At 44.2% G+C, this 72,089-nt stretch overlaps 4 protein-coding genes across 4 annotated transcripts in view; 2 read left to right on the forward strand and 2 right to left on the reverse strand.

Moving 5' to 3' along the window:
- LOC124664346 (probable disease resistance protein At1g61300) overlaps positions 1–165 on the forward strand; it is a 4,242-nt gene extending 4,077 nt beyond the window's left edge. The window contains 1 exon segment of the mRNA XM_047201887.1: positions 1–165. This exon segment is cut by the window's left edge and continues 2,293 nt beyond it. The gene's annotated coding sequence lies outside the window, so the exon portion shown is untranslated.
- Positions 166–888: 723 nt separating this feature from the next.
- LOC124666335 (autotransporter adhesin BpaC-like) lies at positions 889–1,937 on the reverse strand. Its single transcript, XM_047203677.1, has one exon. The coding sequence runs from the start codon at positions 1,849–1,851 to the stop codon at positions 1,120–1,122; it is 732 nt and encodes a 243-aa protein (XP_047059633.1). The 5' UTR covers positions 1,852–1,937; the 3' UTR covers positions 889–1,119.
- Positions 1,938–28,660: 26,723 nt separating this feature from the next.
- LOC124666336 (pre-mRNA cleavage factor Im 25 kDa subunit 2-like) lies at positions 28,661–32,092 on the forward strand. The gene is made up of 7 exons (XM_047203678.1): positions 28,661–28,859; positions 29,684–29,729; positions 29,878–29,971; positions 30,057–30,130; positions 30,780–30,866; positions 30,954–31,064; positions 31,595–32,092. Exons 1-7 carry the CDS (start codon positions 28,729–28,731, stop codon positions 31,664–31,666), a joined length of 615 nt encoding a protein of 204 aa, XP_047059634.1. The 5' UTR covers positions 28,661–28,728; the 3' UTR covers positions 31,667–32,092.
- Positions 32,093–40,568: 8,476 nt separating this feature from the next.
- Positions 40,569–42,632, reverse strand: LOC124664347 (L-type lectin-domain containing receptor kinase IX.1-like). The gene has a single exon (XM_047201888.1). The coding sequence runs from the start codon at positions 42,630–42,632 to the stop codon at positions 40,569–40,571; it is 2,064 nt and encodes a 687-aa protein (XP_047057844.1).
- Positions 42,633–72,089: the final 29,457 nt, after the last annotated feature.

A 72,089-nucleotide genomic window follows, 5' to 3' on the forward strand; every position in this document is an offset into this window, starting at 1 on the left:
ATGCTTCTTTCGGCTCCAGAGTTGTGTTCTGTCTTTGCTCTGCATTTTCCTTTCCCTCTATTTGCTGTTTAGTTTCGTCAGGTCCTATGTTGTGAGCTGGACCAAAGTATTGCCAGAGACGTCATGTGTTCTTGAATGCAAATAGCAAAAGCTTTGTGTCTCCACTGTGTCTCAACGATTCAGGCGATGTATTATGGGGCGTGAACTGTTAAGCCTGTGTGATGGGATGTCCATAATTTTTGTTGTAGAAAACCTGACATGGTGTTACTGACCAAATAATATCAACCTGGCTCCCTGAGGCGGACGTTGTGTTGGCAATATCTCCCTTGGGTGTTGCAGGATGATGTAAAAATAAAATGGAACTTGAGCTTCTGTTTAGTATATGCAGCTGTGCAGCATGTCAATGGGCCTGGAGTCTACATGGACCCGTTGTATGTGTTATGAACACACTCGGCTGATACAAGGTGAAAGGGGATTGAAGAGGGAATTAGGGGATTTGGGAGTTGACAGAAGCACGGGAGGCTAGGGATTTCAGAATTCCGTTTCAGTGTTCTCTCCTTCGTCGCCTTGCCTGAGGACTTCACGGGAGTATTTATCCTTTCCCTATTACAGCGATGCACCACCATAGTGGGCTGAACACGTCCATTAGATCAAGTCAGATGTATGGTACATATTTGTTTGTATTAATCTCTGCTGTTTTGATCCATCTTCTTCATCCAGGAATTCGACATTGGCTCATGTAACATTGACACTTGCACAGGAGAAGTGTATAGCTAGCTGGCATTAATCAGTTATAATCCACCATGTGAACCACAGCTCAATCGGGATAATAAAGCATCACACATCACAGAGAATAGAAGACATGAAAACAATCACTACATTTGGGCATCCACGATGCAAATTTGTAGATAAGCAAACACGCTTGGTCTACAGCAGCTGCAATCCCCCATTGGTATTCAGGTCAGCATGTATATATGCAAGATATCTGTAGGGAAGTTTTATTAAAAGTACTACGAAAATGATGCTCACGTGAAGTTACATAACGCGATTGGCTCCACCAAGTGATCGTGAGTTACACTGAACCGAGAAGATGCATGGAAACAATCCAGTGACAAATTATTAACCTCCTGTCACGACCTTGTTGTTCCCATATACGACATGGTTGCTCCCAGATACGAAATTGTTGTTCCCAGATACGAAATTGTTGCTCCCGGATACGGTATTGTGGTTCCCGGATACGGTACTGTGGCTCGCAGATACGATATGGTGGTTTCCGGATACGGTATTTTGGCTCCCAGATACAGTATTGTGGTCCCCGGATACGGCATTCTTGTTGTCAGTCACGACATGGTGGTTCCCAGATACGACATGGTAGCTTCCACTTATGAAATTGTCATCCCCAAATACGACGGTGTTGTGGCTCCCGGACACGACGTTGTTGTCCCCGGATATGACAGTGTTATCGTTCCCAGAAACAACATTGTTGCTCCCGGATCTGACAGTATTGTTGATCCCAGATATTGTATTGTGGTCTTCGTCGAGTGTTCCTTGGCTACGCTTCAAATGTAATGGCATGCTAGTGAACGCCTTACCCAGTGAACGGCCAGCGGCGGTGAGCCCTTTGAGCAATATCTGGAAGCTCGTGACGCTGCCGCTTGCGCCGCTGCAGCCCACACCTTCCCAGCCGCAGCACGAGGCGCTGGACAAGGCGGCGCGGAGGAGGACGGCCCCGCCTCTGAGGTTGCCGGCGAAGCCCCGCAGGGCGTGGAGGTCATCGGGGTGGCATGACGCGGGGCTCGCCGCCGGCAAGAGGAATGCCAAGAAGAGCAGCAGCTGCCAGCATTTCGACATGGATTGAGCTAGCTGCGGTATGCTATATATGATATATCCATACACAAACCATCAAGAAACCTTGATTGGAATCCAAGCAAGTGTCGTTGTTGGCAAAAACTGCTTGGGTGGTGCATCCTAACTTATAGTGCGTAAGTGGTCCAGTACTAGTCCGTGGCCACAATTCAAACTTGGTTGTTGTTGTTGTGTGTGGACTGAAATTCGTGGGTGGCAGGTACTCGAGCTAGTTAGAGCATCTCCACTCGTCTCCCCACAGAGCCCCCCACGGCCACTTTTTTTCATCCGGACGGCGAAAACTGCCCGGCCGGCCCCGGTTCCTCGCTTTGGTCCGGATTTGAGCCTATTTTCGTCCGGACTCCCCATGCCATCCTCGGTTTCCCGGGTCTCCCGGACCTCGGATGAAGCTAAACCAACCGTCCACGCCCACGTGTCTCCTCTTTCGTCCGGATTCCCCGATCCATCCTCTTTTTCCCCGAGAAACGCCGCTTGGGGAGCACACTACTGGAAAACTACTCCTCCCCACGCCAAATCTTCCTCCAATCCGGACGAAAATTTCGCCGGATTTGAGCGTGGGGAGAGCCAACGAGTGGGGATGCTCTTAGCTGGCAACTCATCCACATCCTCAATTCAAACTTCTTCCAGCTAAGTCCATTATTTGATTGTCGACCGGTAGGTAGCGAGCTACAACTGAGTAATAATTTGTGTTGTTGTTGGGATAGGGTCGAGAAAAAAGACACAGCCGATAGAAATTTGATGACATTTTATTTGAAAAGTAAGCATTTAAATCCTTGCGTATGGGCCACCGAACGGGTACGCCATAGGACAGGTGATTATTGAGGCGACTCTAAGCCCATCTAGGGCTCCCTCCCCCTTGCTGGCGACGCTGGCGGTCTCCATCTCATCTCCGGTGGCCTTAGGGTATTGGATGTGTGGCGGACCACGACCCCTTGCCGTCAGAGGGTTTTCTGTTTTCCTAGTGTCTTCTTCGAGATAGTGAAACGATGGTTGCATCTTGAAGTCAGAATAAGATTTACCCCGGCCTATCATCGTTTCGTTAGTGCGTCTAGCGCTGGGGAGGGCGCGTGGAGTCGTGTGCCCAACAGATTTTTTGTGATCTAGTGGGTTTGTGTGGTTTCTGGTCGGTCTCTTCTTATCTACAGTTGTAATCATTAGCGATGGTTGCTCCTCTGGTGTGCTGGTCGTTTGAGGCCTTGGCATGACGACTTTTCGTCTGTCGACTACAACAAACTCTACTACGACAAGCTTTGTCTAGCTCCGGTGATGGAGGGGCGAGGACGACGGCATGCCTTCGGCTCGCGCTACTGTTTGTAGTCGTCGTTAGGTGGTCCAAATACCTAATTATACAACTGGTGATGACTGTTAAAAGATCGGCAAAAAAATTGGAAAAAAAAGAAATTTTATTTAATCTTGGATTTAAAACACACTCAGAGAACACATCCTAAAAAAATGATTCTCCCACAGTTACATTATTTATCACCGATTGTACTAAATCAGCAACTACTAATGTGGAACAGGGGAAGTAATCACCTGTTCTATAAAGGGACGTCTCATTGTCATTGCTATTATTGACTAATGCGGTTGCACATCCTTCCTTCATTATCTCCTTCACACCGGGTAGAATTAGTCATGTGATATCAACAAGAAAACTCTTCCAAGTTGCATGATTATATTTTTCATGTTAAATCAACAAGAAAATACTGTTAGATGATTCACTTACCTAGCTAGTTTCCCAATGTGCTGAAAGTTTTTTTGTTGCTTGATTTTTTGGACGCAAAGAAAACATTTGTTTTTACAGGCGCTATTTCTTGAGGGGGGTTGGCCATGGTTTTTTGACCCACCCTTTCATTCACTTAAGACCGAAAGCAGAAAAGGTTTGCACCTATTTATGGAAGAGGCGAATCTGTAGATTCAGAATCTCGCTTAATTTAATCTCCTGCTCCAGGTAAAATTTCCAGGCGTTCTGTAAATGAACCCCTTCAAATAAGGGTTATTGCTATCGATTCGATGCATTTTTTCTAGTCTTGTATCCTAGTGGGTTAGGTCCTTCCATTCCCGAAGTAGCCGCCCATGGTAGTCTAAGGGCATAGAAAATATAATGATTGTTCCATCATTGTAACCTGCGCGCCTGGACATGACGCCACAAATTGTAAGGGTATTTTACCCTTATCCATTATTTTGGTAACAATGACACCGTGCTAGAGTATTTGGCCTAATATGTTTATAAGGATAATCTCAGGTTTTAGGCAATGAGGCATAAATGGTGTATCAAAGAAATAAGAAGGCTAAAGGAGACCCCCACTTCAACAACAATCGAAAAGGGGTCTACATGCAGAATCCGGTCCGCAGCCCGGTCCAACCGGGCCAAGAACCGGCCAGCCCGCGCGCAGCTCGGTCCACCGGTCGCCAACCGGAGCATCCGGCGCACGACCCGGTCGACCGGTCGCCAACCGGGCTCCACACAAGAACACAGCAAATCCGGTTGCCGACCGGTCAATCGGCCTACAGACCGGCGAGTCCGGCGCACGGCCCGGTCGACCGGTCGCCAACCGGCGCCAACCGGAGGAGCCTCCGGACGACGAAAAGAAGCTCCGGCCACCAGCCCGGTCCGACCGGCCTCTCGCACCGGCAGTCCGGTCCCCGGGTCCGGCTTGAACCGGGTTTGTCGAGGAAAAGCTGAGGTGGCAAGTGGCCAACGGCCATATTTCGAAGAACACTATAAATAGCCCTTCTCCTACCTCTAGACAAGCTAGGCACTACACTACAAGCCGTTCTTGAGCTTCTTCTCTCATACTCCATTATTAGAAACACCAAAAGCCTCAGATCTCCCTCCTCCTCCACCCAAACTCAAATCCCTCCGGGGAAACGATAGAGGAGGACCCGATCTACCGTTCTACCAAGCCAAATCTCATTCCCCTTGTATTCATCAAGAAGCTTGCTTCCTAGGGTTCCTTGGAAACCCTAGGTGGGCATGAGGAGTCCGGAAGCATCCGGGCCGTGGATCTGCTCCGGCAAGATTGTGAAGGTTTGGAGGCTACCTCAAAGTCTACCACAAGTGAGAGAGCTATTCCTTCGTGGGATAGGCTCCGGAGAATAGGGTGAGCCTTCGTGGCGCGGGGAATACTTCGTGGGACCTCCACTCCTCCAAACGTGACGTACCTTGTTGCAAAGCAAGGGAACACGGGAATACATCCTCGTCTCCGCGTGCTATCGGTTATCTCTAACCGAACTCCTTACTTGTGATTTAACTGCCTGTGAGAGCCTTCGTGCTCGAGTTAGTTGTATCCTCATATAGGTTGCTTCACCTAGTTTGCATTAGGCTCACCTTTGTATTTCACAAAGCCTAATATTGTAAAGAAAGAATTAAAATCTGTAGAAACCTATTCACCCCCCCTCTAGGTTTACCATCTCTATACTTTCAATTGGTATCAGAGCCTAGACTCTTTTTAAGGGCTTCACCGCCTTAAGAGTGAGATGGATAAACTATTCGAGGGTCTAGATGATGACTCTAACCTTTCGGTTAAAAATATGAAATCTAGATTCTTGGCATATGATGCCGAGAAGAAGAAAAAGGAGGATGAACTACAAAGCCAAATGGCAGAAATGTCTGTCATGCTTAAGAACCTAACTGCTAGTGGAGCTCGTAGTGGGACTTCGGCTCTAAGGAAACTTACAATGAAGTTAACCATGACTATCCCGTAAACACTTCACCCATGCCTCATATAAACCATAGTGGGACCGTTCCCCATTTTGATGGAACTCACTTTCCACATTGGAAATCTTCTATGGAATCTCATATTCGCAAACTGCAGAAGGTGGAGCTATGGGAGATCATTCTTCATGGATACCGGGAGCCACAAGATCTCATTCGATTGACCTCCACCGAGTTCTACAACCGTCAACTCAATGCCTCCGCACGTGACAAGATTAGAAGTGGCATCAATCGCAAGCTCCTTGATCAAGTCAATGACATCAGCTCCGCTAAAGAGTTGTGGGATCGAATCGTAGTACTCACAGAGGGAACCGATTTGATCCAATCATCTCTTTATGAGACCGCAAAGCAAGAAGCTCACCGGTTCATGATTCGAGAAGGAGAATCCTTGGCCGATGCCTATGCAAGGCTTGGTGCTCTTAAAGTAAGGATCAAGGGACTTGGCGCTGAGAAGTATGATGACGGCTTTGAAATGAATGAAGGATTCATAAAGTCCAAGGTCATTGCTATGATTGCTGTCAAGCAAGAAGATACCAACCTTGCACTCAACTTACAAATCATGACCAAGAGTGCCGATCTGAACTCCGATGATCTAGTCTCCTATGTGGCCGCCAATGAAAACATGGCCAAGGCAGGAAAAATGCTCATGGCAATGAACCGTGTTGATGAAGCCTCACACAACCATGAAGCGCCACACAACCTTGCTCTCAAGGCTAGAGCTGACCATGGAGGAGAAGAAGAATATGAAATTGAAGAAGATGAGGAGATGACTTCAACTAGTGACATTGCTACCGACTTTGCCTTCTTTGCCAAGAAGTACAAGGGAAAGTTGCCAATGCTCCTCAATGACAAGAAGAAGAAGAGAACTTGCTACAATTGTGATGAAGAGAGCCACTTTGCAAATGAGTGCCCTTATGAGAAGAGGGTAGACAAGCCAAAGTTCATCAAAGGGGTCAAGCCAAGATTAAAGCCAAACCCAATCAACGACCGATACAAGAGAAACAAGGGAAGAGCCTTTGTTGGGGCCGAGTACTTGTCCGATGAAGAAGAGGAAGATGAGGAGAAGGAGGCCGGAGTGGCCGGTTTGGCTTTCTCTAAGCCCGGGTCACTCTTCACATATGACTACTCCAAGGATTACTCCACGGAGAATGATGTTGGTTCTTCCTTCATGGCAAGAATGACACAAGATGATGACTCCGACGACTCTTCCTCATCTACAACTGTTGGCTCTTGTCTTATGGCAAGAGAAACCAAGGTAATGGAACCCCCACCTTCTTTGTCTAGTGTCCTTGATAATGAAGCTGAAAATCAAGATGAATTAACTGTGCTTAAGGAACTTTACAATGTTAGATGCACCCTTCGTGGTGAAGCTCTTGTCAAATTTGATTTCTTGATGGACTCTCTCAAAGAAAAGGATGAGTCCATTGAGGAATTAGAATATCATTTGAATGATAAGGAAAGGAGATTCAATCTCCTAAGACAAGAGCTAAAAACCGAAAGGTGCATATCTCAAGGTCTTAAGCAACAAATTGAAACTTATGAACTAGATAAAGTTAAGGATCTTGAAACTATTGAAAGGGCTCAATCATTGACCCAAGAGCTTAATGCCTCAAAGGAGGAACTTGAAGTTGCTCATGCTTCTCTCACTAGGGATCTTGACCACCTTCAAAGAGCTAACAAGCTTGTTAAGGATGAGCTCAAGAAACTTGGAAAGAACCATGACCTACTCCAAGAGACCTACTCTAAAGCTCTTGAATCAATGAATGATTCTATTGTTGATAAAAATGTTGCTAGTTCCTCCACCACCTTTACTAGTGAGCATGCTAAGCTTGTTGCGGAACATGTTCGTTTACAAGAGGAACTATCTTTGCATGTTGAGACCAATACATATCTTGAATCTTTGGTAACCAAATATGGTCTCAACTATTATCCTAATGAATCGGCTTATGAGCAAGCAACTACTCTTGAGGAAAATGTTAGGTTGAAGAAAGAACTTGCCAAGTTCACCACAACCAAGAGTAAGATGGGATTGGATGACCTCTTGAGTAAGCAAAGGTCAAACAATCAAAAGTATGGACTTGGGTATGTTCCCAAGCCCTACAAGAAGAACAACTACAAGAAAGAGAAGCCCGCTCAAGAAAAGAACAAGAAGGTCACTAATGATGGCAAAGCCTCAAAGGGCAAAGCCACTAGTGGTGACCGCACGGGGCCAAACAATCACTATGCTTTATTTGTTGATTATTATGGTGATGTTTATGCTAACTATGTTGGTCCTCGTAATGGCTATGCTTATAGAGGGTACTCGATTTGGGTACCAAAAGATCTTGTTGCCATGACTAGGGAACCCATTAATCAATGGGTTCCTAAATCCTCTACTTGATTTTGTAGGGGTATTCCTCCGGTGGTCCAAAATGGGTGTTTGATAGTGGATGCACCAATCATATGACCGGAGGAAGAGGTGTGCTTGACCAATTCATTGAAGATATTAACAAGAAGTCAAGCATTACCTTTGGTGACAACTCAAAGGGAAAGGTACTTGGGTATGGCAAGGTGGCAATCTCTAAGGACTTGTGCCTTGAGACTGGTCATGCTTGTTGAACACCTTGGTTATAACTTGCTTTCTATATACCATCTTGCCGATGCCGGTTACAATTCATATTTTACTAAATATTATGTGCAAGTCTTTAGGAGTGACAATCTCAAATTGGTCCTTGTTGGATATGTGGAGAACAACCTTTACGTGGTTGACCTCTCGAAAGAGAGCCCTCTCCCTCCACATGTCTAATGGCGGCCAAGCATGACGAAGGTTGGTTGTGGCATCGCCGCCTTGGTCATGTTAACATGAGGAATCTTAAACAACTCCTAAATGGTGAGCACATTGTTGGACTAACCGGCATTTCCTTTGAGAAAGATCGTGTATGCAGTGCATGTGTAGCCGGAAAACAACTCAAGAAGAAACATCCTATCAAGAGTATTGTCACCACATCTAGGCCTTTGGAGCTCCTTCATTTGGATCTCTTTGGGCCATCACATTATGATACTCTTGGTGGGAGCAAGTATGGACTTGTCATTGTTGATGATTACTCAAGATACTCTTGGGTCTTTCTCCTTAAGTCTAAGGATGAGACCCATAGAGAGTTCATCACCTTCGCCAAGAAAGCTCAACGTACATATGAATCCGAGATCAAGGCGATTAGGACCGACAATGGCACCGAGTTCAAGAACTACACTATGCAAGAGTTTGTTGATGATGAGGGCATCAAGCATGAGTTTTCAGCTCCGTATACCCCTCAACAAAATGGTGTTGTTGAAAGGAAGAACCGGACTATCATTGAGATGGCAAGAACCATGTTGAGTGAATTCAACTCACCCCACAACTTTTGGGGAGAAGCCATCTCTACAGCTGTCCACTACTCCAACCGGCTCTTCCTCCGCCCCTCCACAACAAAACTCCATATGAGCTTCTCACAGGTAACAAGCCTAATGTCATGTACATTCGTGTCTTTGGATGCAAATGTCTTGTTAAGAACAATAAAGAGAAGCTTGGTAAATTTGAAACTAGAACTATAGAGGGCATTTTCGTTGGATATGCGGAGAACTCCCACGCCTATAGATACAACAACCGGTCCACTGGGACTATTGAAGTATCTTGTGACGTGGTGTTCTTGGAGGATAATGGCTCCCAAGTGGAGCAAGTTGTTCCATGTGTTGCAGGTAATGATGATGATCCATCTAGTGCCATCAAGCATATGGGCATTGGACACATCCGGCCCATGGAAGTTCATAGTGATGATCAAGGTGATGGAATAGAAGTATCAAGCTCGCCTCAAGTTGAGCCTAGCTCAACTCAAGTTGAACCATCAAGTGCAACCCAAGATGTATCCTCCACTCAAGATGAGCCACATCGCGAAGAACAAGAAGAAAGCCCTCAATCCACTGAGCAAGACCATGATGATGATCAAGAAACATCTTCAACTCATGTTCAAGCTCAAGTTGTCCCTCATGATCAAGTATTAGCAAGAGATGAATTCATTGATCATGAAGGAACCATTCGGAAGATCAAGGCGGCTACAAGGGCAAGTGACATGAAAGTAGATCTTGTCCTTGGTAGCATCTCAAAAGGAGTGGTAACTCGTAGACACCATGCATTACTTATGACTTATTGTCAACATCATGCTTTTGTGTCTAGTTTTGAGCCACTCAAGGTACATGAAGCCTTGGTTGATCCGGATTGGGTCATTGCCATGCAAGAAGAATTGGAGTGTTTCACCCGCAATGAAGTATGGTCTCTAGTTGAGAGACCCAAGGATCATCGCATCAATGTCATTGGGACCAAATGGGTGTTCAAGAACAAGCAAGATGAGGATGGTATTGTTATTAGAAATAAAGCAAGGTTAGTGGCGCAAGGGTTTGCCCAAATAGAAGGTATGGATTTTGAGGATACCTTTGCGTCGGTAGCCCGTCTTGAAGCTATTCGTCTTTTGCTTGCATTTGCATCTTTCCACAATTTCAAACTATACCAAATGGATGTGAAAAGTGCATTTTTGAATGGTCCTCTAAAAGAAACCGCATATGTAGCTCAACCCCGGGTTTCGAAGACCCATGCCGACCCAACCATGTGTATTTACTCCATAAGGCACTATACGGTCTCAAGCAAGCTCCACGTGCTTGGTATGAGTTCCTTAGGGATTTCCTACTACAAGATGGGTTTTGCATGGGTACGGTCGATTCCACCCTTTTCACCAAACGGGTTAAAGGGGTGGCTTGTTTATATGTCAAATATATGTTGATGATATTATATTTGGTGGAACTAACCCCAATCATAACAAAGCTTTTGAGCTATTGATGACTAGGAAATTTGAGATGTCCATGATGGGGGAGTTGAAGTTCTTCCTAGGCTTCCAAGTGAGGCAACTTGCAAAAGGCACCTTCATCTCTCAAGAAAAGTATGTGAAGGACATGCTCAAGAAATTCAACATGACCAATGCAAGCCCAATGAAGACACCCATGCCCGTAAAGGGGCAACTTGGCTCATGTGACGGTGAGAAGGATGTGGATATAAAGGTATACCGTTCCATGATAGGATCCTTGCTCTACCTTTGTGCCTCTAGGCCGGATATCATGCTAAGTGTAGGGATGTGTGCTCGTTTTCAATCCGCTCCTAAGGAGAGCCATTTGATGGCGGTCAAACGGATTCTAAGATACCTTGTTCTCACTCCTACTCTCGGGCTATGGTATCCAAAGGGGTCAACCTTTGAACTCATTGGCTACTCGGACTCCGATTGGGCCGGTGATAAGGTTGACCGGAAGTCTACCTCCGGGGCTTGCCAATTTATTGGCCGGTCATTGGTGAGTTGGTCATCCAAGAAACAAAACTCCACCGCTTTATCCACCGCCGAAGCCGAATACATATCCGCGGCATCTTGTTGCACTCAATTGCTATGGATGAAGCAAACCTTGAAAGACTATGGTGTGTCTCTTGGTACGGTGCCTCTTCTATGTGACAATGAAAGTGCAATAAAGATCGCCAATAACCCGGTTCAACATTGTCGCACCAAACATATTGACATTCGCCATCACTTCCTACGTGACCATGTTGCCAATAAGGATATTGATCTCACTCATGTGGGAACAACCTACCAATTGGCGGATATTTTCACTAAGCCTTTGGATGAAGCCCGGTTTGTAAACTTGAGAGGAGAACTTGTTATTCTTGATCCTAAAAACTTGGATTGAATCAACTTCTTGCACTATATTCTTGCATTTATCTAACTATCTAGCTTAGAGGCACAGCACATATGGGGATAGTCATCCTACCATGTCTTGGTATGATGCATACCTATGTGTGCAACATAAATAGACCCAATGTCATTATATGGACCCAAGCATGTCTCTTCGAGGTCTCATGACATTTGCGCTTTCACATAGGGGGAGTAATCCCCCGCCCCTCATTGAGCCTTCATTACAACTTGATTTGACTATATAAGGCCAAATGATCTTATTGCAAAAATCATTTCAAAATGACTTATGATTCTTGATATATATCTCGACTCATACCCATTGTTGCTATTTACATCTTGTTTGGATTTTCTCTCCAACGGGTATGCATAGAGAATCTTGTGTTTCCAACCCCATGTCTATGCTCATCTCATCATCATCTATCTATCTATATGTACATGTCATCATCTGAGCATTCACACACATTTACACAAAGCATAGGGGCAAAACGAGGCGAAAAAGAGATAAAACTGGGTGGCCGGGCTCTGGTCCGGCTGGACCGGCCTCTGCGCCGGACCAGCCAGCGCCAGGTCCGGTTCGACCGGGTTTCCGACCGGGCACACGACCTGTTATGAGTGGAGGAGGATACCCCTTGGGGTCTTCTTCCTCATTACCCCCAAACCTCCACACCTCCATGGCCGCCGCTCCCATCACCTCCCACATGCTCTAGGGTCTTCCCACCACAAGCACTCCCTCAAACTCCACCAAACCATAGATCGGGCCCCTTGGAGCAACTCCACCAAAGGATTTGGTCCCTCTCAAGCTATTTTGGGAAATCTTGGAGTTCTTGGGTTTGCAAGCCCTACTCAGTGTTCTTCTTGATCTCTTGATCAAGGAGGACCATGTCTTCGGTAGTTGGAGTGGTGAGGGCCGTGGCAATGTTGCCAAGAGAGGAAGGACTGCATCCTCCCGTCGTTCGAGTGGTCGCGTACTCCTCAAACTCATCGTGGTCGACATTGCAGCTCACTGAGGGTAGAACCAAGTCGTTAGCAAGAGAAAGGATAAGCATGCCGCCTAAGAGGATGATGAAATAGTGCCAACTTTCAATGTTGGGTATGTAAACCGTCTTGAGTGGCGAGAATTGAGAACGGTGAATCCGATCGCTTTGAGCAACGGACTTACACTCAAGGGGACAAGTTCTTCTGGACCAAGACTCAAGCAGTCCTATGGGATGGTTACTATGATTCTCATGAGTTTATGAAGAATGGTGATATTGTATCACCCAAGGCCATCAATCCTGTCGAGCTTGCCTTGCATGAGGCCACAAAGTACCGCTTTGTGATTGAAACCTTGAAGGGTATGGGACTATATGACCTCGTGTGCCTCAAGCCCGATGATCAACAAGAGGATCCTACTTATTGTCCCCTCCTTGTCCGTCGCCTACCGCACCGTTTTCTTCCATGATGATGAGGACCGCACCATCACCTGGATGACCGGCAAGAGAAGTACTCATGCACCTACTCTCGCTCCGTGCAGCTATGGGTTGTGGTGGTGACAGTGCTCCAGGATACAAGATTCATTCACGGTCCAAGCTTACTAAGGGTGACATCTCCTTCTGCTATCCTGCGAACCCTATACCTGGACCTCCCACTATCTCTGGGATGTACTACTGATGACCCACAAGTATAGGGGGTGTATCATAGTACTTTCGATAAATAAGAGTGTCGAACCCAACGAGGAGCAGAAGGTGTTGACAAGCAGTTTCGATGAAGGATTCACTGTAAATGCTCACAGACAAGTATTCAGGGGGTTTTGATATTGCAGATAAATAAAGTACAAGTAAATAAAATGCGAGAGAAATAATTGCAGCGAGTGGCCCAATCCTTTTTAGCACAAAGGACAAGCCGGTTTGTTTACTTATAATGACCAAACGTTCTCGAGGACACACGGGGTTTTAGTCTAGTGCTTTCGCTTCATGTAGCTAAATAATCTTCATTGTTTTGATAAGTGTCGTGTGGGTGAACCTATGCTAATGCACCGTCCTTCCTAGGACTAATACATACTTGTGATTATACCCCTTGCAAGCATCCGCAACTACAAGAAAGTAATTAAGATAAATCTAACCACAACCTTAAACTCTGAGATCCTGCGATCCCTCCTGCATCGATATACTAACGGGGGCTTAGGTTTCTGTCACTCCGGCAACCCCGCAATTAGCAACCGAATACAAGATGCACTCCCCTAGGCCCATAAATGGTGAAGTGTCGTGTAGTCGACGTTCACACGACACCACTAGAAGAATGACACCACAACTTAAATATCATAACATTGAATATTACTCAACCATAATTCACTACTAGCATTTAGACTTCACCCATGTCCTCAAGAACTAAACGAACTACTCACGAGACATCATATGGAATACAATCAGAGGTGATATGATGATGAATAACAATCTGAACATAACCCTTGGTTCAATGGTTTCACTCAATAGCATCTACAACAAGTATAGAATAACACCGGGAGAGTTTCCCCTATCAAACAATCAAGATTTAACCCGAATTGTTACAGCGGTGACAAGGTGCAGCGATGGTGATGGCGGTGTAGATGGTGGAGATGATGATGATGATGATGGAGATGATGTCCCGCTCGATGACGATGGCGATGGCGTCGATTTCCCCCTCCGGGAGGGAATTTCCCCGGCGGATTCATCGCCCGCCGGAGAGCTCTTTTCTCTCTGGTGTTCTCCGCCCCGCGAGGCGGCCGTAACCCTTCGTGAGGTCCTCTCTCGTGGCTTAGGTTTTCGGGACGAAGGAGTACGCGAAGAAAAGGAGGCGAAAGGGGCCGTGGGGCCCCTGCACCACAGGGTGGCGCGGCCGTGCCACGGGCCGCGCCGCCCTAGGGTCCGGGCCCACAGTGGGCTCCTCTCTGCTCCCCCTTCTGGCTCCCTCCGTCATCTGGAAAAATAGGAATTTACGTGAAATTCCCTTCCACAGTTGATCTTCCGAAATATTGCGTTCTGACGGTGCTTTTTCCAGCAGAATCCTGGCTCCGGTGCTTGATCCTCCAATGATGATGAAACATGCAAAATAGATGAAATAACATAAGTATTGTACCCCAATATGAAATATATCAATGAATAACAGCAAATTATGATACAAAATAGTGATGCAAATTGGACGTATCAACTCCCCAAGCTTAGACCTCGCTTGTCCCCAAGCGAAACTGAGCTCGATAAACAAGACCACATGTTTATGGAGTGAAGAGTCGATAAATAAAATACGGACAAGAAGCATCATATTCATTCACACAAGACATTCTAGTAAACAACTTCCTCATATAACTCATCTTGAAATAGGTAAAGAGAAATCACAAGTAAAGGTGCATAAGAAATCATAATTGGTGATGGCAAACTTTGTTCTTGGTCAGAGAACTACTAACGGATTGTACTTCTAAGCAAAGCTTTCATATTAGATTTTATAGCTGAGCCTTCATATTCAAGCATAACAATCTCCTCATAATCATTGATAACTTCGAAGTCATATTCATTCGGATAAAATTGGTACTAAACAAGAAAGTATAAAAGACATGATTAATCGAATCATAGCATAAATGATTGGTTCACAACAACTCAATTGCTTGCTTGAGATAGAGGGAAATAGGTTTACCGACTCAACATAAAAGTAAAGGATAGGCCCTTCGCAGAGGGAAGCGAGGATTAAATCATGTGCTAGAGCTTTTCAAGTTTTGAAATCATATAAAGAGCATAAAAGTAAGGTTTTGAGCGGTGTTTGTTGTTGTCAACGAATGGTAGCGGGCACTCTAACCCCCTTGCCAAACGAACCTTCAAAGAGCGGCTCCCATGAGGGACGACATTTCTACCAGCAAGGTAGATCATCCCTCTTCTCTTTTGTTTACACATGTATTTTAGTTTTATTAAGGATGACACTCCCCCAACCTTGGCTTTCTCAATCCATGGCTAACCGAATCCTCGGGTGCCTTCCAACATTCACATACCATGGAGGAGTGTCTATTGCAAAATTAAGTTGCTTACCGATGAACTCGGAGCAAAACATGTGAAGAGAATTATTAATGAAAGTTATTAATTGGGGCCGGGAACCCCGTTGCCGCCTCTTATTGCAAAGTTATTGGATAAGCGGATGTGCCGCTAGTCCATTGGTGAAAGTCCGCCCAACAAGATTGAAAGATAAAACACCACATACTTCCTCATGAGCTATAAAACATTGACACAAATAAGGAGTAGTAGTTTGAATAATTTAAAAGGTAGCACATGAAGTATTTACTTGGAATGGCAGAAAATACCATGTAGTAGGTAGGTATGGTGGACACAAATGGCATAGGTTTGGTCTAATGGTTATGGATGTATGAGAAGCATTCCCTCTCGATACAAGTCTTTGGCTAGCAAGGTTTGATAGCAAGCATAGAGGTTGAGGGAAACAAACAAATATACATATGATAGAACAATCATGCATCTTTCTCATAAGCACAAGCAATTTTAACTTCAGAATACTAAACTCATTAGCATAGAGATAATAGAGTAATGTATCTAAGTGTATTTCTCTCTTTTATTTAAACATCAAGGTGTTGTTGCTATTGACCAATGCTAAGTTTGCCAAAACCAAATAGATTTACTTGATGCTCCCAAAGTGATATCAATACTCATGTCAAGAGCAATCATATAATGGAGATTGCAAACTAAAATAAGGTGTGCAAAAAGTAAATGATAAGACTTCTCATTAATATTCCATAACGATAACTCACACCAACGGATACATAGATAACTAACTAAGAGAGATACTTCCACATTGCATACTATTCCATATGATAACTTCCCTATTCATGATATGACACTACTTGATAGTAAAAGATAAAGGTAATGATGATGTGATACCGCGGCACTCCCCCAAGCTTGGAACAAACCAAGGGGATGCCAATACCGATGATGAATTACTCCTTCGGTGATGATGGTGAATCTTTGCCGTCATCAGACTTCCATGGAAGAGGCCCTCCATCAACAAAAGACATCTTGGTCTCCGGGAACCTGAAACTAGCAGCATGACTTATGCGCTTAAACCTGTTTTCATACTCACAGTTTTGATTATGAACATCATAGAGTTGAGCTTGGAGTTTGTTGGTGGTGTCGTGAAGTGAGAAAATATCGTCCCACAACTTTGCGGCTTCCTTCTTGTGCCCATCAATGAGTTCGGACACAATCTTGTGAAAGATATCCACTTCACGCTCAGCCATCTTCTTGTAGTTGAAAACCTCTTGTTCCAGTTTCTCCATCCGTCTTCCAAACTCCCTTCTCCCTCGGACCCGGACATCTTTGATCTGCAACTCTCCATCCACGAGCAACAACTCTTGGGGTGCATCTTCAGCTCGTTCATGTACGGGTTGACGACGTCCTCAAAGAAGCTGTCCTTCTGAGTTCCCGACGAGGACATGGTGGATCTAGATCCGAAACAGATCCTGGCAGAAAACAGCTCGAAAAAAAACACGACGAGAAAACGATATTACGGACCTCCAGGGGTCCGGGGGATTATATAGCAAATATTTTTACGACAAAAGGAAGGTTCCGGGTCGAAACCGAGTGGAAACGGGACGCCGAGGGGCTGTCACTCATAGGTCGGCGCGGCCGGGTGGGGCCCGCGCCGGCCTGTGGTGACGGGCCCTCGCGCGTCTTTTCCACTCCGTTTCGATTCCGTAATTTTTCATATTTTCTAAAAACAGCAGAAATAATGTTCGGAAAGGTAAACGCGGACTTTTTATTACCTGTATTGTTACCTATTCAAAGTCCGAGTTCCGGCGGATCGTCAATTTGTCCTTTGATGAAAGCCTCCGGTGTTTCCACTTGAATAATATCAACATCAACATTATAAGAATCACCCGAGATATAATGCTTGAGTCTTTGTCCATTCACCACTTGTGTGGCATTGCCTTGGAGAGAGCTAATTTTAATTGCTCCTGAACGATGCACCTCCTCAACAACATATGGTCCTTCCCACTTCGAGAGTAATTTCCCTGCAAAGAATCTGAGACGAGACCGATACAATAGGACTTTATCCCCAACATTAAACTCTCTTTTGATGATCCTTCTATCATGCCATTTCTTAACTTTTTCTTTAAAGAGTTTAGCATTTTCATAAGCTTCATTTCTCCATTCATCTAGAGAACTTAATTGCAACAACCTCTTATTACCGGCTAATTTAGGATCTTTATTTAGTTCTCTAACAACCTCAATAAGCTTTGTGCTCTAGTTCTAAAGGTAAATGACAAGCTTTTCCATAAACCATTTTATAAGGTGACATTCCCATAGGATTTTTATAAGCAGTTCTATAAGCCCATAGTGCTTCTTTCAATTTGCTAGCCCAATTCTTTCTAGATTTATTAACAGTCTTTCCCAAGATAGCTTTAATCTCTCTATTTGATAATTCTACTTGACCACTAGTTTGAGGGTGATAAGCAGAAGCAATTCTATGATTAATACCATACTTAGCAAGAGTTTTTCTAAAACCTCCATGAATAAAATGAGAACCTCCATCAGTCATAATATATCTAGGTACTCCAAATCTAGGAAATATAACATCTACAAGCATTTTTATAGAGGTCTCACCATCAGCACTTTTTGTAGGTATAGCTTCTACCCATTTAGTAACATAATCAACAGACGACAAGTATATGAGTGTTACCATCTCGAAGAAGGGAAAGGACCCATGAAGTCGAATCCCCAACAATCGAATGGTTCAATAACAAGAGTATAATTCATAGGCATTTCATTGCGTCCTGGAGATATTACCAACTCTTTGACATTCATCACAAGATAAAATAAATTTCCTTGCATCTTTGAAGAGTGTTGGCCAATAAAAACCTGATTGTAGAACCTTTTGCGTGGTTCTATCTCCAGACGTGATGTCCTCCATAAACACTACCATGACATTTACTCAATATCTCCTGTTGTTCATATTCAGGAACACATCTTCGCATAATACCATCTACTCCTTCTTTATATAAGTGTGGGTCATCCCAAAAATAATGCCTCAAGTCATAAAAGAATTTCCTCCGTTGCTGAGCTGAAAAGGTTGGAGGCAAATACTTCGAAACAATAAAGTTAGCATAATCCGCATACCAAGGGCTCTCTCGCGAGCTCACCTTTATTACAACCAATTGTTCATTTGGAAAACTATCATTAACGAGAACAGGATCATAAGCAATATTTTCCAATCTAGACAAATTATCAACAACAGGATTATCAAGACCTTTCCTATCTATAATATGTAAATCAAATTCTTGCAACAGAAGTACCCATCTAATAAGCCTTGGCTTAGCATCTTTCTTTGTCATAAGGTATCTAATTGCAAGCATGATCGGTATGAATTGTAACTTTCGAATCAACAATATAGGGTCTAAACTTATCACAAGCAAAGACTACAACTAACAATTCCTTTTCAGTTGTAGCATAATTTCTTTGAGCAGCATCAAGAGTCTTACTAGCATAATGAATAACATTTAATTTTTTATCTACCCGCTGTCCAAGAACAGCGCCTACAAAGAAAATCACTAGCATCACACATAATTTCAAAAGGCAAATTCCAATCAGGAGGTTCGACTACAGGAGCAGTTGTTAAGGCTTTCTTTAGAGTTTCAAAAGCTTCCTTACAATCATCATCAAAAACAAAAGGTACATCTTTTTTAAGAAGATTAGTAAGAGGCTTTGAGATTTTAGAGAAATCTTTAATAAATCTCCTATAAAACCCAGCATGACCAAGAACACTACGAATACCTTTAACATCCCTCGGATAGGGCATCTTCTCAATTGCTTCAACTTTAGCTCTATCAACTTCAATACCTCTCTCGAAATTTTATGTCCCAATACAATTCCTTCATTAACCATAAAGTGGCATTTCTCCCAATTAAGAACAAGGTTAGTTTCTTCACATCTCTGCAAAACTTTATCGAGATTTCGCAAGCAATTATCAAAAGAATTCCCATAGACAGAAAAATCATCCATGAACACCTCTACAATACTTTCGCAAAAACCATGAAAAATAGCAGACATGCATCTTTGAAAAGTAGCAGGAGCATTACATAAACCAAAAGGCATACGCCTATAAGCATAAGTTCCATAAGGACAAGTAAATGTGGTTTTCTCTTGGTCTTTAGCTTTAACAGCAATTTGTGAAAATCCAGAATAACCATCAAGAAAGCAAAAATGAGTATTTTTAGATAACCTTTCTAGCATTTGATCAATAAAGGGTAGAGGGTAATGATCTTTCTTAGTAACTTTATTAACTTTTCGAAAATCAATGCACATTCTATAACCTACAACTATTCTTTGAGGAATAAGCTCATCATTATCATTAGGCACAACAGTCATTCCTCCTTTCTTAGGAACGCAATGCACAGGGCTAACCCATCTACTATCAGCAATAGGATATATAATACCAGCTTCAAGAAGTTTTAATACCTCGTTCCTTACCACTTCTTTCATCTTCGGAATTAGACGACGTTGATGTTCAACAACAGGCTTTGCATCTTCTTCCATATTAATAGCATGTTGGCAAATAGAAGGAGAAATCCCTTTCAAATCATCAAGAGTATAGCCAATAGCTCCTCGGTGTTTCTTCAATATTTCCAATAACCTTTCTTCCTCAATCTCCGAAAGCTTAGAACTAATAATAACAGGATATATTTTCTTATCATCAATATGAGCATATTTAAGATTATCGGTAAAGGCTTTAAATCAAAAACAGGATCTTCCTTTGGTGGCGGTGTTGTACCCAAATCTTCCACCAGTAAATCATGCTTGAGAATAGGTTGGCGAAGAAAAATTTCCTCAAGCTCATCTCTTTCTTTCCTAAAAGCTTCACTTTCACTATTCTCCAAATGTTGCTGCAAAGGATTATTAGGAACAAGAACAATAGATGCACACTCGCTCCATTTTAAAATCATTACTAGGCAAGTCAGCTTTATAAGGAGTTTTGGTAAATTTAGAAAAGTTAAATTCATAAGGTTCACCAAGCAAATCTAGTCAAAATTTTCTCTTTCTTACAATCTATAATGGCTCCACAAGTATTTAGAAAAGGTCTACCAAAAATGATAGGACAATGATCACTAGCAATGCAGAACCAAGTACCAAAAAGTCAGCAGGATATTTAATCTTACCACATAGAACTTCCACATCTCGAACAATACCAATTGGAGAAATAGTTTCTCTATTAGCCGGATGAATAACCACATCAATATCTTCAAGTTCACAAGAACCAATTTCGTGCATAATCTCCGTGTAAAGCTCATAAGGAATAGCACTAACACTTGCACCAATATCACATAAACCATAATAGCAATGATCACCAATTCTAACGAGATAGCATAGGAACACTAACTTGTTTGGATTTATTAGGATGTGAAACAATATTAGAAGCATCTTCACGTAAAATAATATGACCATCCTCCACATTTTCAATCACAAGATCTTTAACTATTGCAACAAGCAGGTTCAATTTTAATTTGTTCTTCGTGTTCTTTAGGTTTCTTTTCACTTTTATTAACCGCACTAGATACGACAGAGTACTCCTTCATTTTAGCAGGGAAAGGAGTTTTTTTAATATAAGCTTCAGGAATAACATTATCAATAGTTTCAATCACTACACATTTGTTTACAGATGAATCAACTTTATCTTTATACGGTTCATGATACTTATCAAAATTCTTCTTAGGCAGTTCATAATGAGAGGCAAAAGCTTTATAAAGATTTGCAACAACTTGGGAATCAAGACCATATGTAGCACTCATATTACGAAATTTATCAAGTATCCATAAAAGCTTCAATGCATTTATAATCATAAATTATACCTGATTCTCTATCTTTGTCGTTCTCCCATCCTTCAGTATTTTCTTGGATCCGATCAAGAAGGTCTCTTTTAAACTCTTCATTCTTGCGTGTAAATGATCCAGAACAAGAAGTATCCAGCAAGGTCTTGTCTTGAAAAGAAAGTCTTGCATAGAAATTATCAATAATAACATTACCAGGAAGCTCATGAATGGGACATTTGAGCATTAAAGACTTCAATCTCCCCCAAGCTTGGGCAATACTCTCTCCATCATGAGGCCAGAAATTATATATGCGGTTCCGATCTTTGTGAATTTCACTTGGAGGATAAAATTTGGAATAAAATAAAGGCACAATGTCCTCCCAATCAATAGAATCACCATTCTTCAGACAATTTATACCGATGCGCCGCTTACCAGACAGCGATATAGTGAATAGTTTCTTTCTAACTTCATTCATAGAAATACCTGCACATTTGAATAACCCGCATAATTCATGCAAAAACAATAAATGATCACCAGGATGGACAGTTCCATCCCCTTCATAGCGGTTATCCATGACACGTTCAATAATTTTCATAGGTATTTTATATGGTACTACTTCCTCACCTGGCGCTTCATCCACTACCGTTGCAGTAGTAGTAGATTTCCCAAATAGAAATTGAAGAGAAGATCTCTCCATAATGATTTATAGCAGACAGAGTAAATAAAATCAGCACAAACAAGTAAAGGTTTTCCTTACCAATTCCACTTACCAATAGCGCTTCACTCCCGGCAACGGCGCCTAGAAAATAGTCTTGATGACCCACAAGTATAGGGGGTGTATCGTAGTACTTTCGATAAATAAGAGTGTCGAACCCAACGAGGAGCGAAGGTGTTGACAAGCAGCTTCGATGAAGGATTCACTCGTAAATGCTCACGTACAAGTATTCGGGGGTTTTGATATTGCGTATAAATAAAGTACAAGTAAATAAAATGCGAGAGAAATAATTGCAGCGAGTGGCCCAATCCTTTTTAGCACAAAGGACAAGCCGGTTTGTTTACTTATAATGACCAAACGTTCTTGAGGACACACGGGGGTTTTAGTCTAGTGCTTTCGCTTCATGTAGCTAAATAATCTTCATTGTTTTGATAAGTGTCGTGTGGGTGAACCTATGCTAATGCACCGTCCTTCCTAGGACTAATACATACTTGTGATTATACCCCTTGCAAGCATCCGCAACTACAAGAAAGTAATTAAGATAAATCTAACCACGACTCTTAAACTCGAGATCCCGCGATCCCTCCCGCATCGATATACTAACGGGGCTTAGGTTTCCGTCACTCCGGCAACCCCGCAATTAGCAACCGAATACAAGATGCACTCCCCTAGGCCCATAAATGGTGAAGTGTCGTGTAGTCGACGTTCACACGACACCACTAGAAGAATGACACCACAACTTAAATATCATAACATTGAATATTACTCAACCATAATTCACTACTAGCATTTAGACTTCACCCATGTCCTCAAGAACTAAACGAACTACTCACGAGACATCATATGGAATACAATCAGAGGTGATATGATGATGAATAACAATCTGAACATAACCCTTGGTTCAATGGTTTCACTCAATAGCATCTACAACAAGTATAGAATAACACCGGAGAGTTTCCCTATCAAACAATCAAGATTTAACCCGAATTGTTACAGCGGTGACGAGGTGCAGCGATGGTGATGGCGGTGTAGATGGTGGAGATGATGATGATGATGATGGAGATGATGTCCCGCTCGATGACGATGGAGATGGCGTCGATTTCCCCTCCGGGAGGGAATTTCCCGACGGATTCCTCGCCCACCGGAGAGCTCTTTTCTCTCCGGTGTTCTCCGCCCGCGCAGGCGGCTGTAACCCTTCGTGAGGTCCTCTCGTGGCTTAGGTTTTCGGGACGAAGGAGTACGCGAAGAAAAGGAGGCGAAAGGGGCTGTGGGGCCCCTGCACCACAGGGTGGCGCGGCCGAGCCCCGGGCCGCGCCGCCCTAGGGTCCGGGCCCACAAATGGCTCCTCTCTCGCTCCCCTCTCGGCTCCCTCCGTCATCCGGAAAAATAGGAATTTACGTGAAATTCCCTTCCACAGCTTGATCTTCCGAAATATTGCGTTCCGACGGTGCTTTTTCCAGCTAGAATCCCGGCTCCGGTGCTTGATCCTCCAATGATGATGAAACATGCAAAATAGATGAAATAACATAAGTATTGTACCCCAATATGAAATATATCAATGAATAACAGCAAATTATGATACAAAATAGTGATGCAAATTGGACGTATCAACTACTCATACCTTGTCCTTGCCAAGATGTTCCGTGAGAACCTCATCAGCAAGTCTGGCGACACCAGTGAAGTCAGGAACTATCATCTCAATCTGATGTACTATTGTCATCCTAACAGGGTAAGAAAGATTGATGGCTGCGATCTTATTCACTGTGAACTGAAGCGTGTAGTTCTGGACCGCATGACTCCCAACTATGCTCAGTATGTTCAGCGGCTCATCAACTACATTGTTCCCGCTCCTCTCAACACTCTTGGTGAAAAAGTCATCATGGACCCCTTCAAGATTCCCACTCAGGAGGCCACTCGTCCGGATGTTCCCTCCATGATGCCCACCACTGAGCGCCGTTCCAAGGAACGCCATGATCATGATGCTAGCTCCAGCTACTCTCGGCGCCCCAAGCATGGTGCCGCTCGCTTCTTCTCCAGCATGTGGCAAATGTGCAAGAACACCAATGATGTTGCACATCGAGCCTTACTATGAACCAGAGAGACACGGAGGCGACGGAATGAGTTCATGGCTTCACGGAACCACCCCGTTCCTCCTTCCGGACCGGAGATGGAGCCCGTGGTTGCACCTCGGTGGGAGATGCCTCTACTTACCGATGAGATGATCCGAACTTCGACTTCTCCATGTATGCTCATGGTAGCCTCCCTCCTAGGACCGCTCGTGCTCCTACTCCTCCTGGTGATGGTGGTGATGAAGATGAAGGTGATGCGGCTTCGCGCGATGAGGGCGCGAGCTCCTACTCCTCCGGGCATGAGTTCTATTGATGGGTGCGATAGCATCTCTACTTTTTTCTTCGCCTTTTTGGTGTTCCGATGCCAAAGGGGGAGAAGTGACAAAGGATTAACTTGTCAATGCCTACAGATTGTAGACTAGGGTTTTGCTAGAAGTAGAGGGCAAGTAGATCTCGAAGGTTCAGACGAAAAGTACTCGACGATTATGAAAACTAAGGTTATGTTGACGATGAGATTCGATCCTTTTGTCCCTCGACTCCCCTTATATAGGAGGCGGAGCCGAGGGTTTCGTGATACACAAGTTACGTGAGTTCGGGAAGGTTTTGTATCCAACCCGTAAGATTACAAATCTCTATCTTTCCTAATACAAACTATCTTTCCTAATCATTAAATGGGCTTCCGAGTCTTCTTATTCTTCGAGTTCTGGGCCTTCAATAAACCCCGGGTACCATCTTTGGCAGGCCCATTGGGGATGCCTATGTCAAGAAGAGAGTAGAGTCTAGGAACCACGGGGTTCTTTGATTATCACAAGCCATGGGAGTTGCTTTATTTGGATTTTATATGGCTTGTGCTTATTTGCTTTGAGTTTTTCAAGAACCATTTGCTACTTCCAATAATTCGTGTATGGATGTGTATGGACGATCGTTATGTGTGCTACTCTATGTTTGGATGATTATGTGTGCTATGCTTATATATCTTGATATACACATCTCCATACCATGCTTGTTTCCTAAAGATATTGGGGAGCTTCTCATGTTCAACAAATGGTGCACTTTGCATTCAAACGCAAATTCTCCAAGTGCACACATTATGGGGGAGATGTCGTAATATCTTATATGGAATCAAGGTTTAGAGCTTATCATAATATCTATTTGTGACTCTAGCTCGGTTTGTCATCGTATACCAAAAAGGGGGGGGGATTGTAAGGGTATTTTACCCTTATCCATTATTTTGGTAACAATGACACCGTGCTAGAGTATTTGGCCTAATATGTTTATAAGGATAATCTCAGGTTTTAGGCAATGAGGCATAAATGGTGTATCAAAGGAACAAGAAGGCTAACGGAGACCCCCCACTTCAACAACAATCGAAAAGGGGTCTACAAGCAGAAATCCGGCTCGCAGCCCGGTCCAACCGGCCAAGAACCGCCAGTCCTGCACGCAGCTCGGTCCACCGGTCGCCAACCGGAGCATCCGGCGCACGACCCGGTCGACCGGTCGCCAACCGGGCTCCACACAAGAACACAGCAAATCCGGTTGCCGACCGGTCAACCGGCCTACAGACCGGCGAGTCCGGCGCACGGCCCGGTCGATCGGTCGCCAACCGGGCGCCAACCGGAGGAGCCTTTGGACGACGAAAAGAAGCTCCGGTCACCAGCCCGGTCCGACCGGCCTCTGCACCGGGCAGTCCGGTCCCTGGTCCGGTTGAACTGGGTTTGTCGAGGAAAAGCTGAGGTGGCAAGTGGCCAACGGCCATATTTCGAAGAACACTATAAATAGCCCTTCTCCTACCTCTAGACAGTTAGGCACTACACTACAAGCTGTTCTTGAGCTCCTTCTCTCATACTCCATTATTAGAAACACCAAAAGCCTCGCATCTCCCTCCTCCTGCACCCAAACTCAAATCCCTCCGGGGAAACGATAGAGGAGGACCCGATCTACCGTTCTACCAAGCCAAATCTCATTCCCCCTTGTATTCATCAAGAAGCTTGCTTCCTAGGTTTCCTTGGAAACCCTAGGTGGGCAAGAGGAGTCCGGAAGCACCCGGCCGTGGATCTGCTCCGGGCAAGATTGTGAAGGTTTGGAGGCTACCTCAAAGTCTACCACAAGTGAGAGAGCTATTCCTTCGTGGGATAGGCTCCGGAGAATAGGGTGAGCCTTCGTGGCGCAGGGAATCCTTCGTGGGACCTCCACTCCTCCAAATGTGACGTACCTTGTTGCAAAGCAAGGGAACACGGGAATACATCCTCGTCTCCGCGTGCTATCGGTTATCTCTAACCGAACTCCTTACTTGTGATTTAACTCGCTCGTGAGAGCCTTCGTGCTCGAGTTAGTTGTATCCTCATATAGGTTGCTTCACCTAGTTTGCATTAGGCTCACCTTTGTATTCCGCAAAGCCTAATATTGCAAAGAAAGAATTACAATCTGTAGAAACCTATTCACCCCCCCCCCCCTCTAGGTTTACCATCTCTATAATTTCACAAATCCTATCTTAGAGACGAAGGAGATGAGATGACGAAGGAGATGAGCTGCTGCGAGAGATAATGGCTATGTCCAGTGCTAGGATAAGGAACCAGCCGGTGGGGGTAAATCCCAGTCCTTGCCACTGCAGGTCGATACGAAAAATGGAGTTTTTGCTAAGAGCAAATGGTCCGAGGTGACCAAATCGAGGAGGTGAGAATGAGCTTTGTCGCAAAACCCAGCCAATTTTGAGGTCTCCTCGCGACAAGCTCCCACACACGCAATTTCTGCTTTCTCACACTGCTGGGTACCCACGGAAACAACCTATTCGAAGGTTCCTGAAACTTCTATTAGCAGCAGGAAGGGCACAACACAGACATCGACCGACCATCCAATAGACGTTTATTTCATCCAGAGTGTTGTCGTGGTGAACAGACATGATGGGGCCGATGTACGCCGATGGATCTAGAGGAGGGTGGATGGAAGAAAGAACACACACACAAATACAAGGGTTTACCTAGGTTCAGGACCCTCGTGAGGAGGTAAAACCCCTAATCCTGCTTTTCTAAGCTGCATAGATGAATCGAGGTGGAAACCTCACAACAATGGCGCTCCCCGTGATGTTTGCTAGAGGTAGACGATGAGCTACATAGAGAATGAGAGAGAGAGGTCCCTCCCATGCAAGGGAGTCCTGCCTCCCCTTATATATATAGTGTGTGTGTGTGGGGGGGGGCAGGTTAAAATTAGGGGAAACCCTAGCATGGGCTAAAGCCCCAATATAAGGAGAGAAAGTCTACACCTACTCATGCCAGGAATGTAGCGACGTGCCCGCCGCCATGATGATATTCTCCTGTACTGGTCTGTGATTGTAGCGACAGGACCTGAGCGTGGACTTTGGGGGCAGGCACATGACCGTTGGTCCTATGCCGGACCCTTATACTGGTTCCACCAAAGTATGCCGGGTCTTCATCCTTCGACCAACTCTGCATGACCTGGTATATCTTGATACTACCAGCTGAAAGTATGTCGGTTCCCTTTAAGCCGGTATTGTTATACCGGTATTCCGGCTTCGCTAAGTTGATTGACCTTTAATCCGGTCAACACCATCTTTACCCGCAAACATGATTATCCAGCTTACCCAAGTAAGCCGATATTTAGGCACTTAACTTGGCCATTTGGCCGTACCATTAGCCTACCGGGGGTACCCCCTCCCCCCGACACAGAGGGGGCCTCTACGGGGATGGAGCTCACCAATCACACCCTAATTGAAACGACGTTGCAGGATGTCATCGAAAAAACAAAAAAAATAAGTTTTCTAAAGTCAGGGAAGTTTTTTTGTTTTTTGTTTTTAGGCACTAGCATAAATGTCTGTGCGTTGCATCAAGAATAAAATCCGGGAGTCCTTTTTGGACACCAGAGTCTGACTCTGAATTTTCATGCTACCATCAAGAATTCGCCATGTTCCCGGCCTCGTTGAGTTATTGGGTATATATGTGTGGTCTTGTCTCTCGATGGATGATTATCACTCCTCGATACCTTTGACCTGATCATCCTTGAGATTGTAGAAGGGCGTGCTCTTCCTCTCGTCTTGGAGCTCCCTCCGCAATGTGACTTTGGTGTTGTTGGCCTCGTCCAGCTTGCCGCTCTTGCCACCGGCATCAACGTCTACCTTGAATTTTGACTTTACAAAGCCAACCATTTCATTCAAGATGATATTGTCGATGTTGCCGGCCCGGCCACCATCCTTAGATGTGAATTGATTTTTTTTTATATGTGCTCGCGGCAATCTGCACACTATATTTTTTTTGTCTACACCCGATTGGCCCAAGCTAGGCACACTCTTTTGGGGGTGAAATACACACTTAATATACTATTTCCACGTCTCACACCGGTAGGTATGATCCCACGGAAACACCTGATTCGACGGTTCCCAAAAGGCTGAAACTGCTATTAGCAGGCGGGACACATCACCGACTGACTATCCAATTAACCGTTATTTCATCCAGGGCCTATATGGGGCATGGAGTGCACCAAACACCCTAGATGAGATGTCGTCGAAAAAACAAACAATTCAAGTTTCTAAAAGTTTTTTAGGGTAAGCTTTTTATTTCTTTTTAAGTTTTCAGCCGAGCAGCACATAAATCATCAATGGGCCTCGAGTCTACATGGCCCAGGAGTATGAAGCCCGTTTCTGTTCCTCTTTCCGTCGGCAGCTCTCAGTCATCAAACCGGCCTGACACGAGCGAAAGCCCACCATTAGCCTCGCCTCCGCCGCCGCCACCACCACCTCCGGCGACCACAGGACCCCCGAGAAGGAGGAGCGAGAGCCCGGCGGAGCGGCCGAGGGGGAGATGGTGAGCGCCTCGTCGTCGTCGTCGGTGGTGAACGTGTACCCGCTCGCCAACTACACGTTCGGCACCAAGGAGCCCAAGATGGAGAAGGACACCTCCGTCGCCGACCGCCTCGCCCGCATGAAGGTCAAGTAAGTCGTCCTCGCCTCACCCCAGCCTCCCTGATCCCGGCCCTCGGTGTCCTTTCCTCACCGGGAACCCTAAACCATATTACAGCTCAGATCATTCCGCGTTTTTCTAAGGGGTTCAAGATCTTGGAAGTTAGTCCCGAATTCATGGGTAGAGTTGTTTGTCGGAGAGTAATAGGGAGCATTGTTGCGAGCAAAGCTGAACAGTTGCACATTTTAGACGAATTATTATTGGCACGGCCACTAAGATTTAGGGCAGATTTAGGACTAAGATTTAGGGCAGGTTTAGGTGCTGTGGGAATTGGTTCATGAAAACCTAGTGTTATTTGAATCTGAATGCTGATACAGGTTTTTTCTTTGCTAGTTTATTGGCTTTATATTGAGGGTTGTATGCTGGCACTGGTTGAAATGAAATGCATGAGCAATCTAGTTTATTAGGTCGATTATTCCATCTTGTTTCGGGGTAGTATTACTTTATGTGTGGAGTTCCTTCACTATATATGTGTACTAGCGATACTACAATACTTATTGTGCTTGGCAGATCCGTCTTTTTCTATAGGAGGTAACTAGTAATTATGCTCTGCTGTGTAACTCGTAGTTTTACATGATAATTTGTTGGTAGACTTGGCCTGGAATGTCGAATCAATGTGTCATAAAGGAAAATAGATATGTAAGCTTTGATGTTTCTTGTGTTGACTGCAATATAAATGTGCATTATGCTTTGCCTTTTAAGTATCCTGTGAACAGTTTGTCTCCTTTGCTAAACATGTTTCTCAACCTTGTTCTGTCAAATTGATCAATTTTGTAATTAATTTGGCAAATGGCAGCTACATGAAAGAAGGAATGAGGACAAGCGTTGAAGCAATCCTGTTGGTATGTTTCTATTCTTCCATCTCATAATCATGTTCGTATGCATATTTGTGCTTCGAAACATCTGGCAACTTCATGCAATAGCAATTGGTCAGTGGATTTCGTAATCTGGCAAACAAACTGAAATATTCACTGGTGTTATCCTATGCAGGTGCAAGAGCACAATCACCCCCACATTCTGCTGTTGCAAATTGGGAATACATTTTGCAAACTTCCTGGTGGACGGTTGAAGCCTGGAGAAAATGGTCGTTTTTGTGTTGCTCCACTTTTTATCATGTTCCTTGTACATGAAACTGTCATGTGTTTGCTTACGTAACTGAGATTTTACAGAAATCGAGGGCCTGAAAAGAAAGCTGTCCAGCAAACTTGCAGTGAATTCTCCTACTTTTCCACCTAACTGGCAGGTAAGGCATTCGAGAGAAGCTCAGTTTTTTTGTTGATGGTGTATGATCAGAGTGTATTACCTAGTTTTGCTGGAACTGGTCACTTTGTACCTTGTTAAATCAAAGTCTTTCCTGCTGTACAGGAGAGTATCCGCACCTGAAAGAAATAAACGATTGATAAATGGAACCTGATAACTGTTCATAACCAATATCTTATTTAAGCCATGTCATGAACATTATATGTTGCTCCATATGTGCTATATTGCAGCTGTACATAAATGGAACAGTGGCATTGGTGCTGACAGATAACTGCAGATATCATGTTCTCAGTTTTCAAGATTTAGAGCATGAACTGCCTACTGTCTCACTAATGCGCCAATATAATTTTCCATGTCCACATGTTTATATACAACAATATTCACAATGGACATCTGTAGGTAGTTATGTCGCACTGCAGTGTACTCTTTATGCACAGTCTTTGCTATGTACTTACTGAAGTATGAAATGTTTGGAATCAGTGTGAACTTGCCTATCTAGCTTCAGCTTACAGTAGGCTTTCGTTTCTGTTTACCACATGCTTACAATGTTATGAGGTGTTTTTAATCTTTGATATTGCGTAACGAGAACTGTACCCATTAGGATAAAGATCTAATATGTTTACCACTTTAAGGTTGGTGAGTGTGTTGCTGTCTGGTGGAGGCCAAACTTTGAGACTGTGATGTACCCTTACTGCCCTCCGCATATAGCCAAGCCCAAGGTACATTGTTGCTTTAAGAGGTTTCTGTTACCCTCTATCATTGGGAGTTGGGATTAGATAATGGAAATGGCCAATGTGGTTGAACAGGAGTGCAAGAAGCTTTTCATTGTTCACCTGACTGAAAAGGAGTATTTCGCTGTTCCAAGGAACCTGAAGCTACTTGCTGTTCCACTGTTTGAGCTCTATGACAATGTTCAGGTATGTGGCAGTCCCCCCCTCCCCCCACTCTGAAAGTTAGCTTTGCATGATGTTTTGAAACATTGTACCCAAGTGTGCTGATGTTTATGCCTAATAAAAAGTCCAGTGACATATATATTTTTCTTAACAACTGTGTCCTTATAAATCAGTTTTGTTTTGCTGCACATGAAAGAATGGGAGTTGATATCTGTGAGAGTATTTGTATCTTCTAGCTATGAAACTCTTTTTTTGCGGGGTAGCTATGAAACTTCTTTGCTCTGGGTTTCTTTGGTGCCATTGGATGTGGCTTGGTTTTACCATTTATATCTTTCCAGGCCATAGGTATATGGTATGGCAGCTGTAACCTGCAGTTTTTTTAAACCAAATACAGACCAAACCGTTTCAAGTAAAGGCTATAAACTCCGTACCGAATTAGCTAATTCTCACATGGCTATATTTTCCTGCGCAGCTTTAATTCTATCATGCTTTTATGTTGTTGGCTTAAATGTGTGAACGGAAACCTGAAATTTGCTTTCTATGTATGGATGCAGCGGTACGGGCCTGTCATTTCCACCATCCCACAGCAGCTGTCCAAGTTTCAGTTCAACATGGTGAGCTCGTAAGGGTTATGGGACGACAACACATCAAGATGGACCTTTGACACCAAACTGGCTAATCAACTTAGCATGACTTGTTTATTCAGTGACCATGTTTTCATGAATTATGGAGCACCGGTAGTCTACAAACTAGGCATGCACTCGGACTGTCTTTTATTTGGCGATATCTGTTATTGTTAGATAATTTCTCATTGTTCTGCTGCGCTGATTTGTTCCTGTATTTATCAATGTGTGTTCCTACTATTTGCATGGTCTGCTTTAGCAACTCTTTAGGCCCGCCTTTTCTTTTTAGAAAATTCGCAGCCAACCGTCAATTTAGAACTTGGTTGTCTTCATGTCTTGACAGAGCTGGGCAGTTCTGCAACAGACTCTTTCAATGTTAATTGTATCCAGTGGTGAATCTTGTGTTTAGAGAAGTTACATGTGTTGACAACATGGCATGATTGATGCTTCTGGTTTTTGGTTCTGATTTTTTCACGTATGTGTTGGCATATCATCGTTTCCCCTTTTCTCCCTCTCATAGTAATGGCAGTTTGGACAGAACAAAGTAATGTAGCATGTGAACGTGAAACTTCAAATTGTTTCAACGTCCATGTGAGTTGACATGTACATGTAGATCTCATCCCATCCCATGATTTATTCTCTAGCGAGTTCTCAAACTGTGAAAGTCTGTGGAGAACTGGAGGTACTAAGACCGTAATGATCCTTGCTGACCGAATGTCCCTTCGATCATACTTATAAGATTTATTTTCTTTTTATATTAATGATGCTACTAATGAATCATGGAATAATTTTTAAATAGCCCCGAACTTATCTTTCCTTTATTAAATCAAGGAATCCAGGAACACACATGTGCCAGCGAAAAAAAGGGTACTCCCAACGGGGGGAGTACATACATAACCATAACACATACACGTGTGTAATACTATATGAATTACAGTTTTCACCCCAACTACACCGTGAGGCCATTCTCAAGGAGCTCGAATCAAACAGGGCACTCTTACCTGGCAACCACGGCGACAATCTTCAACACTGCGCTGCCCGTTCACCCTCCATGTCAATCCCGTTGACGATTGATGCATACAAGTAACTAAACCAAATTAAAATCATATAATGTTCTCAGTCAACTCCAAGGATTGAATTCACATCATGTTTTCCACAGAAAAATTATCAAACTCCAAGGATTGAATTTACAAAAATATTACCTATCGATATAAATGGCACATATCATAGTAAGATGATTTTTCATAAGAAGAAAATGGTTAGATAATAAAAGATGCCAAGCAGAGTTTAAAGTACATATATTTCATTGCTAGTAAGATAGCTTCATCTCCACAACTAAAAGCATGGTGGATGTGCAAAGATGTAGTCACATGGGATTGATTTGATACTGAAATCAGAAGCACTGATTTCATTTTGTCGGATGCATGTGGTACATAGAAAATGGAGGGCATACGAGTTACAGTTAGAACATTAGTATACTGAAATTTCCCTTAAAATATGTATGGAAATAAATTGGAAATGTGAAATCAAATTGGAAGGTGGCCACCATTAGAAATCAATAGGTGAATAAGATATGCACATATGACATATCTCCACCTACCAAATTTATAGATAAGTTACTAATGCTAAGATGTGGTCTTTGGCCTGGCAAAGTGGCAATCCGCTCCACATGACATCTGTATAAATTATGTAAAGTGGTAGTAATTAGTAAATCCATCTAACTTAAGTTACTTCGTCCGATTTATATTAATGGACTCAACTTTGTCTAGATATAGATGTATCTACTCAACAAACGGGTCTACATACATTTGTATCTAGACAAAGTTATGTCAATTAATTTAGATCGAAGGTAGTATAAGAACCTAAAGCAATCACTACATATATTAGGCTAATCGATAACACAAGATATGTTGTCATAAAAAATAACTTGAATAAGCTTGCAGGTAGAGAGGTGGTGTAGCTATGCAACCTAGAAAACCTTATTTGCAATTTTTTGGAATCAAGTTTCAATCAAATCCCTGATATTTTGGTTGATACACAATTTTTTACTGTAATATGTAGTAGCAATAAAAAATTAATACATTACTCATTAAAGCAGCATGAACTGACGCACCGAACATGGAAAATTATCGTCAGAGATAAATGTAAAAAATAATTAAATGTGAGATATATTAGGATTACAGAAACCACTGATCGTCCAGTCTTGTATGCAAATAAGCCACAAGTTCAATTTAAGAAAACTTGTAGGATAACTATTTGAAGAGAGGGTGAGCTTTCTATTCCATTCCATTCCATTCTGTCTAAGAGATATACATGAGCTAAAGAAAATACAAGCTACCCCATGTCCATGCTCCAACGCCCCAATGTAAATCTGAAAAGGAAACTTTTGTTAACTTCTGTTCATCTACATCTATTTAACTCAAAAAGCTAAATTGTGAGCCTACATAAACCACTGACTGCTGCATCTATTTCTTACTTCTATGACCCCTGTTTGCTCGACCAATGGCTATAGGTATGGAAGCCAGTCTTCTATGCAAGTAAGCCACAAGTTTAATTTAGGAAAACTTGTAGGGCAAATATTTGAAGCAAGAGCGAGAGAGATGAGTAGCATTCTATTCCATTCCATTCCGTTTGAGAGATGTACGTGAGTTAAAGAAAATACAATCCTATGTCCATGCTCTAATGTGCACTGTATATCTGAAAAGGAAGCAATATGAATACTGACGGACCTCTCAGCCTAAACCCCCAACCCTGCACACTACAGTCTACAGAGGCACCCCAAATTTCTTAGTTCTCTACCAAACCACAATCATACTTCCTCATTAGGTCAACGCACAGGCTAGTAGCTCACCTGCATGTCATAATGCAAACAATATCAATGAATCAGCCATTTCCTTTCTCCAAAACAATACTCTGACAAATAGGATTCAGACACTCCGAGCATTAACCTGAAATATTTGCATTAACCACATCAAACGGAATTAAACTTCAATACACATGAGATGTAACCCAAAATATTTGTGCCAACCAGCAAAACAAGTGGATGTTTTCTTTGCCGATGTTATGCTCTAGCTCATCAACTTGGAAACTGACAAAGTGCAAACTCACTCCAGAAGCAATTAGCTCATAAACTTGGAGGGACTTTTACAGAATGGAAGATGCACATAACAGGCCCGCAAAAAATCAGCGACATTGACTGATATGCACATTAATCGGTGGGTCACTAAAGAAATACCATGGATAAGTTAATATTGAAGTGCTTTTCGGTGATGCATGACGGTAAAAGGTCCTGAGACTTGCAGTACAGAGAAGATAGCTTATCTCAGGTCAGGATGACTTGACAAACTTAAGGCTGCTGCTTACCATAAAGCTATTTTACCAGCTGAGATCCTCTGGTCCTGGGACTTGTTCGTTGATGGTCTGTAAGAGTTTCAGTTCAATCAGAATAACAGAACTGACATGCTTCAATTGCACATGAGACAATACATAAGCTGAAATATAAAAAATGGATGCAGAGAGGACGGCGGGGAACTGGACCACGTCCTCCTGAGCCAGAATCGGAGCCGGACTGTAGGCAGTACCATCAGACCCGAATGGCGGGACGGTTACATACTGTAATATCTCCCTCAACACGCAGTGGCGAGAAGGACTGTTGCGCAACCTGTTCGGATCATGTGACCAAGCTGGCGGCTGCGGCGGTGTGCAGATCTTCGGCTTCGAGCATGGGGGTTGCCGCCACGGCGCGCAGATATTGTGGCGGCGGCATATGCAGCAGGTGGGGAACGCGTAGGGCGTCCTCTCCTGCGGGCACGACTGGGAATCCTAGATTGTGGGCAGCGTCGTGTGCCGGCGGGTGTAGGTCGGCTTGTCGTGGAGGCCCTGGCGTCGCTCTTGTGGGACGGCGTCGTGCGGTTGCGGGCGTCGGCGTGCGCGGCTGGAGGGCAGGGGCGGAGCCGCGAAGGAGGCGATGGTTATGCCTTGTGTCAGATCCTCTCACTGTATTTCTCACGAATTCACCAAGGTTGGATACAATTCCGTAGCGTCACGCTGGGAGGAGAATCGCGGCCATAGCCGGAGAAGGGAGAAGGGAGAAGGGAGTCTGGGACAATGTCCAGAATACAAGTAATCAATCGATACCCCTCATACTTCGCCTGACCATGCGTAACACCTGCTCCTGTCTGAACCTAGTTGGTCCACTCTTGGGTTGTAGCTTGGGCCGCTTGATGGGCCTCCCGTATCCTTTGCCGCTCGTCCGTCCTCTGCTTCACCTTGACAGCTTCAGAGAGGTACTGGGTCGTGACACCTTGTTTGGGGGATTGAACGGTTGAGTCGATTAATTAGCGAGGGATTAGTGCGTAGGTGGTGTTGTCCGCTCCATCAAACACATATAGATTGTGGAGCATTGGATATTTTGATTGTACGGTCTAGATCGTTTGGATCAGTCCCTCCGGGTCTTTTTTTTATAGTAGGAGAGATAATAAAAGTAAAAGAGTTTATTGTTGGTCCGTTTTTTTCAACCCCTACTGTTGTGCCAAAATTACAAAGGGCTGCCATCGCTTAGTGAAAAACCGGTTTTTCCTCCTAGCGTCGCCGCAGCCGTCACGCGCGGAGGCCCCGGCCCCGATTCCTCGACTCCTTTTGGAGATGGTGTCTGGCTCGCAGCGTGGCCCTTGGCCCCAGCGACCGATTCATCCGCTCCTGCCGTCCTCCGGCTCCCCAGGCAGAGCAGAGTGGCAGCACGCCGTGTTGCTTCCATCGATTTGCCTGGTTGGATTGGATGTGAGGAGCCGCCGTGAGGCCGAAGACCGAAGACGGAGAGAGCGCCTCCCTCCCAAGGCCGACGATGGAGCTCCACCCTCCGAACACCCGTCCCCGCTGCCCACGGGCACGGCGAGATCCCATTCCGGCATTCCTAAACCGCACCATCCGCCAAACCTACCCCTCGCGCCCATAGTTTTAAAAACCGAACCGGACCGGGGGTTCAACCGGAAAAATCCGGAACCAGAGCCTCTGCTGGTTTTTTTAGCGCACTAGACTGGAACAAACCAGTTAAACTGCGGTCCAACAGCCGGGTTCACGTAATAAACCAGCATCCGGTCTGACCGGTTCAGTTGTCTCAATGTCCTTAAAAATTTAATTGCAACCACCGGGGTTTGATCCCTGCACCTAACGTGCATGAAATATGCTCCTGACAGACTAAGCTGCCCTTGTTTGCTGAACAAAACGGAGACACGTTCCTTTTGTAGTATTACTGCAAGGTATCAGTGAAAAATTAACCAACATAAAAGGCTTTTCTGCTTTGTGGCTTTGAACTGGAGCATCCCCAAGTTGTCAAAATGCAAACTTGACTGTTCCAAGCTACTGTTTACGGCTCGAGCCTGTTAGTCTTGACGGTACGTGTACTATTGTGTCAAATTTTAAGTCTAAATCATTTTTACACACACAATTATTTAATTAATGTAGCATTTATAAGTTAAAATATATTACTTTATATCTTTAAAAACCAGACAATGAACCAGTGAACCAGCTGTCCAACCGGTAAAAACCTAAACCGATGGCCTCACCGGTTTAATCACCGGTCCAGTTTTTAAAACTATGCTCACGCCGCGCTAGGTCTGCTTCTCATCATGTCGCGCATGCCCGACACTCCTGACCAGTACACCCTCCCCCAGCGCCGCGTCCCTCCGGATCCTCCTATTGCGCGTCCCTCCGGATCCTCCTAGTGGGCGCGTCCCTGAACTGCACATCGTCGCGCTCGCCCCCTCCGGCCTCCCTATCACCAGCGCAAGTCACTTGCATTGTTCAGGGAACTAGAGTCACTTGGAATTCAGCCAGATGTCTCATCGGAGGTATCTTTTCTGCTTAGCATATAGACAGCACGGAATCAGCTGGGCAGATTGGAACAGATGTTGACGGTATGAGGATTGAAAGGAGTGATAAGGTGCATACAGAGTTACAACATTGGTAGATATCCACGCCAACTCAGGGGATGCATACCCTTACACCATCTCCAGCCGTGTCCCCCAGAGCGTCCTCCAAACGGCGCCGGATCGAGCGTTTGAGGGACGTGTTTTGTTCGTGCTGCGTTTGGCGGACGTCGTTCTCCAGCCGCGTCTCCCAAACGCCGTCCCTAAACAGAAATTCAAATAGTTTGTATTTTGGTTTCAATGTCGTCGAGGATCTGGCTTTTAAAGAAGTTATGCGCCGCCCGCGTCCGGGAAGACATTCCTTCTGTCGATGCTGTCAGCAGGGACATGTCATCCATGCGTTTCTTGAGCTCCATCTTCTCCTCTTGCCTCTTCAGCAGCCTCTTCAGCAGCGCCACCCATCTTGCCTCTGTCTTTTTGTTGCGGGAGAGCAGGGTTGAGGAGACCTCGGCGAGGCACTACGTGATCGACGCATGCGTCTTCTCGGTCGACGCAGCATCGGCCAAGGTGGCCTTGGCAGCCTTGTTGCCGATAGGACGCCCTGCCGATGTTGCCAGCGGTGCTTCCAGATCAATGGCATCTTTCCCCTTCGACAATGAAACGCGCGTCAGCCGCCTTTTTTTTTGTTCTTTTTGAGCTTGCTATAGCAATGCATCAGCGCAAATGACTTCCCGCCAGAGTTCTTCCGATACATATCCATGGCCTTGTCGATCTAACAACAGGAAACACAATCACAGATCGTCGAACAAAATGTAGGCGCTACAGATTAGCTAAGAAAGAGTCGTACCACGCCGCTGACGTCGATGCCGCTATCGCCTCTGGTCTCGACCTCGTGGTGGAACCCATGGAACATGTTCACCAATGCCTGGATGATGGCCCATCGCATCGACATTTCCTTTTGGCTCATCTTCATTGTCACTTTGTTGTAGTCGCTGTTGATTAGCTTGCGCTCTTCGAACTCGGCCTTAATCCTCGCCCAATACTTCCCGTACTTTTGGTTGGCGCCGATGATAGAGTCACTGCTCATCGTCGACCACTACTCGCAGAGACATTTATCCTCCAGAACCGTCCACTTGGGGCCTCGTGTGCCCGATGCCTTCTTCTTCTTCTACCTCACGCCGGCCGCGTCAACCTCCACGAGATCATCGCCATCTTCTGCGGCACCCGCGTCGTCATTGTCCTCTTCGTCGCCGCCCTCTTCCTCCTCGCCATCATCGTCCTCCACCCCATCCCCTCCCCTCCCCTCCCCCTCCTCCTCCTCCTCCTCCTCACCACCGGCGCCCTTGAATTTGAGCGGGGCCTTGCGGCCAGTGAACGGGGCGCCGTCCGCACCGGGTCCTGGCTCGCACTAGGCCGCTTGCTCGTATGCCGGGGAGTACAAGACGGCGTTGGGGTTGAAGCCGCCATGTGGCAGCGTATCCTAGTAGTGCGGCGACAAGTTTGGCGTCACGCACCCTGGAGTGACCGAGGGGCCATCGTTGTAGAACCCGGATGTCAACGGAGACACCACTCCCGGAATGTACAGTTGTACACCGGCGCCGACATACTCCATGGGCTCGCGTTGGTGGCAGCGATACACCCGGCCAGCGCGTGCTGGTGCGCGCGCGCTGCCAACGCCTTCTTCTCCAGCTGCGCATCCCTACGTCCCTTCCGTGGCTTCACGAAGGGTGCCTTCGCCCCTTTCGTCTCATTGCCCGGCGACTTCTTGGCCGCTTTCTTGGCCATTTTTTGGGGGCTGTCGGCGGCGCCATGGATGGGGAGAGGGTAGCGACGGCGGGAGGAACATAGTAGCGACAGCGGGAGGTATAAATGAACCGGCGGGATAGGAGGTAAAATATGTTGGGAGGGCAGAAATGTGCGGCGGGAGAGGCGCGATGTGGCGGGAGAGGCGCGATTTGGCGGGAGAGGGGATTGCTGGGATGCACATCTAAACTTCGGTGCTAGCTGGGATTGTCTACTCCACGGTATTCATGGCATGCTCCCAGTGTTGGTTCATGTGTAGATGACAAGCATGAACCAATTTTTGGTTCTTGATTCGTATCGTTTCAGTTAAGCTGTTTGCTCAATATATTGTCTATCCCCACCGCCCCACCGGCCTGAATTACCTGATGATGATGAAAGTATTGCCAAACAAAAGATTCCCTAATTAAATAGGCCGTCAGAGAGTACTAAACTCAAGTGGATGGTGTTTGGACGAAAAACCTTTAGGCTGGTCATAGTGGGGAGATATCATGTTACTAGTCTATGTTACTACCTTCATAGTGGGTAGTAACTTATATGTGGTGTCATGCATTGTATCATTTATTACGTTGTAAACTCATTTTGCCTTGAGGTGTGTGATGTTATGGTAACATAGCTAGTTACCACCTCACTCTCTTTCTTCATTTATTAGCATGCCATGTCATCGAAATGCCTTGAGATATGTGATATTACTAGCTATGTTACTCCCACTATGAGCAGTCTTAACATGTCTCTATCATCTAGCAAATTGTACATCTCAAAAAATCCAATGATACAACCAAAGACAAATTTAAACCATCATATAATAGTTTGTTTCATAAATGCAGAAGAGAAATATGGCTCTGCAGCTGAAAAGTTGACTAGCAAAAAATCCCTGCCATGGTAGACCGAAAAGATAATGAACCTAATTATTATTAATGGTTACTTTGTCGAGCGTAAATTTCCAGTAATAAAATCCAAGTGGCCTGAAAAAAATACAGCGAGGAGCTTGCAATCTAATTTTGTTGGATATTATTATGTTTGTCATCATGAATATGAGAAAATGTGGCTAAATACAGATAATTTGTTATAGCACGGGTATTTTACTAGTTGACACCTATATCTGACGGTTGATAATTCTGCTGAGCCCTAACTTAATTCTCATTATACTGAGAATTAGCAAAACTGAAAAATGAAAGCAGTCGTGTGAAGGAAAATGTAGCGGCCAATACAAACCGGACGAAACAGGAAATTAATCATCAATTGGTGACATCCATGGAAGAAAGGCTGGGGTCGCCGGTGTTGATCGAAGAGGAGCGAACTCCACTGGAGGTATCTCCGTACGGGCCTGTGGACGACGCAGTATCATGTACGGTCCTGTAAATGTGCAGCGGGAGCGCCGGCAGTTTGGCCTCCGGCGACTGCAGGATATGCATGGCCTGCGTGATGGAGGGTCGCTCGCTCCTCTCCGGGAGCGCGCACCACAGCCCGACGACGAGCACGCGCTCGATCCACCAGTCGTTCGCCTCGTTGCCCCTAAGCCTCTCATCTGCCGCGTCCAGGATAGCGTTCCTGTCATACAGGCTCCACACCCATCTCAGCAGCGTGAAGGTTCTCTCCGGAGTTTCGATCACAGGCCGTCGGCCCGAGACGATCTCCAGGAGGACGACGCCGAAGCTGTACACATCCGATTCGGTGCTTGGCCGGCGCGTGTAGACGAACTCCGGGTCGATGTAGCCGGCGGTGCCGAGCACGGCCATGGTGGTCTGCAGCAGTCCCGTGCCGTGGTCGGCGAGCCGTGCCAGCCCGAAGTCCCCTAGCTTGGTGCTCAGTGACGAGTCGATCATGATGTTGCTTGGCTTGATGTCGCCGTGCACGATGCACTGCTCCGACTCCCCGTGGAGGTACCGCAGCGCGGACCCCAAGCCGAGGATTATGTTGTCCCGCTGCGGCCATGTCAGGAACCTGTCTTTGCTGTGGAGGTGCTTGTCGAGGCTGCTCTCTGCGACGAGCTCGTAGACAAGCAGGAGCCCCTTGCGGCTGTCGCACCAACCTAGCAGCTGCACAAGGTTTCGGTGCTTCAGCCTGCTTATGATCCTCACCTCTGCCTCGAACTCCTTCCTCCCTTGCGCGGAAGACTCCGCTGACAGCATCTTTACCGCCACCGGACGACGGTCTTGCTCACCACCGACGAGTGCCATGTGACCAAGGTACACGCTCCCGAAGCCGCCTCGTCCGAGCTTCTCCTCCTCTGCGAAGTTGCTCGTTGCTGCGGCGATCTCGCGGTACGAGTACCGTTTGGGGCCGCCGGCAGCCACACCTCTCTGGAGCTCAGCTCTGTTGATACACTCTTCTTCGGAACCGCTATCCGTGCCGCGGTCCTCATTCGCTCTCATCGATCTTTTTTTCTTGTGTCGCCGCCGTGCCAAGGCGGCCGCACATACCAACAGGAGTAGCAGAGGAACCAGCACGGACAGGAGGATAACTAGTGTTTTTTTGTGATTGTTGCCGGTTGTCGGCAGCTGCAGAGTCGAGCTGAATGACCATGAGAGTACCTGGTGCACCTCGCCATTCGCGCCAGTCGCCGCCGAGAAGCCGACGGCCACATCCTGCGGCAATATTTGGCTCAGATCAACGCTTGTATTTACCTGGTACAATGCACCGTCGATTAGGAGATCAACGGTCAACAACTTGGAGTCGTTCTTGTACTTGACGGTGGCCGTCATAACTTTGGACGACGTTAGGTTCTTGCCCTGCTGGTTCGTCGTGTCCGTGGATGCCGTGGAGTTCATGGAGTTGACGTCAATGCCCACATGGTTCCCGCTGATATCAGCATATGCCGGGTTGAGGTAAGTGTCGAACTCGACGGCGACGATGGAGATCTGGCCTGTCCTGGTTGTGGAATTCGGGAGGAGGGCGAGGCCACCGCCGTCGCTGTTGGACGGGATCTCGGAAGGGAAATGGCCGAGGAAGAAGGCCATCCCGTCGCCCATAAATCGGCTGTTGTTGTCGGGAGTGATCCGGAAGGAGAAGTTGGTGGTGAAGCTTGCCATCTCGCCGGTGGCCTTGTTCCACAGCGGCACTTTGTACTTGTACGACGCCCGGCCCGTGCTTCTTTTAGTGTTGGCATTATGTGCGTTCCTCGTTAGCTCGAGACCTGGCGTACCGAAGAAGGCATCGCCCATGTGATCGATGAACGACTGGCCATCGTTAAGGGGGTCTGTGAAGTTGAAGCTGAAGGAGAGCGACGAGGCCCCGCGCGGCGCATAGTAGAAGCAGAGCAAAACCAAGACTATGGTGGTGCGATGTCGGGGAGAGTACATCGCGCGCTTGGTGTTTGGAGAGGACTGAAAGGAGGGAGCGGAAGGAAGCGAAATGATGAAGTGGGCTAGTTGTCACGGAGGCAGACGGTCATGCTTGAAATAGTTGCAGCGCTCCTATTTATAAGAGAGCCAATGGCGGAAGAATGCATTCTCGTGTAATTTGACGTTTCAACACCATCTCTACCGTCCATTTATTGGAGTTTCTTTTTTGTTGAAATGGGAAATTACCTGGCTCTTGCAGGAATGGGTACAACTCCGGGAAAGATAACCAGTAAAACGATGGAAAAAACTCCGTAAATATAACCGGGCCAGAAGCTCCAAAAAAAAACAGTCACAATGAACAACCGGTAATGCTACACATAGGGACTGCACGTTACGGAATTCACCTACGGAAGAACGTGGAGAAATTCAGTTGGCTTACAGCCCGAAAATCAGGTGAGGTGAGATGATTAGCACCAGTTAACAACTTGCAAGTCATCCCGCAAATCTATTTCTGATAAACAAGGGCTAACTCGGCAAACGCAAACAAGAAAACTTATGGTGCGCGTCGCCCGGTTATCAAGAGCGCGTTGAGGGTCAAATAAGGATTGCCATGGTGGTGCATGTTTGAGCATTTTTGAGCAGCACATGGGTCTGGTGTTTGTACAAGGTTCCATACTTACGGGCTCACAAATAAGTGTATGTTTAGTTTTATATTATATAAATTTTTATTGACTTTGTTTAACTCTCTCGGAAAAGGAAGTAGCATTGATGATACTCAATTAATATCGCTAGATTATTCTTGACATGTCGTTCAATAATATAACATTTTATTGTCAATATATGTTGCTATATTTTTGTGAAAATTTGGTAAAATTTAAAAATATTAGACTTCCAAAATAACAAAGTTACACTTATTTGTGGATGGAGGGAGAATGCAATAGCTCCTTGCCCATCAATAAGCAAGGATCTTGGATGACGAACTATGTTGAATCCCGGGCTCTATGAAACTCGTCTTTTCAGAAATCTTCCAACGAACAGGAACTTAAAAACTCAAAATTTCTGATTTTTGTTAGCTATGTACATAGTAGGACAGATGGCTTTCTGATATACATATTTTGATTTATGGTGTAGCTCAAACCCTAATGTGACCCATGTATTCGAAACCATAAGTTATATTCCTCGCCTTCGCTCATGAAGCCGCGCCGTTCCCGTATCCGGTGATGTCCTTTCCTCGCCTCTGCCAGCGACGTCGTGGCCAGCCGCGTCATCCCCATCTCCAGCGATGTCGGCTGTCGAACTCCTTGTCATGTTCCTACTGTGTCTTTGTTCAACCTGCTAAAAGGCCGGGGGCCATATCGCTAGTCACATGAGCATCAGGATGCTAACGGGCACAACAAGCGACAACTATTAATTGTCGGAAACCACGTGCGCCGTCCATTGAGAATTAAGATCCGTCTCTGCTATATTAACCTAGAACAATCTGGGTACCTTATGTAGTCATGATGAGCCAACCAGAAAACAAAAAATAGGGTCACACTGCTATTCCCCCTGCTCTCGCTCGACTACAGTAACCTTGAGAGGGTTTCCTCTTTGACCGGGCTGCTGATAGCCAGTCGGTCGGATTAGTTGGTCGTAGTGAGTCTTGGTTGGTGACGATGTAGTCTAGGAGTAGTTCTAGGTTTCTCTTTGTTGTTGTTTTGGCTTGATGACTTGTTTTGGGCGCTTCCCCCGTAGTGAAGATGGAGCCGCAGTCAGCCGCCAGATCCGTCGCTTGAGCTTGTTGCTGCTGCTTCGGCTCCTCAGGTCGGAGCTCATCTCAGACAGGAGAGAGACCATCTTCTTCAATAAATTGTTGGCGGAGAATCTCTTCCGCGAGCCTGGAAGTCAAGACCGGAAAGCTCTCCTGGCGTCCATGATAGCGACGGGGGGAGCCGAGGCGTCTTGGCAAGATTGGCTGTTTTTTTTTCTACTGACCGGCCTTGGTGGCGAGGGGGTGAACAGTCGTAGCTGGTCGCTCTTGGCTCCGGATTCAAGATCCTGGCTCTCTGGCGAGTGCGGCCTGGAGCAGTGGTGCTCCATGCTATCATCTTCTCTGTCCCGCCATGGAGGTGTGGGGAGTGGAGGAGATGGAGCTGCGGCCTTCTTCGCTCCGCGCTGGCCTCTGCCTGCAAGGTGCTACTTCGACGAGCTCAACCACGCAGAAGGCAACCATGCTTCAGCGATCTTCTGCCGACATCGCGGCGCTTGTTCAACCTCCATCCAAGAGGCTCTTCTCTGTTCTTGCTGCTGGAGCTCGACGCTTCACAGCCACCAAGTGGTTCATCCCCGGTGGCTTGAAGGCGGCAACGGTGGTGGATCTTCGCCGGAAGGGGGTGTTCGAGCACTCCGTCCTTGTTCCTCGGTGGCGACGCCTGGAGGACACCAGCGATTTGTGGCAGATACACCTAGGGATCAAATTGCTGTTTCTTGATTCCTCTTAGGGTGTTTTTCACAAAAATGGAGGCCTTATCCTCAAATAATGTTCTTTAGAGCAAGTTTATGTTTGGGCCTCAATGTAAACTGTACCTGCCACGTGGTATTTGAATGAGAGTTCCCCACCGGGGTCTCCAGACCCGGAGACCTCTCCTTTGTTAAAAAAAAGGCAAGCACATATGTACCACAAGTTTAAAACTACAGTATAATTTCTCACAATTCGGTTCCTACCAATGTAATAATTCTCTCTCAAAGTAACTGGTGTCTTTGCGAAAAGTGTCTTTGGCACATGGGCACCAGCTCCTGCTGTTTAAAAAAAAAATCGAAAATCATACATATTTGTTTCAAAAAAATCTGAAAATAAATCTAGACATAACAAATGACGTAACCTACAAGCGTGTAAAATTTTAATATGAAATTATTTATATTGTAGACTACATAAAAAAGACATAATCTGTTAAGATTTGGAGATTTGTAACGTGCATACTCAGACCCACACGTTTGTTATTTTTGTGTAGCCCAGAATTTTTTGTATTTGAAATTGAAAATTTGCACGTTTATGGAACAACTCATTGGCTACACCATGATTTTTTTTCTAATTTTTAGAAACACCTAAATGTGTGAATTTTATTTTTCCTAAAATAGCAGGAGCACTGGTGACCAGGAGCACCAAATCTCCGTCCATGTCTTTGTCCGTCCAACCGATTGTGCTTGCTTTCTTCTTCGTGGATACATGGAACAACTTCTGGTAGTACTAAGAGCATCTTCACCGGCGGCCCCGATAGTAATTTGGGGCCGGGGGCGAAAATGGGCTCGCACCGGTGCGCCCCAAACGGCACCGGCCAATTTTGGAGCCCAATAGAATCGCCGGCAACCCCGTGCCGGCCCCTTCGCAAAGGGCGTGAATCGGGCGTGCCGGCGCCTCGCGGAACGACGGTTTTCGTGGGTGGGGGCGCCTTGTCAGCGAGGGGACGCGGCGGTTCGCATCGGAAACGACGCGGGAAGGTTGGTCATCGGCTTTAATGGCCTCCCGCACGGAAACCAAAACGGCGAGGGCGGCGACTGTCCATGCGGCGTCCACCTACCTTACCCACGTGCCTTCAATGCGCGTCCGCCGCCTTCCTTAAAACCACACCGGCGCGCACTCCTCTCTTTTCCCCGCCGTCCATCCCTAGCCGCTCCATCCTCAACCTCCGCCTGAACCACCACCCACCCGCACGCGCACGCCATGGCACACAATGACCAGGCCGGCGGCAGCGGCGGCGGCGGCATGCGCTCGACGCAGCTGTCGTTCGACAAGGCCGACGTGCTGTACTGGCACCGGATCCCCGTGCCAGTGCAGTTCAAGTTGCTGCACGGCTGGCACGTCTCCAACGGCGGCTTCGCCGTGCCGCCACTGCCGCCGCGAGGAGCACAGATGCGGGCGCTCGCCAGGAAACGGCGGGCCTTGATGATGCCGAAGCAGAGGAGCCGCCCGGAGAATGCCCTCGATAGCCCGGATTGGGAAGAGCGCTTTATTACCGAGCGCGCCGAAGAGGTCGCGCGGATGGACAATCCCTCCGGCGGCCGCTTCAACAACGTCGGCCGCCGTGCCTGGTAGTACGGGCGCGACGTCGACCGCACGCCTCGCGAGTACGGCTACCGTCCATGCGTCCGCGGGCAATGGGAGCCGGTCTACTTCCCACAGGCGACGACCATGGCGCCGCCGCCTACCAAGCAGAGGGCGCCGGAACGGACCGCAGCGTCCGGAACCTCACGCACGGGATCGTCCGCCATTGGGCGCACGCGCTCGGCCGCGCCCGCACCTCCTTTCGGAGGCGTCGTCATCCGCGACGACGCAAGGCGCGCCTCCTCTGCTCCGGCTCGTCGGACGACGGGCTCGGGCCGCCGCTCCCGCGTCAAGGAGGAGGACGCCTCGCCACCACTTCCGCCGGCGAAGAAACAATGGTGGGAGAAGGAGGCTGAGTGATACGTCCATTTTGCATCACTATTTTATATCATAATTTACTGTTATTCATTGATATATTTCATATTTAGAGATGATACTTATGTTATTTCATCTATTTTGCATGTTTCATGATCATTGGAGAATTATTCACCGGAGTCAGGATTCTGCTGGAAAAAGCACCGTCAGGACACCATATTTCGGAAGATCAACAATTGACGGCAATTATACGAAAAATCCTATTTTTTCAGAAGACGAAGGGAGCCAAAAGGAGGGGCCGAGAGGGGCCGCCATGGCCCCCCCCATAGGCCGGCGCGGGCCCTGCCCTAGCCGCGCCGCCATGTGGGGAGGGGGCCCACAGCCCCCTCTGGCCTCCTCTCCTTCGCGTACTTCTTCACCCCGAAAACCTAAGCCACGGGGAGTGACGGAGAATAGACAGAGCCGCCTCTGCGGGGCGGAGAGACACCAGAGAGAAAAGAGCTCTCCGGCGGGCAGGAATCCGCCGGGGAAATTCCCTCCCGGAGGGGGAAATCGACGCCATCGCCATCGTCATCGAGCTGGACATCATCATCATCATCATCATCTCCACCATCTACACCGCCATCTCCACCGCTGCATCTCGTCACCGCTGTAACAATTAGGGTTGGATCTTGATTGTTTGATAGGGGAAACTCTCCCGGTATTGATTTCTACTTGTTATTGATGCTATTGAGTGAAACCATTGAACCAAGGTTTATGTTCAGATTGTTATTCATCATCATATCACCTCTGATCATGTTCCATATGATGTCTAGTGAGTAGTTCGTTTAGTTCTTGAGGACATGGGTGAAGTCTAAATGTTAGTAGTGAATTATGGTTGAGTAATATTCAATGTTATGATATTTAAGTTGTGGTGTTACTCTTCTAGTGGTGTCATGTGAACGTCGACTACATGATACTTCACCTTTATGGGCCTAGGGGAGTGCATCTTGTATTCGTTTGCTAATTGTGGGGTTGCCGGAGTGACAAGCAACCTAAACCCCCGTTAGTATATCGGTGCAGGAGGGATAGCAGGATCTCGAGTTTAAGGTCTGTGGTTAGATTTATCTTAATTACTTTCTTGTATTTGCGGATGCTTGCAAGGGGTATAATCACAAGTATGTATTAGTCCTAGGAAGGGCGGTGTATTAGCATAGGTTCACCCACACAACACTTATCAAAACAATGAAGATTAATCAGCTGTATGAAGCGAAAGCACTAGACTAAAATCCCCGTGTGTCCTCAAGAACGTTTGGTCATTATAAGTAAACAAACCGGCTTGTCCTTTGTGCTAAAAAGGATTGGGACACTTGCTGCAATTATTTGTCTCGCATTTTACTTATTCATACTTTATTTATCTGCTATATCAAAACCCCCCGAATACTTGTCTGTGAGCATTTACAGTGAATCCTTTATCGAAACTGCTTGTCAACACCTTCTGCTCCTCGTTGGGTTCGACACTCTTATTTATCGAAAGTACTACGATACACCCCTATACTTGTGGGTCATCAAGACTATTTTCTGGCGACGTTTCCGGGGAGTGAAGCGCTATTGGTAAGTGGAATTGGTAAGGAAACTTTTACTGTACGTGCAGATTTTGTTTTTGCTTGCTGCTATAAGTCATTATGGAGAGATCCTCCCTTGAATTTCTATTTGGGAAATCTACTACTACTGCAACGGTAGTGGATGAGTCGCAAGGTGAGGAAGTAATACCATATAAAATACCTATGAAAATTATTGAACGTGTTGTGGATAACCGCTATGAAGGGGATGGAACTGTTCATCCTGGAGATCATTTACTGTTTTTACATGAATTATGCGGGTTATTCAAATGTGCAGGTATTTCAATGGATGAAGTTAGGAAGAAATTATTTGTTATGTCGCTATCTGGTAAAGCGGCGCATTGGTATAAACTGCTGAAGGATGGTCGTTCTCTTGATTGGAAGGATATTGTGCCTCTATTTTATTCTAAATTCTATCCTCCAAGTGAAATTCACAAAGACCGCAACCGTATATATAATTTCTGGCCTCATGATGGAGAGAGTATTGCCCAAGCGTGGGGGAGATTGAAGTCTTTAATGCTCAAATGCCCCATTCATGAGCTTCATGGTAATATTATCATTGATAATTTCTATGCAAGACTTCCTTTTCAAGATAAAACCTTGCTTGATACTGCTTGTTCTGGATCATTCACACGCAATAAAGAAGAGTTTAAATGGGACCTTCTTGATCGAATCCAAGAAAATACTGAAGGATGGGAGAATGACAAAGGTAGAGTGTCAGGTATAAATTATGATTATGAATGCATTGAAACTTTTATGGATACTGATGAATATCGTAATATAAGTGCTACATATGGTCTTGACTCTCAAGTTGTTGCAAATATTTATAAAGCCTTTGCTTTTCATTATGATTATGAATGCATTGAAACTTTTATGAATTTTGATAAGTATCATGAACCATATAAAGATAAAGTTGATTCGCCTAAAGGTAAATGTATTGAAATTAAAAATGTTGATCATGTTCTTCCTGAAGCTTATATTGAAAAAACTCCTTTCCCTGCTAAAATGAAAGAGTATTCTGTTATAACTAGTGGAGTTAATAAAAGTGCAAAGAAACCCATAGAACCTGAAGAACAAATAAAGGTTGAACATGCTGTTGCAATAGTTAAAGATCTTGTTACTGAAAATGTGGAAGATGGTCATATTATTTTTTGTGAAGATGCTTCTAATATTGTTTCGCATCCTAATAAGTCTACGAAAAAAGCCAGTGTTCATGTGCTCTCTGTTCGAATTGGTGATCATTGCTATTATGGTTTATGCGATATTGGTGCAAGTATTAGTGCCATTCCTTATGAGCTCTACACGGAAATTATGCATGAAATTGGCTCTTGTGAACTTGAAGATATTGATGTGGTTATTCGGCTAGCTAATAGAGAAACTATCTCTCCCATTGGTATTGTTCGAGATGTTGAAGTTCTATGTGGTAAGATTAAATATCCTGCTGACTTTTTGGTACTTGGTTCTGCTGGCTAGTAAGTCTTGTCCTATTATTTTTGGTAGACCTTTTCTGAATACTTGTGGAGCCATTATAGATTGCAAGAAAGAGAAAATTGTTACTAAATTTGTCTGGTGAATCTTATGAGTTTAACTTCTCTAAATTTGCCAAAACTCCTTATAAAGCTGATTTGCCTAATGATGATTTTAGAGTTGAACAGTGTGCATCTATTGCTCTTGCTCCTAGTAATCCTTTGCATCAACATTTGGAGAATAGTGAGAGTGAAGTTTTTAGGGAAGAAAGGGATGAGCTTGATGAAATTTTCCTTCGTCAACCTATTCTTAAACATGACTTACCGGTTGAAGATTTAGGTGTGACACCACCACCAAAAGAAGATCCTGTATTTGATTTGAAACCATTACCTGATAATCTTAAGTATGCTTATATTGATGATAAGAAAACATATCCTGTTATTATTAGTGCTAAGCTTTCAGATATTGAGGAAGAAAGGTTATTGGAAATATTGAAGAAACACCGAGGAGCTATTGGCTACATGATACGTCCAAAACGTATCTACTTTCCCGAACACTTTTGCTATTGTTTTGCCTCTAATTTGTGTATTTTGGATACAACTAACACGGACTAACGCTGTTTTCAGCAGATTTGCTCTGGTGTCTCGTTTTTGTGCAGAAATCCAACTTTCAGGAAAAACCTCGGAATTTATACAGAAGGCCCTATTTTCCCAGAAGACTCACGGAGCCAGAAGGGCAAGCCAGGTGGGGGCCCGAGGCCCCCACACACTAGGCCGGCGCGGCCCAGGGGGGGGGGGGCGCCGCCTTGTGGTGTGGGCGCCTCGGCGGCCCCCCAACGCTCTCCTTCGGACTATATACGTCTTTCGACCTAAAAACGCCAGGGGGTACGTCTATATTTCCAGAGACCATCCGATACGCCGCCGCCATCGCGAAACTCCGCCTCGGGACCGAAACTCCGTTCTGGCACTCCGCCGGGACGGGGAATTGGAGGGGATCTTCACCGCCATCACCACCGACGTCTCTCCATCGAACAGCCATGTTTCCCCCATCCATGTGTGAGTAATTCCCCCGCTGTAGGCTGAAGGGGATGGTAGGGATTGGATGAGATTGATCATGTAATAGTCACAAGATTGTTAGGGCATGGTGCCTAGTATCCGTAGATGTTACTTTTATGATATTGTTGCAACTTGTTATGCTTAATGCTTGTCACTAGGGCCCGAGTGCCATGATCTCAGATCTGAACATGTTATTGTTTCATCATGATATTCATTGTTTATGGTCTTACCTGCAAGTTGTATACACACGTTGCTGTCCGGAACCAATGGCCCCGAAGTGACAGAAATCGGGACAACCGGAGGGGATGGTAGTGATGTGAGGATCACATGTGTTCACGGAGTGTTAATGCTTTGCTCCGGTACTCTATTAAAAGGAGTACCTTAATTTCCGAGTAGTTTCCCTAGAGGCCCGGCTTGCCACCGGCTGGTAGGACAAAAGATGTTGTGCAAGTTTCTCATTGCGAGCACGTACGACTATATACGGAACACATGCCTATTGATTGATTAGTACTTGGATACCGCTTTATTATTACCTGCAAATGCCCTATCATGATTGTTATATGAATTCTCTCATCCATGCAACGCCCGTTCATCCGTCCCTGTGCCTACAGTATTTTAATCCTAATGTTTACTATAATCACTACTGCTTGTCTTTATTTCACCGCTCGTTGTTATTTCACTATTCCTACTCGCTATAAAACTGTTGCTACTGATAAACTCTTGCGAGCAAGTCTGTTTCCAGGTGCAGCTGAATTGACAACTCCGCTGTTAAGGCTTACAAGTATTCTTTGTTTCCCCTTGTGTCGAATCAATAAATTGCGTAATACTTCCCTCGAAGACTGTTGCGATCCCCTATACTTGTGGGTCATCAAGACTATTTTCTGGCGCCGTTGCCGGGGAGCATAGCTTTATTTGCAAGTTCACTTGGATTGATATTGTTCGCTGCAAATTCTCCATCATGGGTAAACCTCGCGATACTAAAGTCGCCATATTACCATCCACTACAAGAAAAGGTACAACTCTGAGTACCTCCGCTGCTCTTGATTCACCATCTGTGATAAGTCAACTTGTTTCACCACCACAAACTTCACGTGTTGGTATTTCGCTGAATCTGAAAATTCCTCTGATAATTTTGATGATGCTTCTATCGTGCTTGATAATACTGGTTCGGTAGGTCCTTTTCTAGATGCTACAATTGCTAGGTCTAGACAAACTGAAATTACTCGAAACTCCTAATGAAAATACTCGTTACACTCGTTAATTCACTCGAGATTGATGATCTTGATGAAGATTATGTGGAACTTGATGATGATTTTATTGATAAATGCAATGCTACTACTAGTACAAGTAACCTTAAAAAGCTTATTGCACAACATGCTGTTAGATATAAACCGTCTTCTGATCCTAAATTTGCCACATCTCCTATAAACATTAAAGATAAAGATTATGACTTTTCTCTTGATTTATCTCATATATCTATTGTTGAGAAAACACCTTTTTGTGGTACTGAAAAGAGAGTGTCTGTAGAACATATGAATGAGCTTTCTACTTTAAGTAGCTTGTTTTCTGATGATGTTAAGATGCGCACTTATTTTGTTGCTAAGATTTTCCCATTCTCATTAAAGGATGATGCTAAAATTTGGTATAATAATTTGCCTCCTGATTCTGTTAATAGTCCAAGTTGTTTGCTTGATGTTTTCTTTCGGAAATACTTTCCCGCTAGTGCTCAACATATGGCTTTGCAGAGAATTTATAGCTTTGATCAAGAAGATGGAGAGAAATTGCCTGAAGCTTGGGCAAGATTTTGCTCTCTTATTAGAGCTCGGCACTGGACATGATTTGGAAAAGCATGATTTACTTGATATATTTTATAGTGGACTAACCATTGAGTCTAGGGCATACCTGGATAGTTGTGCTGATTGTGTTTTCAGGAAAAGAACTCCGGACGAAGCTGAAGAATTGTTGGCTAAGATAAGCAAAAATCATGATGATTGGTCTACACCTGAACCAACCCCTACACCTATATTGAAGAAGAGGGGTATGATTGAATTAAATGATGAAGATATGAGGGAAGCCAAGAAATCTCTTATGGAGAAGGGTATTAAATCTGAAGATGTGAAGAATTTACCTCCTATAGAAGACCTATGTAAGATAATTCCCCCTTCATCCACAATCGAGGTACATTCTCTTCAACGCTTTGATAGAGGAGATATTCCATATTCAAAACCTCCTGATCAATGTTTAGATGAATTTGATAATTATATTGTTAAGCAAAGTAATTTTAATATGAGAGTAGAGAATCATCTAATGGAAAATTCTCAAGCTATTGGTAAATTGCATGATATTGTGGAGAGAACCTCCAATGATGTTAAGATGCTTGTTAAACATTTTGATATGATTCAAACTCAAATTGATCAACTTACTAAAGTGCAAAATGACTTGTTAAAAAATAATCATGAAGAGAAACAAGTTTATGAAGTAACAACTAGAGGCGGTGTTTCTACCCAGGATCCTTTGTATCCTGAAGGGCACCCCAAAAGGATTGAACAAGATTCTCAACGAACTAAAGAAATTAGTAGTCCTTCTAAGAAAAAGAAGAAGAAACATAAAACTGTTGTAGAATCCTCTGAACCTATTAATGATCCTAATAGTATTTCTATTTCTGATGCTGAAACTGAAAGTGGCAATGAACATGATGAAGATAATGATAAGAATGATGCTCCTGATAAAGAAGAAATTGAAAAAGAACCTGAAAAGCATGATAAAAATAAGAAGTACACTAAAGAGGATTTTATTACAAAGAAACATGGTAATGAAAGAGAACCTTGGGTTCAAAAGCCAATGCCTTTTCCTGCTAAGAAACTAAAATCAAAGGAGGAGGAACATTATAATAAATTTTGTGATTGGATGAAACCTTTATTTTTGCAAATCCCTTTGACTGATGCTATTAAATTGCCTCCCTATTCAAAGTATATGAAAGATATTGTCTCTAACAAAAGGAAAATTCCTAATGAGGAGATTTCCACTATGCTTGCTAATTACTCCTTCAATGGTAAGGTTCTGAAGAAGCTGGGAGACCTAGGTATACCGACTATTCCTTGTTCCATCAAGAATAATTATGTTCGAACTGCTCTATGTGATTTGGGAGCAGGAGTTAGTGTGATGCCTTTTTCTCTTTACAAGAGACTTGATTTAGATAAGTTGATACCAACTGATATATCTTTGCAAATGGCTGATAAATCTGCTGCTATTCCTGTTGGTGTATGTGAAAATGTTCCTGTTCAAGTTACTCACCATTGCTTGATATTAACTGATTTTGTTGTGTTGGAAATGCCCGAAGATGATAATATGTCCATTATTCTTGGAAGACCCTTTCTTAATACTGCAGGGGCTGTTATTGATTGCAATAAAGGCAAGGTTACTTTCAATGTTGATGACAAGGAACATACTATCTATTTTCCCAAGAGGATTGATAAAGTATATGGAGTTAATACAATTTTTAATGTGAAAACTATCAAAGTGGGATCCATTGATTGCCCTATATATGAGCCTAAAGAAGAATATCAAACTCTTGTGATTGGATCCATATCAATTCAATATAAGGTAACATGATTGATTTGAGGTTTATTTCTTCTTATGTCATATAAAATTTATTTGGTAGCAAGACTTGATCAACCTTGTTAACAAGTATATTTTAATGCATAAGAGAGCTAAACAACATTTCTTTCTTTCTTTCTCCCTTCATTTGTTTTACTTGCTGTAGCACTTTTTGTTTTGCAATATGCTTTAGTTGTTTAAGATTTTGGAAATCATTTTCCTGCGCAGTAATAATTAATTTAACACCCAGAAATGTGCATTTTTCGAAGTTCTCAAAAATTTACAAAAATTATACTGGTAGTCTTATTTTTCGAAGAGGCACCTGGGAGCACCTGGGGCTGACCAGTGGGGCACCTCAGGGTGGCACCCCACAGGGCGGCGCGGCCAGCAAGGGGGGCGCGCCACCCTGGTGTGTGGGCCCCTCCTTGCCCCACTCCATCAGCTCTTTCACTCAGTGCACTCTCTCTCCCGAAAAAACTCGTACTCACTTTCTCTTACTCGCGTTTCTGCTCAAGAACTCGCGATTTCTCGATCTCTTTGCTCAGCCCAGATTTCTGTCTGAAATTTGGCACATTTGCTCCATGGTATGTGACTCCTTTGATTGTCCAATTAGAATTTTGTTTGGTTAAGTATATCTTGAATATTTTGCTGTTGTAGATAACATGTTTAGTGAGCTTGCATGCTTGTTCTAAGTGGTAGAAACTAGTTTTGATGCATGTGTAGTACTCTAGCAAGTTCCTATAGTAGTTCCCCTCAATTATATACCTTGAAATCAAATTTTATAATGATTGTTGAAAATTTTCAGAAAAGGAAAATGAACAACTACAACTTTGGAGAGGTGTTCGAAGGAGAGACGACGAGCACGGGGAGGCCCTCGAGGGCATCCACTCGGATTAGACGATCCTATAATGAGGACGTGATTGCACCAAGCTTCGATGAGGGCAATGGAGACCCTAATGCTTCATCTTTTCCATGCTATGAATTTTTGAGCAATGCAGGGTTATTGGATGATTTCTTGACTCTCATCGGAAAGGCGGGATTAACCACCTATATGGAGGATGAGAGGAAGCAATACTACATGCTCACTAAAATCTTTGTGGAGAGCTTCAAGTTCAACAACAAGCACTTCAACCCGACGGTTGCATTCAAGATCTATGGTACTCCTGTCACTATGAAGTTGAAGGATTTTTGTGCCGCATTGGGTATTGCCCCTGCAGGTACAGCTAAGAAGATTGAGGACAACCCCCGGGTTTTGCTGGAGCTCTATCGAGAAATTACAAATGATGATTGCCGCACCATTCAGCGCGGCAAGATAAGAAACACTCAACTCCCCGCCATTAAGTATTTTGCTTATTACCTTGCTACTAGCATTCTTGGTAGGGAGAACACTAGTAATATTTCTAGTTACCATCTTGCTTTCTTAATTGCTGCACTCACTGGGGAGACACCTTATCACCTTGGTTCTGTTATTGCTCGCCGTTTGTCTAACAAGGGGCCTATTTATGGGGGAATAATTGCATCGCGTATTTTGGCACGCCTAGATCTCCCTCTTGACCCTAATGATGTAGAAATACCACCTGTTAAGTTAGATATTGCTGCTATGAAGAGTCATCAATTTGTTACAGTTGACTCTAGTATGGATAATATTTTTTATAGAATGTTATTTGCTGACGGGGATGAGAGGGAAGTCCTCTTGCCCCAAACAGATTTATTCAGTATTGACAGGAAACCATGGTCGCGCTCTAAGGAGGAGGTGGATGAGCAACTGAAGATACAAGACTTCCACCAGCAACATGACTCCGAGGACGTTGAGCCCTCCTACGACTACACCGTCACGTACCCTGTTGCCTCTTCCAGCACATACCAGGAACCGGGTCGTTCTTCGTCGTACTACGGAGACACCACTTCATGGGGACCGTGGGAATGAACTCCACTTAGGCCAAAAGCCTAAGCTTGGGGGGAGGTATACCGGCATCACTCATTCTTTGCATATTATAGTTGCTGGATACTTGTACATACTTGTTTAGTTTCTTAGAGTGGTTTTCTAATGAGAGGGAGATGATATTTGGGGAAGTGCTGTCCAAAAACAGATTCTGGGGCTGTTACAAAAAAATCGTACGCACAGCCGGAACGTTATTTTGAGTTGCCAATTTTTGAGCATGTGCCCCAGGTTGTTATCTAACTTTCATTAGTTGAACACTTTTTGAGCTGAGCAATGGAAGATTTTTGTTAATTTCGATTTCTGTACTGCTGTCAGGTTTTGGCAGATTTCTGTCATCCTGCTTTTCTGTGTTTCTGTTAGTATGCATTCTCTTGTTTTTGCTTTGTTTCTTTCCTAAAACACAAAAAGACCAAAAATATTTCTGATGTTTCTCTTCACCATTTGTTTATTTGGTTCTTTGCTCTTATTTTACTTTATTTTCTATCGTTAGTTTGCTATGAGAAAACCCAAAAAGATTTTGCTTTGTTCTCTTGTTTCCTTTTGTTCTTGTTTCTAACCCGAAAACACCAAAAATATTTGTTGTTCTTCTTTGGTTTTGTAAAGTTCATTAGGGAGTTCAGAGGTCTATGGTGGTTGGAGCTTGGTTTCATTCCATATTATTATTCAAGCTGCACAAGTGAAAGGCAATAATGACGATCTACGGCAATTTGACTGTGGTGAGAGGCTGGTATGAACTCTATTTGTTTTTATTTTTGTACATATACTCATCCATGTGAGCATGCTTAGTTGGTTCATGTGAGGTATATGTCATTTAATGAAAGTCTAGTAGTTTATGATCTCTCATGATTAGTTCCAATCTATTAATAATGAGTAGCATGTCATGAATATTTGCTTGCATTATTTTATTCATAGATCGGTATGATATTGTGGTATCCTCCTCTGAATAATTCACTTGAATCGACTTGGCACATGCTCACGCATGCATATGACAAAACAAAAGTCAATTAAGCCTCGCTGATCTACTTTGCTTCAGAGTTCTTGTATCACTTTTATGCCTCTGCTAATTTTATTTTGTCGCAAGCATGATTATGACAGTTATTGCTCTCTTGATTGTCGCTTCCTAGTCTTTTGCTAGCCTCCACTTGTACTGAGCGGGAACGCTGCTCGTGCTTCCAAACACCCGAAAACCAAGTTATTCCAAAGTGTCCACCATAAATACCTATGCATGGCATTTCAAACCATTCCAAGTAAATTCTCATGTGCTACCTTTAAACCTTCAAACTACTTCTCAATTTGTGTTAATGTTTTATAGCTCATGAGGAAATATGTGGTGTTTTGTCTTTCAACCTTGTCATTTACTCCGGACAGACTTTCACCAATGGACTAGCGGCACATCCGCTTATCCAATAATTTTGCAAAAAGAGCTGGCAACGGGGTTCCCAGCCCCAATTAATCAACCTTCATTAATAATTCTCTTCACGTGTTTTGCTCTGATTCATCAGTAAGCAACTTAACCTGCAAATATACACTTCCCCATGGTATGTGAATGTTGGAAGGCACCCGAGGATTCGGTTAGCCATGGCTTGTGTAAGCAAAGGTTGGGGGAGTGTCATCCATAATGAAACTAAAATACATGTGTAAACAAAAGAGAAGAGGGATGATCTACCTTCGTCGGTAGAGATAACGTCCTTCATGGGAGCCGCTCTTGAGAGTCTGGTTGGCGAGGTGGTTAGAGTACCCACTATCATTCGTTGACAACAACAAAACACCTCTCAAAATAATTTTACTTCTGCCTTTGAAAAATGAAAAAGCTCTAGCACATGTTAATCCCTTCTTCCCTCTGCGAAGGGTCAATCTTTTACTTTTATGTTGAGTCACCATCCTTTCTTTGAGTACTTTCTTGAGAGCATTACTGTCATTCTTAGTATAATATGCTTGTCCCAAAATATGATCAGCTGTGGTATAACTTTGATGCTTTTATCTTTGACAAATTTACTTCTAGTCTTTCTATGAACTTCAGAGGTGCCTGGGCATTTATGTTTTGCTACAAATACAGGCAAGCGAGATACCACTTTATCATATCATTCTATGAACATTGCAATCCTGCTTATTGAAGTGCTTCATGATGCTTGCTATTAGTTTGTTGGTATCTCTTTTATGATTGACACAGTTACTAGATGACTTTATTTGCATGTACCTTATTATGAATTGCTTAAGCACTTGCCATATCATGAGAATATCTACATCATATGAACAAATGTGTTCGTGAAAGTTCTTTTATCGCACTCAGTTGTTAACTGAATTGCTTGAGGACAAGCAATAAGCTAAGCTTGGGGGAGTTGATACGTCCAAAACGTATCTACTTTCCCGAACACTTTTGCTATTGTTTTGCCTCTAATTTGTGTATTTTGGATACAACTAACACGGACTAACGCTGTTTTCAGCAGATTTGCTCTGGTGTCTCGTTTTTGTGCAGAAATCCAACTTTCAGGAAAAACCTCGGAATTTATACAGAAGGCCCTATTTTCCCAGAAGACTCACGGAGCCAGAAGGGCAAGCCAGGTGGGGGCCCGAGGCCCCCACACACTAGGCCGGCGCGGCCCAGGGGGGGGGGCGCCGCCTTGTGGTGTGGGCGCCTCGGCGGCCCCCCGACGCTCTCCTTCGGACTATATACGTCTTTCGACCTAAAAACGCCAGGGGGTACGTCGATATTTCCAGAGACCATCCAGTACGCCGCCGCCATCGCGAAACTCCGCCTCGGGACCGGAAACTCCGTTCTGGCACTCCGCCGGGACGGGGAATTGGAGGGGATCTTCACCGCCATCACCACCGACGTCTCTCCATCGAACGGCCATGTTTCCCCCATCCATGTGTGAGTAATTCCCCCGCTGTAGGCTGAAGGGGATGGTAGGGATTGGATGAGATTGATCATGTAATAGTCACAAGATTGTTAGGGCATGGTGCCTAGTATCCGTAGATGTTACTTTTATGATATTGTTGCAACTTGTTATGCTTAATGCTTGTCACTAGGGCCCGAGTGCCATGATCTCAGATCTGAACATGTTATTGTTTCATCATGATATTCATTGTTTATGGTCTTACACGCAAGTTGTATACACACGTTGTTGTCCGGAACCAATGGCCCCGAAGTGACGAATCGGGACAACCGGAGGGGATGGTAGTGATGTGAGGATCACATGTGTTCACGGAGTGTTAATGCTTTGCTCCGGTACTCTATTAAAAGGAGTACCTTAATTTCCAGTAGTTTCCCTAGAGGCCCGGCTGCCACTGGCTGGTAGGACAAAAGATGTTGTGCAAGTTTCTCATTGCGAGCACGTACGACTATATACGGAACACATGCCTATTGATTGATTAGTACTTGGATACCGCTTTATTATTACCTGCAAATGCCCTATCATGATTGTTATATGAATTCTCTCATCCATGCAACGCCCGTTCATCCGTCCCTGTGCCTACAGTATTTTAATCCTAATGTTTACTATAATCACTACTGCTGTCTTTATTTCACCTCTGCTATTATTTCACTATTCCTACTGCTATAAAACTGTTGCTACTGATAAACTCTTGCGAGCAAGTCTGTTTCCAGGTGCAGCTGAATTGACAACTCCGCTGTTAAGGCTTACAAGTATTCTTTGTCTCCCCTTGTGTCGAATCAATAAATTGGGTAATACTTCCCTCGAAGACTGTTGCGATCCCCTATACTTGTGGGTCATCACTACACTCTTGATGATTTGAAGGGGATTTCTCCCGCTATTTGCCAACACGCTATTAATATAGAAGATGGTGCAAAACTCGTTGTTGAACATCAGCGTCGTCTAATTCCCAAGATGAAGGATGTGGTAAGAAATGAGGTATTAAAACTTCTTGAAGCAGGTATTATATATCCTATTGCTGATAGTAGATGGGTTAGTCCCAGTACATTGTGTTCCTAAGAAAGGAGGAATAACCGTTGTGCCCAATGATAATGATGAGCTTATTCCTCAAAGAGTAGTTGTAGGGTATAGAATGTGCATTGATTTTCGAAAAGTTAATAAAGTTACTAAGAAAGATCATTACCCTTTACCTTTTATTGATCAAATGTTAGAAAGGTTGTCTAAAAATACTCATTTCTGCTTTCTTGATGGATATTATGGGTTTTCACAAATTGTTGTTAGAGCTAAAGATCAAGAGAAAACCACTTTCACTTGTCCCTATGGAACTTATGCTTATAGGCGTATGCCTTTTGGTTTATGTAATGCTCCTGCTACTTTTCAAAGATGCATGTCTGCTATCTTTTATGGCTTTTGTGAAAAGATTGTTGAGGTATTCATGGATGATTTTTCTGTCTATGGGAATTCTTTTGATAACTGCTTGCGAAACCTTGATAAAGTTTTGCAGAGATGTGAAGAAACTAACCTTGTTCTTAATTGGGAGAAATGCCACTTTATGGTTAATGATGGAATTGTATTGGGACATAAAATTTCGAGAGAGGTATTGAAGTTGATAGAGCTAAAGTTGAAGCAATTGAGAAGATGCCCTATCCTAGGGATGTTAAAGGTATTCGTAGTATTCTTGGTCATGCTTGGTTTTTATAGGAGGTTTATTAAAGATTTCTCTAAAATTTCAAAGCCTCTTACTAATCTTCTTCAAAAAGATGTACCTTTCGTTTTTGATGATGATTGTAAGGAAGCTTTTGAAACTCTAAAGAAAGCCTTAACAACTGCTCCTGTAGTTGAACCTCCTGATTGGAATTTGCCTTTTGAAAGAATTTGCCTTTTGCTGTAGGTGCTGTTCTTGGACAGCGAGTAGATAAAAAATTAAATGTTATTCATTATGCTAGTAAAACTCTAGACGCTGCTCAAAGAAATTATGCTACAACTGAGAAAGAGTTATTAGCCGTAGTTTTTGCATGTGACAAGTTTAGACCCTATATTGTTGATTCAAAAGTTACAGTTCATACTGATCATGCTGCGATTAGGTACCTTATGGAAAAGAAAGATGCTAAGCCAAGGCTTATTAGATGGGTGCTTCTTTTGCAAGAATTTGATTTACATATTGTAGATAGGAAAGGTGCTTGATAATCCGTTGCTTGATAATTTGTCTAGATTGGAAAATATTACTTATGATCATGTTCCTGTTAATGATAGTTTTCCAAATGAACAATTGGCTGTAATAAAGGTGAGCTCGCGAGATAGTCCTTGGTATGCTGATTATGCTAACTTTATTGTTTCGAAGTACTTGCCTCCAACCTTTTCAGCTCAGCAAAGGAGGAAATTCTTTTATGATTTGAGGCATTATTTTTGGGATGACCCACACTTATATAAAGAAGGAGTGGATGGTATTATGAGAAGATGTGTCCCAGAATATGAACAACAAGAGATATTGAGTAAATGTCATGGTAGTGTTTATGGAGGACATCACGCCGGAGATAGAACCGCACAAAAGGTTCTACAATCAGGTTTTTATTGGCCAACACTTTTCAAGGATGCAAGGAAATTTATCTTATCTTGTGATGAATGTCAAAGAGTTGGTAATATCTCTAGACGCAATGAAATGCCTATGAATTATACTCTTGTTATTGAACCATTTGATTGTTGGGGATTCGACTTCATGGGTCCTTTCCCTTCTTCGGAAGGTAACACTCATATACTTGTCGTCGTTGATTATGTTACTAAATGGGTAGAAGCTATACCTACAAAAAGTGCTGATGGTGAGACCTCTATAAAAAAATGCTTGTAGATGTTATATTTCCTAGATTTGGAGTACCTAGATATATTATGACTGATGGGGGTTCTCATTTTATTCATGGTGCTTTTAGGAAAACTCTTGCCAAATATGGTATTAATCATAGAATTGCTTCAGCTTATCATCCTCAAACTAGTGGGCAAGTAGAATTATCAAATAGAGAAATTAAAGCTATCTTGGGAAAGACTGTTAATAAATCTAGAAAGAATTGGGCTAGTAAGTTAAAGGAAGCATTGTGGGCTTATAGAACTGCTTATAAAAATCCTATGGGAATGTCTCCTTATAAAATGGTTTATGGAAAAGCTTGTCATTTACCTTTAGAATTAGAGCACAAAGCTTATTGGGCTGTGAGAGAACTTAATAAAGATTTTAAACTTGCCTGGTAAGAAGAGGTCTGCTACAATTGAGTTCTTTAGATGAATGGAGAAGTGAAGCTTATGAAAATGCTAAACTTTTTAAGGAGAAGGTTAAGAAGTGGCATGATAGAAGAATTATTAAAAGAGAATTTAATGTTGGAGATAAAGTCCTATTGTATCGGTCTCGTCTCGGATTTTTTGCGGGGAAATTACTCTCAAAATGGGAAGGACCATATGTTATTGAGGAGGTATATCGTTCGAGAGCAATAAAAATTAGCTCTTTGGAAGGTAACGCCACACAAGTAGTGAATGGACAAAGACTCAAGCATTATATTTCTGGAGATTCTTATAATGAAGATATTGATGTTATTCAAGTGATAACTCCGGAAGCTTTCATCAAAGATCAAATTGACAGTTCTGCAGAGTCCGACTTTGAATAGGTAACAATTTTAGTAATAAAAAGTCCGCGTTTAACTTTCCGAACAATATTTCTGCTGTTTATGGAAAATATGAAAAATTACGGGATCGAAACGGAGTGGAGGAGACGCGCGAGGGCCCGTCACCAAAGGCCGGCGCGGGCCCCACCCTGGCCGCGCCGCCCTATGGGGACAGCCCCTCGGCGTCCCGTTTCCACTCGTTTTCGGCCTGGAACCTTCCTTTTATCTTAAAAATATTTGCTATATAATCCCCCGGATCCCCAGAGGTCCGTATATCGTCTTCTCGTCGTGTTTTGTTTCGAGCTGTTTTCTGCCAGATATTGTTTTCAGATCTAGAGCCACCATGTCTTCGTCGGAGCCTCCGAAGGACAACTTCTTTGAGAACGTCGTCAACCCGTACATAAACGAGTTGAAGATGCATCCCAAGGAATTGCTGCTCGTAGATGGAGAGTTGCAGATAGAAGATGTTCGGGGACCTAAGGGAGAAGGAAGCTTGGAGGACAGGATGGAGAAACTAGAACAAGAGGTCTTCACCTACAAGAAGATGGCTGAGCGTGAAGTGGACATCTTCCACAGAATTGTGTCCGAGCTCATTGGTGAACACGAGAAGGAGACTGCAAAGCTGTGGAGCGATATCCTCTCACTTCACAACACTACCTACCAACTTCAGGCGCAACTTTATGATGCTTGGAATCAAAACTGTGAGTATGAAAACAGGTTTAAACGCATTAGCAATGCTGCTAGTTTCAGGATTCCCGAGACCAAGAGATCGTTTGTTGATGGAGAGCCTCTTCCCTGGAAGTCTGATGATGAGATGAATCCACCACCATTACCACCGAAGGAGTAATTCATCATCGGTATTGGCATCCCCTTGGTTTGTTCCAAGCTTGGGGGAGTGCCGCGGTATCACATCATCACTATCTTTATCTTTTACTATCAAGTAGCGTCATATCATGAGTAGGGAAGTTATAATATAGAATGGTTTGCAGTGTGGAAGTATCTCTCTCTTAGTTGGTTATCTATGTATCCGTTGGTGTGAGTTATCGTTATGGAATACTAGGAGGCATAGGCGCGGCGGCACGCCGCGCCCGTGTTGCTATGTCTATTGAGTGGTGATCGGGATAATTGATTGCATAAAACTGTGATATAGTAGGAAGTAATGAGGAAGCTTTAGTGGCCGTACGTTTAATCTGCTGGCGTAGTGGGCTTGAGATCTTGGACAATTTATTCAGCTAACATTAACCATCTGGAACCAGATGAAGGAAGGAAAGTAATGTCATACTTGTGACTAAACTAAATATAATTGGTAATGCGAGTTTTGCCAGAGTTAATACCACGGCAAGCTACATGCGCCAATGGTAAATAAAGCATACAATCATCATGAAAATACCGGTATTATATAGAGCACTACAACTATTCCACAATCAGTAAACTGTCAGTACAAAAGCTGGTCATGGAGAATATCATGGTTCAGACAATGGAAGAGCAACAATATGGCGCTTATAATAAAATTTAATTTGTTAACTGCACTACAAATATTCAGTTTCGTAAGAGTTTGTATCACAGTGAGTATCAGCCCACACGTAGGCGAGTCAGTCTGATGGCACTATCTACTGTACCTGATACTCCAAAAAAAAATCTACTGTACATGATGCGGAGATGGGACAGAATTAGAAGAAAGATAGAAAAAGGCCAAGTGAGCAATTTCGGAAAGCAAAATGGTGAGAATACTGTGAACCGGAGGCGTGGAAGGGGAATAGAGACGGCCGCCATGAGAGCGGTCGGTCACCAGCTTCGTCGGCAGTTCATCGTCGCTGCCGAGAGCGGGATGGCAGATCCGGACTCCGTGCAGCTGCTGGGCGGTCCACAGTGGGGGGTGCGAGGCCGACGGCGTGGGCTCCCTGTCGAGCTGGGGCGGAGGGCGGTGCAGGAGCGGCGATGCGCGCCCTTGTCCGCTGCAGAGCGGCCGGCGAGCTAGCTGGAGCATGAGCGAGCGTGGATTGAGACATCAGCGGTAGGTACGTTATCTTTCCCCTAGTGCTTTGGCAGCATCGCTTATTTTCGCTGTAGCTCCTGAGTAGAATTGAATCAAAGTTATCATCTCTAAGAATCTGAAGTGCAAAGGGTGCAGGGAGAGAGAGTAGCTTGAATGGCTTGAAACATGCCATTAGTTTGCTCAGTTTGGTAAATTTACTCGCTAGAACCACGGCTGGTAGTTAAGAACTAAAGCAAGGGCAAATCTTGGTCTTTCCCTAAAATTGAAGGAAAAACAAACATCGTAGATGCAATAGCTTTAACTTTAGGCAGTCGATTATTTACTGAATTGTGAGTATTCTGTTTTATTGGTGCTCTCCCTATCACAGGTTTCCCACTCAGAATCTGTATGCTAGATTGATTAGGCAGCTTTAGGCTGTAGGTTGACTCAAATCTGAGAGGTCACAACCATCACGTGCTCTCAAGAACAATGACAATCAATTAATCGAGCATAAAACAAGTGAACAGAAAAGCAAACTTATATATCCGTGTACCGCATATAGACATAGGCGGGATAACACACAATACGGATCAAACAGGTCGGAAGTAGTTGTCGGGACATCGCTTGGAAATGTACAAAACAAAGAAGCGGTTGTATGCTTTTTCTATCGCCTAAAAACGTTCGGGAAATCCTTCTACTGAACTGAGTGCATTAAGCAACTTTAGGTCTTGAGCTTCTGAACATAGCTTTTGAACAGAGTAACCATGAACAGGAGGTGCTTTTTTTAGATGGACTGCTGAATATGACCATGAACCTGCAATTTACTTTATATGTCAGCTCCGAAGTTGCGGATTTTAATAGAAATAACAAAGGAAAGTAAAATCTAAGAGGTTACCCTAACAGCACCTAAACAGGAAGAGACTCGTTAATGATGGCATCAATAGCTTCATCGTAGAATGAAACCTGAGCACAAAAACAGAATAAACATGAACAAAAAGCATTAGCCGCTAAGTTGAAGTAACCTATACTCAAATAATAGAAGGGCGTAATCACGCGATGACTGTCCATTCACCCCAGCAACCTTATTATCAGCAGCGCCATCGTCGATGTCATCATCTGGTCCAAATATTCCCATCCTATTATCCAGCTCATTTTGGGTGTCATAAAATACTGAGCAAACTTAGGGACATGATCTCTCTCTGGAGATGGCAAAGAATCAATCTCATGAAAAACAACTCCACAGATCTTAAGAACATATTGGCCATTACCCATATTTACATCTGTGTCAACATGAGTGCCAAGAGACATAAAAGGAAACATGGAGTTACATTCACAAATCATGCACATAAAGCGAACTGACCCATCCACCGCGGCAGCAACCTGTATATACACAATGGTATTTGTTGCTCAAACGTTTGTTACGCTCTTGGTACCAGTAGGAACCGCCAAAATATAGAAACATACTGACAACATAACAATGACCTAGTAATATCCATTTCGTTGAGTGTGTGCAGGTTGTGTTACCCATGCCATCTGTGTTCTCTTTGCTCTAAAAGTAGGCCCGCGTATCCTAGGATAAGCACGTTCCCTTAGCAAATCACATGCTCAACAAACCGGGTGCGGGTCGAACTATTCGAGACTCATGGGGAAAAAGCAAATGTTTTTTTTGTTTATTTAATGATGGAAAGCACCACTTGTAGGAAGTAGAAATCATTCTCCATGCTTGGTTAAGCGAATAAATATCACCTGCTCAAACAACCACAGGTAAATATCATCCGAGATTGTAGGAAGAACTGACACAAGCAATAACTACACTCAGTAGACCAGGGCCACTGTAGACTACATGGAAGAGATATCAAACACACTAAATAATTGATATTCTTGAATCATTCATGTAGTGAACGACATCGCCCTAAAAATAAAAGAAAAATGCAGGAAGCAATACTAATTTTGTTATCATGAGGTAAGTAACTACTTAAATCTTACCGAATAGTTTGCCTGCTTCCAACCCCGGTTCATATAATTAGGAAATCATCCAATAAGATGGGAAATTGGCTATTGTGACAAAGTAGTACCTTATGCCATCAACTAAACAGATGCACCACACTATGAACTAAACGATTCTCAGATCGGATTCCCATATCAAAGGTTTCGAGCAAGCAAGAGGTAGTTGACCCCCTTTGCACTAAAAACCCAGCAGATCATTGCGCAAACATGAAAATAAGATAAAAGTATAGATACATATGAACGGAAAATTTAATGGCTATCAATAGATATGTTCACGAAATAAACAATTAACATAGCTGAGCTACTTCTTATATTACACAAAACCTAGGAACATCTCACATACTCATTAAACAGACATGAATTTCCTATAAAACCCAATCTAAAATAAAGTGAAAAGAAATATGTGAACAGAAAAATGTCTTGCATGAATAGTAGCATGGTGTTAATCTGTATGTCAAGAAATCAGCATGTTCACCTTTATCAGAAATCATCATGTTCACCGGAACTACTGAAGGGAAAGAATATTGAAGTTAACCTCACCCATTCAAGAGCCTTCCTTGTAAAGCTTGCTTGAACGGAGGCCGTTTTGCCTGCGAGAATTCAGAAGTGCAGGAGATATAATCACCTTGTGCAAATATCTTCATAGTGCAATAGGAGTTCGGGACAAATGATTGAAAACCAAAATAACATTTCCGGAAGAACCTGAATATCTCCGATCAGCAATAGGGTTGCAAGAGAAAGAATTAGCCTGAATTGTTGGATCTTCCATAGACTCATGTTCCATAATCAATATCCGGAAATGTCATAGTCAAGTTGTCAGATAGGTTGCCACCAGCAAAATGAACTAACCCGGTCAGCCAACTCACAGCAGCCCAGCGCCCGCGGACAGTCGCCTCCCTGACTTGTGGCCGGCGGTCGCTGCTGGTCGGCCTGGCTGCCGAACGGACGGCGTATGATCTCCTTGAAATACATATATGTACAAATATTGCAATATGGAAAAGAAAATAGAGAAAATAGCTTACCAATGGAACAGATTTACTTTAGTTTATGATCTTGAATCTCACGCAGCAATCGTTTACAAATGGATGTTGTTCTTTGCGGCACACAAAATCCGAGGTCACCGGAAAAGAAAGATCAGCTTGTAAGTGAACCAATGCATTGACGAAAATTTCTATCATCAATACATGGGAACTTGCAATATAAAACAAAACTTGCTGAAATTTGTTATAGTGTTGCAGGCCCGGTTGGAACCGGGTGTCCATCTGCATTGTTGCTATTGTGTGCCAACAACCACCACACAGAAGCAGGACGATCTGGCCGGTGGCCACCAAGACATCGTCCACCAATCAAAAGAACTGAATCAAGAACGAAAGTGAATTGTAAGCATGTTGTCAGCGTCCGGTGGCGCAAGCCCCCACGGCTGCTTCTCTACAGGACGCATTCCGCAGGAGGACAGGCACCACGGCGGCCATCGGTGCGTGCCAGGGCGCGTCTGTTTCCATCGCAGCGTTGACCAAGGACACGTCGAGCGGGGCTTCTCTGTCGCCAGAGGCAAGGGCGCTGCTGGCCCCACGGTGCCGGCCATGGCGGGGCTCTTCATCCTCAATTAGGGCGGCCGCGCCACCTCACAAACCAATGAAAGGGAGGCCAAGCGCGGCGAGGACCTAGTCGATCTCTCCCGCAGCTCCTGGCCGCCGGGGATCACGACCAGCTCCCGCGTCCGGCGCCGGCCTCCTCAGGAAGGGAAAGGAGATCGGAGGCGGCCGATTTTCCCACACTCTAGCAAATCGGCAGGCCGAAGAGCGCCTTTCTCAAGAATTAGAAGCCACTCCAGGCCTTGCCGCCATGGCCGCCGCCACCACCACCACCCGCAGCCGCTTGGCGGGTCGCTGACCATCTCTTCTTGCCGGAACCGAAAGCCGGGCGTAGGTCGACGTCGACGACTTCGCCGACCGCTGGGAATGGAGGAGAGAGGAAGAAAATTGAAGGAATGGGATTGGAGGTAGAGGAAGACAAAAGGCAGTGCGGGTTTGTTTACAGCGGTGGTGGTATGAGGTGGCCACGATCTAGAAAAATCTGCTGATACGCGTGGCATAAATTTGGAGGATCTGATTTGACACAGAAGAAACCGGCAATCATCTCCTCTCCATAATTAAGTCGCTCCACATAGCGCATCTACCGGGAGGCATAACCGGTAACCGGTAGCCAGGAAGCCTAAAAAATTGGAGAATAAAAATTAAAGGCCCACTTTAAACCGCTGTTGACTGAGAAAAGGGGCACGTGGAGCTATGAGATTGGCAATAAAAACGCCATCAACAGTACCAGATCGTGGAGAGGTGCGGTAAAATGTTTGAACTTTATATAGGGTATAATTAATGAGAAGTCTTATCATTTACTTTTTGCACACCTTATTTTAGTTTGCAATTTCTATTATATAATCACTCTTGACATTAGTATTGGTATCACTTTGGGAGCATCAAGTAAATCTATTTGGTTTTGGCAAACTTAGCATTGGTCAATAGCAACAACACCTTGATGTTTAATTAGAAAAGGGAAATACATGTAGATATATTACTTTATTATCTTTCTGCTAATGAGTTAGTATTCTGAAGTTAAAATTGCTTGTGCTTATGAGAAAGATGCATGATTGTTTCTATCACATGTATATTTGTTTGTTTCCCTCAACCTTTATGCTTGCTACCAAACCTTGCTAGCCAAAGACCTGTATTGAGAGGGAATGCCTCTCATGCATCCATAACCTTAGACCAAACCCATGCCAATTGTGTCCACCATAACTACCTACTATGTGGTGTTTTGCGCCACTCCAAGTAAATACTTCATGTGCTACCTTTAAATAATTCAAACTATATTACTCTTTATTTGTGTCAATGTTTTATAGCTCATGAGGAAGTATGTGGTGTTTTATCTTTCAATCTTGTTGGGCGGACTTTCACCAATGGACTAGTGGCACATCCGCGTATCCAATAATTTTGCAATAAGAGCTGGCAACGGGGTTCCCAGCCCCAAATTAATAACTTTCATTAATAATTCTCTTCACATGTTTTGCCCTGATTTATCAGTAAGCAACTTAATTTTGTAATAGACACTCCTCCATGGTATGTGAATGTTGGAAGGCACCCGAGGATTCGGTTAGCCATGGCTTGTGAAATCAAAGGTTGGGGGGAGTGTCATCCATAATAAACTAAAATACATGTGTAAACAAAAGAGAAGGGGGATGATCTACCTTGCTGGTAGAGATAACGTCCTTCATGGGAGCCACTCTTGGAAGGTCTGTTTGGCAAGGGGGTTAGAGTGCCCACTACCATTCGTTGACAACAACAAACACCGCTCAAAATCTTACTTTTATGCTCTTTATATGATTTCAAAACTTGAAAAGCTCTAGCACATGATTTAATCCCTGCTTCCCTCTGCGAAGGGCCTATCTTTTACTTTTATGTTGAGTCAGGAAACCTATGTCCTTGTATCTTAAGAAAGAAATTGAGTTGTTGTGAACCAACCATTTATGCTATGATCTAGTTAATCATGTTTTTTATGCTTTCTTGTTTAATACAAATTTTATCTGAATGAATATGACTTTGAAAGTTGTTAATGAATATGAGGAGATTGTTATGATTAAGGATGAAAGCCCTGCCATATAAATTCTAATTCAAAGGCTTGGTTTAGAAGATAAGTACAATCCGTTATTAGTTCTCTGACCAAGAACAAAGTTTGCCACAACTATTTATGATTTCCTATGCACCTCTATTTGTGATTTCTCTTTACTTATTTCAAGATGAGTTATATGAAGATAATGTTTACTAGAATATCTTGTGTGAATCAATATGATGCTTCTTGTCCGTATTTTATTTATCGACTCTTCACTCCATAAACATGTGGTCTTGTTTATTGAGCTCAGTTTCGCTCTGGGACAAGCGAGGTCTAAGCTTGGGGGGAGTTGATACGTCCATTTTGCATCACTATTTTATATCATAATTTGCTGTTATTCATTGATATATTTCATATTTAGAGATGATACTTATGTTATTTCATCTATTTTGCATGTTTCATGATCATTGGAGAATTATTCACCGGAGTCAGGATTCTGCTGAAAAAAAGCACCGTCAGGACACCATATTTCGGAAGATCAACAATTGACGGCAATTATACGACAAATCCTATTTTTCCAGAAGACGAAGGGAGCCAAAAGGAGGGGCCGAGAGGGGCCGCCATGGGCCCCCCCATAGGCCGGCGCGGGCCCTGCCCTGGCCGCGCCGCCATGTGGGGAGGGGGCCCACAGCCCCTCTGGCCTCCTCTCCTTCGCATACTTCTTCACCCTGAAAACCTAAGCCACGGGGAGTGAAGGAGAATAGACAGAGCCGCCTCTGCGGGGCGGAGAGACACCAGAGAGAAAAGAGCTCTCCGGCGGGCAGGAATCCGGCGGGGAAATTCCCTCCCGGAGGGGGAAATCGACGCCATCGCCATCGTCATCGAGCTGGACATCATCTCCATCATCATCATCATCATCTCCACCATCTACACCGCCATCTCCACCGCTGCATCTCGTCACCGCTGTAACAATTAGGGTTGGATCTTGATTGTTTGATAGGGGAAACTCTCCCGGTATTGATTTCTACTTGTTGTTGATGCTATTGAGTGAAACCATTGAACCAAGGTTTATGTTCAGATTGTTATTCATCATCATATCACCTCTGATCATGTTCCATATGATGTCTCGTGAGTAGTTCGTTTAGTTCTTGAGGACATGGGTGAAGTCTAAATGTTAGTAGTGAATTATGGTTGAGTAATATTCAATGTTATGATATTTAAGTTGTGGTGTTACTCTTCTAGTGGTGTCATGTGAACGTCGACTACATGATACTTCACCTTTATGGGCCTA

The sequence above is a fragment of the Lolium rigidum genome, chromosome 6, assembly GCF_022539505.1.
Source record: "Lolium rigidum isolate FL_2022 chromosome 6, APGP_CSIRO_Lrig_0.1, whole genome shotgun sequence".
Classification (NCBI taxonomy): Eukaryota; Viridiplantae; Streptophyta; class Magnoliopsida; order Poales; family Poaceae; genus Lolium; species Lolium rigidum.

What these genes read in the sequence shown, in the direction of transcription:
- LOC124666335 (XM_047203677.1), bottom strand. Translation starts at nt 1,851, where the DNA reads ATGTCGAAATGCTGGCAGCTGCTGCTCTTCTTGGCATTCCTCTTGCCG.
- LOC124666336 (XM_047203678.1), top strand. Translation starts at nt 28,729, where the DNA reads ATGGTGAGCGCCTCGTCGTCGTCGTCGGTGGTGAACGTGTACCCGCTC. An exon ending in GTTGAAGCCTGGAGAAAATG is followed by an intron (nt 29,972 to 30,056) that starts GTCGTTTTTGTG and finishes GAGATTTTACAG; the next exon opens with AAATCGAGGGCCTGAAAAGA. An exon ending in CTTTTCCACCTAACTGGCAG is followed by an intron (nt 30,131 to 30,779) that starts GTAAGGCATTCG and finishes TACCACTTTAAG; the next exon opens with GTTGGTGAGTGTGTTGCTGT.
- LOC124664347 (XM_047201888.1), bottom strand. Translation starts at nt 42,632, where the DNA reads ATGTACTCTCCCCGACATCGCACCACCATAGTCTTGGTTTTGCTCTGC.